General features: G+C 39.0%; 2 protein-coding genes across 6 annotated transcripts; one reads left to right on the top strand and one right to left on the bottom strand.

Moving 5' to 3' along the window:
* The first annotated feature begins 3,874 nt into the window (after positions 1-3,874).
* On the top strand, positions 3,875-27,013 carry CSTF2 (cleavage stimulation factor subunit 2). Of its 3 annotated transcripts, XM_045471556.1 has the most exons (16): positions 3,903-4,031; positions 4,882-4,960; positions 5,477-5,646; positions 6,376-6,512; positions 6,987-7,106; positions 7,216-7,353; positions 9,326-9,449; positions 13,567-13,629; positions 15,965-16,024; positions 16,205-16,291; positions 16,673-16,814; positions 17,843-18,018; positions 18,585-18,877; positions 22,275-22,385; positions 24,360-24,485; positions 26,803-27,013. In XM_045471556.1, exons 1-15 carry the CDS (start codon positions 3,974-3,976, stop codon positions 24,480-24,482), a joined length of 1,881 nt encoding a protein of 626 aa, XP_045327512.1. In that variant the 5' UTR covers positions 3,903-3,973; the 3' UTR covers positions 24,483-24,485; positions 26,803-27,013. The 3 variants fall into 3 exon arrangements, with proteins under 3 accessions (XP_045327514.1, XP_045327512.1, XP_045327513.1); XM_045471557.1 differs by lacking the exon at positions 16,205-16,291; XM_045471558.1 differs by lacking the exons at positions 15,965-16,024; positions 16,205-16,291 and having other exon boundaries at positions 3,875-4,031.
* A 2,924-nt stretch (positions 27,014-29,937) lies between these two features.
* Positions 29,938-55,257, bottom strand: NOX1 (NADPH oxidase 1). 3 transcript variants are annotated; one of them, XM_045471562.1, is made up of 13 exons: positions 55,189-55,257; positions 49,189-49,284; positions 44,523-44,633; positions 44,196-44,280; positions 43,704-43,855; positions 43,419-43,600; positions 43,198-43,330; positions 36,660-36,752; positions 34,697-34,932; positions 34,317-34,479; positions 33,749-33,895; positions 33,387-33,511; positions 29,938-30,064 (listed from the first exon to the last, which is right to left on the bottom strand). In XM_045471562.1, the coding sequence occupies exons 1-13, from the start codon at positions 55,231-55,233 to the stop codon at positions 29,938-29,940; spliced, it is 1,695 nt and encodes a 564-aa protein (XP_045327518.1). In that variant the 5' UTR covers positions 55,234-55,257. The 3 variants fall into 3 exon arrangements, with proteins under 3 accessions (XP_045327518.1, XP_045327516.1, XP_045327517.1); XM_045471560.1 differs by lacking the exon at positions 44,523-44,633 and having other exon boundaries at positions 55,189-55,233; XM_045471561.1 differs by lacking the exon at positions 33,749-33,895 and having other exon boundaries at positions 55,189-55,233.
* Between the last annotated feature and the right edge of the window lie 16,832 nt (positions 55,258-72,089).

Raw genomic sequence — 72,089 nt, forward strand, 5'->3', positions numbered from 1 at the left:
AAGAATTTAAAGCAGGAACTCAAACACAATACGTATTTGTACTCCCATGTTCATAGCAACATTATCCACAATAGCCAAAAGATGGAAGCGACCCAAGTGTCCATAAAAGGATGAATGGATAAACAAATTTTGGTATGTACAGACAACAGAATATTACTCAGTCTTAAAAGGGAAGGAAATTCTGGCACATGCTACAACACGGATGAACCTTGAAGACACTACGCTAAGTGAAATAAGCCCGTCACAAAAGGAAAAATAGTATTAAGATTCCACTTATATGAGGTACCTAAAGTAGTCAAATTTATAGACACAGAGAGTAGCATGATGGCTGCCAGGGGCTGATGGGGGGCAAGAATGGGGGATTAATGTTTAATGGTATGGAGTTTCTATTTGGGAAAATAAAGAGGTTCTAGAGATGAATAATTATGATGGTTGGACAATGTGAATATACTTAATGCCACTGAATTGTACACTTAAAAATGGTTAAAATGGTAAATTTTGTTACATATACTTTGCCACAACAACAAATATATAGAGCACACTTTTAAACAATCTCCCCGGTTTTGTGAGACTCAAGTACGATCTATGTAGAAAAGCTCTGTAACCTATACAGCCCTTCACAAATATTAGCTCTTTCTAATCACTATCACCCTGTTTCCCCCAACCTGATAGCATTATCTACATGTTTTATCTAGCCATGCTCACCCAGAAGCACACTGTTGGAGTTTAAGTGTGGTACACTGATATCCACCTTTGTTTTGCTAAACCCTGGGTTCCATGTGTCAATGCAACAGTCTCCCAGAATTCTGGTTCTGAAACAGAACAAGCCCACCAAAGACATAAGTTTTAGACAAGCCTGATTGGATTCTAGAGAAAAAATTCAAGAGACTTCCTCCTCTTACCCAGCTTTCCCCAATGCTTGGTTTGGAAGCAGTTCTCATTCAGCAGCAAGAGGTCACCATGCCATTGTCAACAACAAGGAAAATCTTACTCCAATTCAGTTGACCACCTAACTCCCTGGCCTGCTACCAAGCAATGTACCTCAGAAGGCAGCCCTTAAGCAGGTGAACAATCTTGTATCTTCTGGATTCTAGGAAACAAATAGAGGAAATGTAGTCATTAAGCATCAGTTGAGAAAAGTAATTAGATAATAAAAATGAAAATGCTAAAATCTAAAGACCACATGATCAGCTTTGATGGACTGCACAATTCTCTACATTGTAGCTTCAGAGATGAACCCTCAAATACTCATAGAAAGTAAAAATATTGCTGCAGAACCAGTGTGATAATGCAGTAGTGCAAAACTTAGAATGATGTTTCTGGAAAGCAAGCCAAATGGAACCTACAAACAAATACTGAGCAAGATCTGTGTCAGCATTTAGGTGCTCTCTGAGAGCCCCAAGTTTCCTTAACTATTACATGTGCTGCTTACTGAGAATTTCTCCTAACATAGGTAATGCTACAGTGCTATCTGAAATCTTTTTCATGCAATGATGTATACTCAGGAGTTCCTGCCTTTGCAGATAGTCCCTGGAGGACCAATGAGGGATTTTATTCCATGGCTCTTTGAGGAGCTTTAAATGCACATCAAACATGAAGTAGTACTTAGCCCAGCCTTGGAAATTTGACTTTCTACGGCCAAGTCTCTGTACCCTCACATTCTCTTTTTTTTAATATGAAATTTATTATCAAATTGGTTTCCATACAACACCCAGTGCTCCTCCCAACAGGTGCCCTCCTCAATGCCCATCACCCACTTTCCCCTCCCTCCCACCCCCCATCAACCCTCAGTTTTTAAGAGTCTCTTATGGTTTGCCTCCTTCCCTCTCTTTTTTTTCCTCCTTCTCCTCCCCCATGGTCTTAAGTTTCTCAGGATCCACAGAAGAGTGAAAACATATGGTATCTGTCTTTCTCTGTATGGCTTATTTCATTTAGCATCACACTCTCCAGTTCCATCTACGTTGCTACAAAAGACCATATTTCATTCTTTCTCATTGCCACATAGTATTCCATTGTGTATATAAACTACAGTTTCTTTATCCATTCATCAGTTGATGGACATTTAGGCTCTTTCCATAATTTGGCTATTGTTGAGAGTGCTGCTATAAACATTGGGGTACAAGTGCCCCTACACATCAGCACTCCTGTATCCCTTGGGTAAATTCCTAGCAGTGCTATTGCTGGGTCATAGGGTAGATCTATTTTTAATTTTTTGAGGAACCTCCACACTGTTTTCCAGAGTGGCTGTACCAGTTTGCATTCCCACCAACAGTGCAAGAGGGTTCCCGTTTCTCCACATCCTCTTCAGCATCTATAGTCTCCTGATTTGTTCATTTTGGCCACTCTGACTGGCGTGAGGTGATATCTGAGTGTGGTTTTGATTTGTATTTCCCTGATGAGGAGTGATGTCGAGCATCTTTTCATGTGTCTATTGTGTGCCCTCACAGTCTTGAATGTCATTGCTTGCTTCACTTATACTTATCCAAGATTCTTAGTATCATCCACAAGACTAAATAAGAACTCAAGATTTTTTGACAAAACTTTCTGCCAATGCCCACAAATCTTGGCTGTGGTTTCCCAAATTCTTTGATTCTCCACCATTAACCCTTTCTCTTGTGCGCAAAGCCCATAAATAATACTTATTCTATATATAGTCCCATTTGTGTACAAATGCATCTTTCCTAGTTTTCCCCCCTACCTCTTCATACTGCACCTATATTTTTGTGTTAACTCAGGTTCAGTCATAACAGCTATGACAGCATCAGACACTTTACCTTCTGTCTTCATTTTGCTATAACCTATTGGCTAAAGATGTATGTCGCTTTGGGAGTGTTGCAGTGATGGAAAAAGACTCAAAGGGACAACACTGAGGCAGGGGACACCAGCACACAGCCTATAAATAGAACCCAAATATACAAAAGCAAAAGCTTATGAAACATCCCTTGCACACACCTCTTTTATAACCAGTTGAGTAGGACTGGTTGATGAAGTGAAAGAACCAACAATCCCTTCTCCACAAATGATTGATGGCAGCACAACAAGCCCCTGGCTACAGGTGCCTCAACATATTCTTGGGTGGTTCATTGTTGTGAGTCATTGGCCCACCATCACCAGGTCAAATGCTCGAAGTTCCTTTCCAAAAATGGTAATAAATTTGCAGCCATTCATATTCCCTCAGTTATAATGGGAGGAAATAGCTACAGCAGTTAAGCATTCAGTCTCTGAGCCAAAGCGACCCGAGTTCAAATCATGCTTTAGCCGCTTGTTGAGTACCAAGTCAACGATCTTTTCTTATACCCCACTTGTCCAAGCCCTCGGCCACCTCGCTCCCTCACCACCACCAAGCACAGGGTGTCCGGGGACTACACAAGAGCAGACAGGAATCTGTTCTCCTTTTACCTGTCCATCTCCTCAGCTATGTTGCCGCCTTGAAGTTGAGCGCTCCTCATTCTCTCATTCCCTAGACTGCCGCGACTCTCCTCATATTCCACCAAACACTCCAGCTAAATTTACAAAATAACAGGCACGCTGCTGGAGTGGAACCAAGCACTTCCTTTCCCTAACAAGGCGGAACTAAAGTGAAAGTGCCAAGGTTGTTAGCAAATGACTGCCCTGTTACCATGGTAAAGCGGCTGTCGCCATCTTTATTGTGATCGATGATTCCTCGTGTCGGTGTAAGAATAAATGAATAATAAAGATTTCTACAAACTAAAAGCCTTCCTTCAAGTTAGTCTGGGCCGGCACAAACGTAGGTCGGAACGGAGTTATCCTCAGGAAGCAGCCCAGCCCGGAGTGGTTAATGCTTTCGTGGACTGATCGCTGCTGCTGACGGAATGACGCCAGGGGAGGGGCCATGCGTACGCCCAGGCCAGTTGCTTCCGGCTTACGCGCCTTACAGACGCGTGTTTAGCGCAGATCTCACGCGCCGTACGGAAGTGTGCTCTGGCGCACCGGAAGCGGCCGGAAGAGAGCGATGGCGGGTTTGACTGTGAGAGACCCTGCGGTGGATCGTTCTCTGCGTTCGGTGTTCGGTGAGAGGAATTCGTGGAGCCAAGTATCAGGGAGGCGCAGAAAGAGACAGGGGCTACGAGGAATTCCCCGTGCACCTCATGAATTGCCACAGGAGCTGGTTATGGGTTGGGCTTGCAGCTCTACCTGCCTATCCTGTGGGGCGGCCAACCTGGTGGACTCGCGGGCAAAGTGATGCCCCTTTCCCCTGAGGTCTCACAGCCTTTCTAAGATGTGGCTGAGAAAGTTAAACTAGCGTTCAGCTTCGATGCGTTTGTCCTTTCACGAGCTTCAATCATTGCCTGCAATTGAGGGCGCATGGCAACTGTCCCTACTACTTCTCACCCCCTTTCTCAGAATACAGATTATATGCTGAGTGTATAGATCCTTGTGTCCACTTGCCGCCCTCCATAAGGACTTTCCTCTGCTTTTTACTGTAACATTATCTAGTTAGATACCTGTAGCGGCCACCTGGCTTCTTAGGGTGAATTGTGAATGAATTTTTAAAATACCAAATACATTGGTATTTTTAGTTCTTATTGAGAAGATTCGCAGATTTTCAGGTAAATACCAATGCCAGAGTTTTTCACCAAAGTTAAGGAAAATCATAACACTTGTCAGATAAGTCTACGAACTGCTACTAAGGAGTGCCTATACCTTTTATATTTACTCTTAGTGGTTTATTTGTTTTGTAATTAAAGTCAGCAGACAAAATTGAAATCTTATCTGAAGTACCATGGAACTGGGGTTGTAGGAACACAATTTTGAGGTAGTTATATTTTCAATGATATAAGTAGATACTGGTTTACTTTCTCACCAGAGAAATGGGTTACAAACTCAAAAGTTTTCATATGTTGTCTATTTTCTTCGTAGTGGGGAACATTCCATATGAGGCTACTGAAGAGCAGTTAAAGGACATCTTTTCTGAGGTTGGACCCGTTGTTAGTTTCAGGTGAGATCCCCTTTGACTACTTGGGGTCTTCTTTAAAATCACAAATTTGGCCATTAGCAATAATGGCAAGGTTTTTACTGGTGACTTTTCACATTCTTCTGTTTTTTTGTAACAGTTTTATTCAGGTATGATTCATATACCATACAATCCACATTTATTTTTACTAAAAGATACTTTTTTTTCATTTAAAAAATATTTCAGTGAGGGGCATCTGGGTGGCTCAGTCAGTTAAGTGTGACTTCGGCTCAGGTAATGATTTCACGGTTTCAGTTCAAGCCCCACATCAGGCTGTCTGCTGTCAGCACAGAGTCAGCTTTGGATCCTCTGTCTCCCTCTCTCTCTGCCCCTGCCCCACACACTCTCTCAAAAATAAGCATTAAAAAAAATATTTCAGTGGGGCGGTCAGAGTGATAAAGTTACTTGTCTTACAGTGGACCAAATTAGAACATGGCAATGTTAGCAGGAAACCTATATGTGTGTAACATTTGTGTCTGATACTTGGTTCTGCTCTTCCAGGTTGGTATATGATAGGGAGACAGGAAAGCCAAAGGGTTATGGCTTCTGTGAATACCAAGACCAGGAGACGGCACTTAGTGCCATGCGAAACCTGAATGGGCGTGAATTCAGTGGAAGAGCACTTCGCGTGGACAATGCTGCCAGTGAAAAGAACAAAGAAGAGCTGAAGAGTGAGTATAAACCTTATTTGTATGCAACATGAGTTAGTAAAGACATATTGAAGATTTTCCATTTATGACATGTTTTAGCATCTAGTGAAACGGTTAGCCATGTAGCTTTTTTACTTGACCCACTTAAGGCGCCTGAGGCGCCTGTATTAAGTGAGTGTATTTCTTTGAGAAACAAAGTACAGTTGACTTTAGAACTCCCTCTAGTTGCCAAGGAGTTGATTTCTAGTTAAAGATGAATTCGGGCTCACTAAGCCATTAGTTGCACTAATAACTGGGTCATTAGTTTGCCACTGCTGTAACTGTTTGTCAGATCTGTAATTAGTGGGATTACTAAGGCATTCTCTCGGCTTTTTTCATGAAGTAACAGATGAGGAATTACATTTTGAAATTGGTATCTTTATTATTTTGCTTCTGAAAATTAGCATCTTTATCTATTGTTTTGCTTCTGAAATGAGTTGTCAAAAGAAATTGATATGCCCCATCCCTAATTTAGGTTAACATTGTCCACCTACGTGATCTTAGTCCCAGCTTTCCTCTGAGAGCAGAAAATACACTCTGTCACTTTCCTCTACAGAAATAAGAGACTTGCAAATCACTTATTTCTCAGTTCCAGAGAATTTACAGTTATCAACGGGTCCTGGAAGGGAAGTAGCCCTGGAAAGTAGATACTTGAAATGATTTAGCTCTTAATTTTGCCTCCTTAACTTTTTGTACTTTCTTCCTGATCAGGCCTTGGCACTGGTGCCCCTGTCATTGAGTCACCTTATGGAGAGACCATCAGTCCTGAGGATGCCCCTGAGTCCATTAGCAAAGCAGTTGCCAGTCTTCCACCAGAGCAGATGTTTGAGCTGATGAAACAAATGAAGGTGGGAGGAGGCATTAGGTTAAGAACAAATCAAATCACAGCAAATTTTCAAGGAGTTAATTGATAAGGTTAATGGAAATGACTCCCTGAGCTCAAATATAAGGTGTGCCTGTTAATCACCATTTCTTGCACCTTTGATATGCCATATGTCCATAGCATATTTTACATTTTGTGCAAGGAGCTTTCCATTTTTGTACACGAACACAACTATACAGTCTGGCTTTTTGTGGCCCATAGATATCAGATGCAGATATTCAAATGTGACTTTTTTCCTAAATGGTGGTATTATGGTATTTGAAATGCCTCTTTCTTCTCTTGCCTGTCATGACCAAAATTTTATGTGCTATGCAAAAACCAATGATAGCTTAAAAAGCTTCTTGAATATTACATTTCTCACATGAGAATGGCTCTAAATCACTATTAATTTCTAAGCAATAAGTATTGAACCTGATGATGAATCTGTTTATCTTCTCAGCTCTGTGTCCAGAATAGTCCTCAGGAAGCACGGAACATGTTGCTTCAGAACCCTCAACTGGCTTATGCTTTGCTACAAGCACAGGTAGTGATGAGAATTGTGGATCCAGAGATTGCCCTGGTGAGTGCTGCTTGTTTTTTATGGAAATGCCACAATAAACTTTGAGTGGGGTAGGAACTACTTGATTGCTTTGTTAAACAGCTCATAGATTTGTCTTTTTGTTTTTTAGAAAATTCTGCATCGTCAGACAAATATCCCAACACTGATTGCAGGCAACCCTCAGCCAGTCCACAGTGCCGGCCCTGGCTCAGGATCCTCTGTGTCAATGAGCCAGCAGAATCCTCAGGCCCCTCAGGCCCAGTCTTTGGTAGGGCTTTACCTCTTAATATTACTTTTACCTGTTTTAGAATGCCATTTTCATTTTAGGAAGATATATTGAAAGAAGAATAGTCAGGAGTCGAAGATGATAATTTCAATTTCCAGACATGATAGCAATTTTCAGTTTGCAAGGTATATGGCCTCTGAATGAATATAGATTCAGTGCCAAGTTTGTAAAACAAAAAGGTCCTTTCTGTGTGCCCTTTTATATAAGCTAATCTTTTGTTTACGTGCATGCATGGTACTGTGGTTGACGGTTTGTTATTCTACATAGGTCTCATTTAGTACTTCTAGCAATTGTATCAGGTTGGCACTCTTATTATCTCCTTACCAATGAAAGTGTAAAGCTTGCTTTCCAACCATGACACAAAACTTTGAAGCCATAAGAAATAAATACATTGGAAAGCTGAAAATTTTCTGTATAAAGAAAAAGAAATAGGGACGCCTGGGTGGCTCAGTAGACTAAGCATCTGAATTCTGCTCAAGTCATGATCTCATGGTTCGTGAATTTGAGCCCCGTGTCAGGCTCTGTGCTGACAGCTCAGAGCCTGGAGCCTGCTTCGAATTCTGGGTCTCCCTCTCTCTGCCCCTCCCCTGCTCACGCTCTCTCTCTCTCTCTCTCTCTCTCTCTCTCTCTCTCTCTCAAGAATAAATAAACATTAAAAAATTTTGAAAAGAAATAAACACCAAAGGCAAATGACAAATTGGGGAAAGTATTTGCCACACCCATGATGGACAATAGGCTGATTACTTAATCATGTTCAAGAATGTTTATTGTCACAATATAATAGTGAAAAGTTGAAACATCCTAAATGTACATCAGGGGGAGAATGGGAAAAATGTATATTTATCCACTGTGTCCCCATGAATGACTTTCAAAAACATAATTCCATATAAGCAGGTAAGATGAACTAGGATACAATGCTATCAACACAGATAACCCAAACATTCTAAAAGTGAAAATAAGTGGATGTAGAAGCCTTCTCAAAATATGGGATATATGTGTTTGCATATATCCCAAAAATATGCTGAAATGTGTTTAGTATGTATGTTTAGTTTGTAATGATTTATATATGATTTCAAAACATCTGTAAAAATTCTTAAATGGTTGTCTTAAGGGGATATAGGGAGGCACCTGGGTGGCTCAGTCAGTTAAGCCTCCGACTCTTGATTTTGGCTCAGGTAATGATCTCATATGAGGTCATGGGATTGAGTCCTGCAGTGGGCTCCCTGCTCAGTGTGGATTGGGATTATCTCTCTACATGCTCACTGTGCTTGAGATTCTCTCTTTCCCTCTCTCTCTCTCTCTCTCCCCCCCCTCCCCTGCTCACACTCTCTCAAGATAAATAAATAAGCTTAAAAAAAAAAAAGATACAATATGCAGTTGGGAAAGACCATACAGCAGATTTCAAACATATGTATTATTTATTTTCTAAACCGTACGTTTATTTTATTTTGTATATAATTTATATATCTGGACTTTTTCGTAACAAAAATGTTCAACCTCAAAATAAGACAAATGTGAACAGAAATTACAATAATCTATCATTTTTTACCTATCACATTGGGGGAGATAAACAACTTGAAGTCAACCATGGGTGCTACATGTGGCCTCACAACACATATCAGACTTGTCAGTCTCTACTTTTATTTTTTTAATAAAGTTTATTTATTTATTTGGAGAGAGAGTGTATGCATGTGAGTGGGGGAGGGGGAGAGAGAGAGACTACCCCAAGCAGGCTCTGCACTGTCAGTGTGGAGCCTGAGGTGGAGCTTGAGCTCACCCATCATGAGATCATGACCTAAGTTGAAATCAAGAGTCAGAAGTTTAACTGACTGAGCCACCCAGACACCCCGGTCTCTGCTTTTAGAATGTGGTCCATCTTAATTGTGTTCTATATAACCAGGCTCATCATGTGTGTGTCCAGAGGCATGTACATACTCTTTTTTCTTTTGATCAGGGTGGAATGCATGTCAACGGTGCACCTCCTCTGATGCAAGCTTCTATGCAGGCTGGAGTTCCAGCACCAGGGCAAATACCAGCAACTGTAACAGGACCTGGCCCTGGTTCCTTAGCTCCTGGAGGTATGTTTCATTTAGAGTCTTCACCATTTTGGTATTTTGCTAAAGTTTTGTTGTAGCAATTGGTATGTTGTAGCCACATTATTACGTGGTAAAGAGATCTTGATATAAAATTAATATGCAGCTAAGAAATATATCCTAGGTGGAGGAAATAGTTGATATCTTATATATAGGTCTTCTATGTCTGATTAAGAGAACAAGGAAAAGGACTACAAAATGGGAAAATCCAGTAAAACTTCCAAACTTCCAAATGGAATGAATGTGAACTAGACCAAGCCAACAAATAGAAGGTACAGGAAACAACATTGTAAAGTAAGTAATAATAAACATAGAGTAAGGAGGAAGGAATAAAATCTTGTATAGAGGTTAATTCTACTAAATGTGAAGGGACTCAATTTTCCCACTGAAAGCCAGAGATTTGGGTTAAATGGCATATAAAAAGACACAAAATAATTGTACTTGTTATTATTATATTTAACAAGTATAAAATTGCACTTTATTAAATGTAATTAGACAAAACTACAAAAAGAAAAAACATTTTGAAGCTGTATCTTTTCATTGAAAGTGTGTATATAGAAATTAAGAGTGTTGCTATTATGCTTGTAGTTTTTTCTCATTCAACACTCATAACTAAAAAAGTTATGAGTGAAATAGTGATTCCCTATATGAAACTCCTGTATGAACACATGACGTGTATCAATATTAAAGTTTTTTATGCAACGAAATTGCTTCTTGTTAATTTGTCTAATCTAGGTTAGATTGACTACAGCATTACTACTAGAGGATAATTGAATCTAAATTGTTCTGTATTGTAGAGAACCTGGTCTACAGAGCTAAGTTGACAGGGAATAGAGGAAAGGATTTTAAAAGAAATTTCAGCAAACTCATGATTTCCATTTATCTATGCAGTTAAAATATCTTTCAGTGAAAAAAATGAATTCTGTATTTTATACATTTTTGAGTTATGTGTACCTAACTTAAAAATATTACAAATTGTGATGTGGTCCTACTACACATGACAAGTATGCAACCCATGATATATGCAGCTCATAATGTAAGTTGAAAAACACCCAAAGTGGACTATACCCTGTTCAGGGAGACAAGTGCACTTAGATGTCACAACAGTGTCAATTTGCTGTAAAAGTTTCTGTGTCCTCCATTTCTGCATTTGACATTGTCATGAATTGTTAACATAGTGTGTGGATCAGTATTGTCTGTGGACCACACTTTGAGTACCTTTGTACTAATGGACCAAAAATAAGTGAAGACATTGAGGAATAAAGTAGCAGAACCAATAAGCACAATTTATTATTGAGATTTGACTAAAGAATATACTTTTCCCCCCAAATGACCATGGAACAGTTTAAAAAAAAAAAAAGTGACTATGTAGTTGGCCATAAAATTAAAAGTTTAAAAAGTAGAGATTTTACAGGCCACATTCTCTTATTATAAGCCAATAAAATTAGGGGCGCCTGGGTGGCTTAGTTGATTAAGTGTCCGACTTCAGCTCGGGTCATGATCTCACAGTTCACAAGTTCGGGCCCCACGTCGGGCTCAGTGCTGACAGCTCAGAGCCTGGAGCCTGCTTCAGATTCTGTGTCTCCCTCTCTCTCTCCTCCTTCCCCACTGGCACTCTGTCTCTTTCTCTTGCTCACTTGCTCAAAAATTAATAAACATTAATTTTTTTTTAAAAATAAGCCAATAAAATTAGAAATAATTAAAAGGTGACTGAAAAATAACCTTTACTTGGGAAATTAAGGAACATACATTAGGTATCCTTGAATTAAAGAGAACATAAAAAGGAAATTTATAAATTATCCAAAAGACAACAAAAATAGTGTACTTTATACAAAAAAGTGTGGGAAATAGTGAAGGCAGTACTTAAAATGAGTATCTTTAAATGCCTGTGTTATTAAAGAGTAAAAGAACTCTAAGTGCTGGTTTTAAAAAATTAGGAAAATAATATTTTCGATGGTATGTTTTGTGAGTTTGTAGCACTTATACTCCTGAAGTTTTTAAAACATCACTAGGACTTTTAAAATAACCTCTACAAAGCTCTTTGACAATTGGTGAGAAGAGGGAACAACCTAGTAGAAAAGTAGGCAAAGAAAATGAGTAGGCACTTCAAAGAAGAGCAAATCCAAATGGTAACAAAAACAAATCCATTTATAGTCATAGGATTGGAAATTAAATAACAAGATTTCAAAGATAGACGACACTGTTGGTGGGGAAAGTGGTATCATAAATTAATTGGTAGCAGAAATGTGAAGTTTTTCAGCCTTTTAAGAAACTAGTCTCACATTTAAAATTCATGTACACTTTGACCCACCAATTCCACTTCTGGGAACCTAGCCCATACAAATAAAAGTGTCATCATGTGATAGTGTATAATATGAGAAGTTATGCCCAGAAGTCCTTCTGCCACTGCTTTTCTTAGATCCTAAATCTTTGTATTGTTTTACTGAGTGGTCTGAATAAATCCTAGAATGTTGTGATTAGAAGAGACCTTTGAAATCATTTAGACCTGTTCTCAAACCTTAATGTACATTAGAATTACCTAATTAGCTTATTAAAACTCAGATGCTGCTTCCCACCCTGAGACTTTCTAATTCAGCAAGTCTGAGTTAGGGCCCTGGAATTTGCAGTTCTAATAATTCCTTGGTGATACTGACACTTCTGGTCTGGGGACCACATTCTGAGAACCACTGGTTTAGACCAGCTCATTCACTTTGCAGGTGAGGAGGCCTGGGCATATGCTAATTGTATTAAATCACTTGTTCAAAATCACAGTTACTTTGTTCCAGTAGAGATAGGGCTATCCCAGGTTCAGGTTCTTAATTAATGGCTCTTTGGTGCCTGGCATGTTAAATGGAGTAAGAGAATATTATGTATTTTTGATATTTTAGTTAAGTATTAATGAACTGCAAACAGTAAAGCTTGTCTTTTCTCCCTGCTCACAGAATATATTGTTGCTTTAAGGAAAAAAGAATTACTGCTATATGGAAAGGGCAAGATAAGGACTTGTGATGCATAATTATTCTTTGTGTAGCAATCCTCGTATCCCAACTGGTTAGGGTAGAACTAAGTGGTTCTCAATCCTGTTAGACCCTGTGGCCTCTTTTCATAACAGATACTTTGCAGTGACTTTTTACTATCCTGAAATGAAATGCACACTTATAACCTACTTAACATGATTTCCAAGAAAATAATGTCCTAACTACAATATAAAGGAGAAACAAAAAGAAATTAACCTATAATAAAAAATATTTTTAATACACAAGTGTTCAGGCATGACTACACAAGAAACCAAAAGGTAGCAGTCAGATGCTTGCACCTATACCATGAAGTAAAAGCTACAAATGTAGACAAATACAGGTATTATGTTTTGGCAACAAATACCAAAGAGACTATTGATGTTAGTGATGTGATTTTTCTCAAGTGGTGAAAACTCTAGGTAAAATTCTTAACAAAACAAAAAATGCAGTACCCATAATTAACTCAGTAATTGTGTTTCTGGAAAATTCAGTACATCTGTGTACATACATAAGTAGGGAAAAGAACTTTTTGTTTACAAATACAACAGACTTAGGTTCTAAATTCAGATGACCATAAGCAGGTTTTCATTTGTGTTAATGTTCACCAAGGCATTTGAGAGTTTTGCAAGACAAGATGATTCTGGATTCTGGAGGACTGTCTCAGACATTGCAGGGCATCTAGTATCCCTGTTGGCTTTTCATTAAATGCCAGCCATGCCCTCTAAATCTTTTCACAACTAAAACCCACACATTTACAAAATACCCTGGGAACAGTATTGCCTCCTATGAGAGGAGTTATGTGGATAAGTGCCGTTTTTCTCCTATGTAACAGAACTTCTGCCACGGTTTTGGTAACCGGTGAGATTAAGTATTGTCATTTAACTCGCTCTTCTGTCACTGAAGCCTAGAGTTTACTAACAAACTCTATCTTCTGTATACCTGCATTGTTTCAGGATAGTTATGATGTTCCTGAGTAGTTTTCTGCTTCTGAGGCCAAAAGAGAACATTTGTTAACTCAACCACTGTCCTAATTTTTTCTCCACTGTCATAATTTGTGTTTTTCTTTGCTTCCCTTTATCTTCTAGGAGGAATGCAAGCCCAGGTTGGAATGCCAGGAAGTGGACCAGTATCCATTGAGCGGGGACAAGGTAAATAAATATTAATATCTGATTAATGTGGATTGGACTTGGAAATATTCTACATCTGCACTATCTTACTATGGCAGCCACTAATGATATGTGGATATTTGAATGTTAAGTTGATTAAAATTGAATTGAAATTAGGTAAAACTTAAAATTCAGTTCCTCATTCACACTAGCCACATTCCAAGTACTCAATGGCCACATGTTGCTAGTGGATACTATACTGGATAGTGCAGATACAGAATATTTCCATCATTGCAGAATATACAGCACCAGTCTAGATTTTCCATCTAGTGACCCAGAGCCCAGCTGTATAAGAATTGATGATAAATCAAGTGGATCCTTTGTTTCTATTTAAGTTATATCACCTTTTCCTAATAGTCTAATGATTCTACTGACATATTCTCTGTCACTCTGTGGCTATCTGTTGACTGAGTAAGGAATTTTAATAATAAGCATGTAACACGTGACTGGGCATGAAAAAGCCTAAATTTAAACTGCAGAGAAAACTGGGAGGAGGTCAGAGGTCTAAAGCTTACTTGATAAGAACAGCATGTTGTACTGTGGCAGTAACACTAGACACCACAGCAGAGCCACTCCAAAATCTCCACGTTATTTCCCTCTGTTACTGGAGTTTGAAGAAAAAGAAAATATAGTAGTTTGGTTGAAAACATTAGGAGGAGACAGAAAACAGAAGGAATGAATAATAAAACTGAGTGCATACTGTGGGCAAGGCACCTTAATTTTCACAGACAACTGTGTGAGTTAGGTGGCAGCACCTCAGTTTTCAGGTAAAGAGGTGGAGGCTCAGAGTTTTAAAGTTACCTATTTAAGGGGCATGGTAGTAAGTAAGTAAATACTGCTGTCTGAGTAATGTGGACAGGACTCGGGCCACTCATCTCTTCCAGCCAGTAAGTGGCAGAGCAAGACTCTGAAGTCTCTGAAAAAAATCTATACTCTATCTGAAGAGTGCCTTCAGTGCTTTTTGTTCTTACTCATTTTGTCATTTGATGAGAAAGAACTGCTTTGGACGGCACAGAGAAGTTTAAGTTACTTCCTAGCATATGGCCTATAAGAGAAACTAATTTTTTAAAAGCAAAATATTAACATAGAGGCCTAAGTACTTTACTTCTTGTCTATAGTTTGTCCACTAGGGTTGGTTGTTGAAGTGACAGAACTAATAATCTTGTCAGATAATTGACAGTGGGACCAAGCTCTTGACCAAATGTCTCATCTAAAGCAGCCTGTGCTTTCGTGCTTTGTGCCCCTCCCTCTCGGCCACTATCAGCAGATCGTATGTGTATCCCAGAATATTTTTGCATTAGGGAGAAATTGGGGTTGCAGTCATATTCTTCTTCCCAAGCCATCAATCAATCAGTCACGCTTTAGGTGTTTAATGCATATTTCTACAAGACATCTTCTTTCCTACTATAATTGTCTTCACCTTTCTGGTCAAAAGTTAGCAAAGGGAAATGACTTGGATTTTGAAGGTAGATAGGTGTGTCTTCTTGAAGAGATAAAGTGAGATGAGTTTACTTTTATAGTTTGTCTTCAGTACTTAGCAGAGGAAGCAAGAATCTTTCCGTTTGTACCCAGTTTTTCTTTTCCTGGAATCCATGCTTCTTATACGCATTTGTAATGGTAAAAGGAGACAGTGACATGTTTAAAAAGATACTTCTTGCCTTCCGCCACCTTTGTGTAGTATTAGCACCCTTGTCATCTCATTAATCTTTGTTTGCTGTTGTCATGTTTCATTATTACTAGAGACTTGCAGTGGCAGAGTATTTCTTGAGGGGCGATATTATCTTTCTTTGTCTAAAGCTCACTCACTGCATTTCCCATGGAAATTTTTGTGCTTAAAAATATGGCAAAAATAGTACTGTCCAACTTGTGTTATGGGCCTCTTCAGAATAAATCTTGCCTTCTAGGTTCAGTATAGTCTCTTTCATGTTTTGCTTATGAACGTATGTTTATGTTCTTTGCCTAAGTAGGGGTTCAGAACCATCCTTTTTTTTATTTTGTTTCCTTTTTTTTGTAGTGATATAAGGAGATTTAGGTGGACTTGTAGTAGCAGAGGCGAAAATCGAAAGTGGCTGAGTAAAATCATTGGCTGACAGGTTTCAACTTAGGAGGTAATCTCATCACAGCGGAACAATTTCAGATCCCAAAGAAGCTAATATAGTTCAGGAACATTTTGTAGCCTGGGGCAGGCTCCTTGGCTTTGTAACTTACGTGTATAAATCTCCAGCGTCTGTATGTGTATGTTTTTCTGTGTGTGCGCACATGCGCAAGCTGTTTCAAGTGTCTGCTCTTTCTCCTTTTGAACTTACTGCTCACCTAGGAACCCTACAGCACTCGCCCGTGGGACCCGCCGGGCCTGCATCAATTGAGCGAGTTCAAGGTACCCATTGTATCTGCGGGTTTCCTTTTGTTTGTGGTGTTCAGGGTGGGACGTTGAGAGGACAAGGGCTGCTTGGTAGTCATCCTCACGTTCGGAACCCAAAAGGGTAGTGTTTTGGGTTTTTGTTTTTAAATTTTTTCCTGTTGGGGCCACAAGCCTAAGATTGACCTCTTCACACAGGGCAGAGAACATGGATGATATGGGCATCTGTCCGAGGCTGTACTCCCTCCCTACTGGTGTCAGGAGGCTTGGATGGAATAGCAGTCTGTAAGGAGACAGCAGGTTCTTGCAGAGCCATGGCAGTGTTCACATAATGCCAAGACCCTACCTCTCTTTTGTGACTCTGGTCCTTGAACTAAGATTGATTATAAGGAGAACCAGGAGCATAAATTTCTTCAGGTTGCAGTGCTAGTCCTTGGCAGGTTGCTCCCCACTTTGCTCTTTATATAATTCCATCCATACCTCTGACATGGCACAGATTCTGCCTACACCCTGCTTCTGTTCTTGAGCTGCAAGAGGAGTCTGCTGTGGTGAGGTTTCACCCACTCTCAGGTGTCTGAATTATGTTGTCAGTGGTTATATAGAGTCATTTCTTGTTTTCCTTATGTGTCCTTCACAACAGTAACTCCCTGTTTGTTTTCCTGTCAGTGCCAATGCAGGACCCCAGAGCAGCTATGCAGCGTGGTCCCTTGCCTGCCAACGTCCCAACTCCTCGAGGTCTATTAGGAGATGCTCCAAATGATCCACGTGGAGGCACTTTACTTTCTGTAACTGGAGAGGTAGAGCCTAGGTAAGCACTAACAGAAGGAAAAGATTGGATGGGGCATCTGGGTGGCTCAGTCGGTTAAGTGTCCGACTTCGGTTCAGGTAATGATTTCATGGCTCATAAGTTCGAGCCCCTCGTCTGGCTCTGTGCTGACAGCTCAGAGCCTGGAGCCTGCTTTGGATTCTGTGTCTCCCTCTCTCTAGGCCCCTCCCACACTTGAGCTCTCTCTCTCTCTCAAAAATAAATAAACATTAAAAAAATTTTAAAAAGAAGGAAAAGACTGGAGGAATCAGAATTTTCCCTTGGTTTGAGAACAGTCTTTCTGTACCAGTGGTACCTATTTGTCTACCTCAGAAGATAGATAAGTATTCATAGCCACTGTCCAAGACTAAGCACTTCTCCTTGGACAGAACCATATAGTTGAGTATGTCATTTTGAATGAACCATGGCTACTCCATCTTTACAAATGAGAAATTCTGGCATATGTACCTGAACAGGAAAAACTTCTTTTGCATAATGGTAGTAATGATATTAATAATAGCAGTAATGATAATAAGAACAATGATTGATGCTAATGGGGATTATGCCTCTGACTCTGCTGTGAGTACTTTACTTAGATCATCTCATTAAATCTACACAACCACCCTGTGAGATTGATACTAATATACCAGTCATATTTTACAGAGGAAGAAGCGAAGCTATAGAGAGGTTAAGTAAATGTGCCCAAGATCACACAACTAATGTGTGATAAAGCCTGGATTTGAACCCATACAGTAACCCATGTTTTTAAGCACTGTACTACATACTCATTCTGTACAGTGGATATCTTACCTCCTCAATTATGAGCACCCTGACCAAATGTGAAATTCTAGAATGCGTGGATTTACATCTCATTAGCACTTTTTTTGACCTGTTTGGTGTTAATTCTCTTAGAATTCGTAGACTGATGTTTGCATCTGTTCTTTGACTTTTTTACTTACTGATCTTCTGGTTAATAGTTTTGGTTGTTGTTTTGTTCTGTTTTAAAATATAACATTTTCCTCCATCTCTAGAGGTTATCTGGGACCACCTCATCAGGGTCCACCCATGCACCATGTCCCTGGTCATGACAGCCGTGGCCCACCCCCACATGAAATGAGGGGAGGGCCATTAGCTGAGCCCAGACCTCTAATGGCGGAGCCAAGAGGACCCATGCTAGATCAGAGGGGTCCACCGTTGGATGGCAGAGGTAAGGGGGAGACCACATCATAAGGCTGACTGGTAGTTGCGGGCTGATAATAAACCCAGCTATCTTAGGCCCTAAGCTGGTATAAAGAAGGTAGGGCAATGGGGTTGAAAAACATTTTTAAGGTTTATCTGCAAATCTGCGAAATTGGGAAGGAGAATGTAGTATCATGTGCACTTGAAAAACACATTTGAACTGCACAGGTCCGCTTATACGTGATTTTTTTTTTTTTTTTGGTAAATATAGTACAGTGCTAGTTTCCTTAAGATTTAATTAATAACATTTTCTTTTCTCTAGCTTACTTTATTGCAAGAATGCAGAACATAATACACATAATATACAAAATATGTGTCAATCAACAGTTTATGTTTTTGGTAAGGCTTCCAGTCAACAGTAGGCTATTAGTAGTTAAGTTTTAGGGGAGTGCTTCAGTCCTCACACTGTTCAAGGGTCAGCTATAGTTGTGGGGGAGATGTGACTAGAGGAATAGATTTCTTCTTTGATTGTTGGGTTTTTTTGCAGTAAGGATAAGTAGCTACACAGTGGTTTTCTTACAACTTTCTTTATAGGCGGAAGAGATCCCCGAGGCATAGATGCACGAGGAATGGAGGCACGAGCCATGGAGGCTAGAGGATTAGATGCCAGAGGATTGGAGGCCCGTGCTATGGAAGCCCGAGCGATGGAGGCCCGTGCGATGGAGGCCCGTGCGATGGAGGCCCGTGCAATGGAAGTCAGAGGGATAGAAGCCAGAAGTATGGATACAAGGGGCCCAGTCCCTGGTCCTAGAGGTCCTATACCTAGTGGAATCCAAGGTCCCAGTCCAATTAACATGGGGGCAGTTGGCCCCCAGGGATCCAGACAGGTATGTGCAACACTCACTTCTTACTTCTATGTGAAATCTTAATCTATTCAGGAATTGATAATTAAGCCTGTTACTGCTTTCTGATTTAGGCTATTTCTCAGTTTGTTAAAATGGGAAGATTAGAATCTCCCTTCTTTTAGTTTCTGTGTCCCTTAAGGTGGTTATTTGCTAGGCACCAGGATTGTGGCAACCTTGTCCCACAATTTAAGGAGCTCTTCCATTCAGACCAGAGTCCCTGCAAATTTAGGAGACAGAGTGTGTCTCACTAGAATCTAGGCATGGATAATTTGAAAAACCTCCTCCAAATGATTCTAATGTACAACCATAAGAACTGCATTAGAGCATATGAACAGCTATAGGTAATCAATTCAGGTAATCTTAGTTTTGCAGAAACCTATTTTAATTTACTTTCATCAAACAGCCTAAGTGAACAGTGGAGTATCAAAGGCAATTTACTAATGCTTACCTTAAAACCTGTGGAACTGAATTCTTATCTCTTCTTGTTTGGCTATTTCCAGCTCTGTGTATGTGGTGATCTATGATTGTCTATGTGTTGTCATCTCCTCCCTTTTCAACACAATTGGTTGTGGGGAGATGGTGATATACATGTGGCTTCCCTGAGTTTTTAGGTGCTAGCACCTTCATCTCCCTCTAGCCCCTCCGTCTTCCTTTCTCCATTTGTCTTCCTCCTTCCTCTATGTACTTCTGGCTCTCTTCCCTCTTCCATATGTTTATGTGTCTTGCTGTGTGTGTGTGTGTGTGTGTGTGTGTGAGAGAGAGAGAGAGAGAGAGAGAGAGAGAGAGAGAGAGAGAGAGAAAGAGGTAGGGGGAGAGAGTCAGATGGAATTGAACATGTCAGCCATCCATTTCTCTTGTTTTATAGATTTGGAAATTGAGATCCAAGAATTCAGGTTACTTGTCCAAATTCACACAACTAAAAAGTAACAGAGTAAGGAATAGAACCCACTATTTTTTTCCACTGTACCACTCTGTCCTGTTATCTGCATGTTATGTATGTGTGTAGACATACATGTATGTATGTCTGCCTCCCCCTCTTTAATAGGAAATACGAGTATGTCGTTTTCTGGTATGTGTGAAATAAAACCGTTCTCTATTTTTTTTCTTTCAAGTTATGCTTTTTAAAAAATGTGTGTGTGTGGGCCTTGTTGTTTATTCTGCCCTCTATGGTCAGTAGCCTCATAACAAAAATGGTTTTTATGCATTTATTCAGTCATTCAACAAATATTTATTGAGCACCTCCTGTGTAGCAGAGACAGCTTTAGGTACTGGGGATATAGCAGTGTGAACAAAACAAAGTTCCTGCCCCCCTGGAGCTTGCATCCTAGCTGGGAAAACTGACAACAAATAATTGCATGATGTGCTTGTATAATTCTGTCAATATTTTCATTGAAAATAATGGTTGGAAGACTGTTTCTGGAGAAAGTCTTGCTCTTTCATCTCTGCTAGCACTTGAACTCATTACTCTGTAGTGTTAGGTTTATATAATTTTAATTAGTAGATTGTATAAAGCCTATTAGATCTGAGGTGAAAATAAATTTTATCTTCAAACCTTTTTTTTAAATTGTTTAAAGTAGTATGTTCATTCATATATAAAAGATATACAGTGAGAACCTTGCTTTGTCCACTGTATCCATCTCCCTTGTGACCCCCATCTCCTACAGATAATTGCTTTTGTTCAACTTCTGTTATATCTTTCTAACAAAGAAGACTGTTAGAAAATATGCATTATTAAAAAAAATGTATATATTTTTCCTTTCTTTCACTGTCCTTGTGCCTAGGGCAAAAGCATAAACTAGGACTATCTTAGGCAAACCTGTTTGTGTAGTCACCTATATTGTGACTTGTCTGCCTCGAATAGGCACTCCTGGAAACTTGAAATGGCCATTATTGAATGGTTAGGTCATGTTATAATAGTTCAAATTAGTATCGACTAAAATGTAAAAAATGTTATCCTCACAGATATTTCAGATCTGTAGCACAACATTAAAGTTCGGACCGGTCTCTGGATTCAGTATTGATAACAGAAAGTGATAGGGGTGCTTGGGTGGCTCAGTTGGTTGAGCGTCTGACTTCGGCTCAGGTCATGATCTCACGGTTCGTGGGTTCGAGCCCCATGTCGGGCTCTGTGCTGATGGCTCAGAACCTCGAGCCTCAAGCCTGCTTCAGATTCTGTGCCTCTCTCTCTCTGCCCCTCCCCTGCTCACACTCTATCAATCTCTCTCGAAAAATAAATAAGCATTTGAAAAAATGTTTTTCAAGAAGAACAGAAAGTGATAATGAAGCGTATTATGCTTCCTTCCCTTAAACAAGATAGGAAAAACAATTTTCACCATTTTTTGATTACTCAAGGTCATCATTACATGTACCCATTACTGTATATGCTGTAACACAAAACACAGTTACCTCCTGTTTGGTTTCTGGTCTCCTCCACTGTCAGTTTGTCACCTGGCTCTTCACATTGCTGTCCTGGTATCTGCTCCTAACGGTTTATCACATTTCTTTTTGAGTTTTGATGCTTCTAATTTTCTGGGGAAGCAGGTAACAAGTTAACAATTTGTGTTTAATAAGAGTACCTCAGCTCTGGGTGAATGCCTGAGTGTGAACATAATAGCAGAGGGAACTTAAACAGTGATAATAGGTGCTCTGAGGCCTTTTCCTTGGGGTATGGTAGTCTTCCCAAAGATTGAAGTCACCGAAGACCTTAAATAAGTGATATAACTGCATTTTGTTCTTTTAACTTGGGTCAGTGATGTTTCTTGGTCTGTAATTTAGCAGAAAGTATCTGCTGCATATTCTCTCTAGAAAGTTATAAAAAGCAAATGTTGGGCTAATAACAGTCTTTTCCCCAGAGGCCTTCTCATCTCCTTTCTGCCTCTGCCATTATGATCGTCTCTGCCTTGCTTGTGGGATAGGGCCCTTTGGAACAAACTGCCTATGTCTGATTGAACTAGAGGTAGGCGGTATCCCTGTGAATGTAGCTTCCCCAGTGGACCAGCATACATTATTTCTAGAATCTGCTGGCTTTCATTTCTGTTTCCACTGAGCACTAGTTTCTAGGATGCTCTCAGTTTTCTCTGTGTTTATGCAGCTGGATTTTGCTTGATTTGATGGTATCTGATTGTTCAGTGTTATATTTGTTGATGATGCTGGAGCTATTGTAAGCAAATGTGTCTAAGTTGCTAGTCGATCTCTGGCTAAACTCTGCCTTCTGCCATTGCTAACAGTAGGAAATGATCTTCAGAATCATTAATTTGCTTTTTTTGTTTTTTTTACTCATATCCATAATCAGTTCATGTTTTTCACATTATTATTGGATCCTGAATACCTATATGAGAAGTTCTGAAACATCTCTCCTCATCTCTCTTTATGCATATAGGTCCCAGTTATGCAGGGAGCAGGCATGCAAGGAGCAAACATTCAGGGTGGAGGTCAGCCTGGGGGCTTTAGTCCTGGCCAGAACCAGGTCACCCCACAGGACCATGAGAAGGTAAGCAACACTGCCTCCAGTGGCACACTTCCCTTGGATTCTGCTTTTCTTTTTTCTTTTTTCTTTTTTAATTTTTATTTATTTTTGGGAGAGAGAGAGGGAGAGCAAGAGAGAACAAGCGGGGGAGGGACAGAGAGAGAGGGAGACACAGAATCCGAAGCAGGCTGCAGGCTCTGAGCTGTCAGCACAGAGACCAATGCAGGGCTTGAACTGAAGAACTGCGAGATCATGACCTGGGCCGAAGTTGGACACTTAACCAACTGAGCCACCCAGGCGCCCCTAAATTTTTTTTTTTTTTTAATGTACATCCAAGTTAGTTAGCATATAGTGCAACAATGGTTTCAGGAGTAGGTTCCTTAATCCTTGTTTATTCTCCATATTTAAGAGTCTCTTATGTTTTGTCCCCCTCCCTGTTTTTCATATTATTTTTGCTTCCCTTCCCTAATGTTCATCTATTTTGCATCTTAAAGTCATCAAATGAGTGAAGTCATATATTTGTCTTTCTCTAATTTCGCTTAGCATACTACCCTCTAGTTCCATCCACGTAGTTGCAAATGGCAAGATTTCATTCTTTTTGATTGCCAAGTAATACTCCATTGTGTATATATACCACATCTTCTTTATCCATTCATCCATCGATGGACATTTGGGCTTTTTCCATACTTTGGCTATTGTTGATAGTGCTGCTATAAACATAGGGGTGCATGTGGCCCTTTGAAACAGCATACCTGTATCCATCCCTTGGATATATACCTAGTAGTGCAATTGCTGGGTTGTAGGGCAGTTCTATTTTTAATTTTTTGAGGAACCTCCATACTATTTACCAGAGTGGCTGCACCAGTTTGCATTCCCATAATTTTTTTTAATGTTTATTTAGTTTTGAGAGCAAGCGAGCATGAATAGAGGAGGGGCAGAGAAAGAGGGAAACACAGAATCCAAAGCAGGCTCCAGGCTCTGAGCTATCAGCACAGAGCCTGACACAGGGCTCCAACCCACAAACTGTGAGATCATTACCTGAGCCGAAGTTGGACGCTCAACTGACTAAGCCACCCAGGCACCCCAGGATTCTGCTTTTCAATTACTATGTGAATGCCCTGGGTCTCTGGGGTTCCTTTGGAAGCAATGGTTTACTCCTATAACTTTTTTATGATCTTGCTATCTGAAAATGTATCAGCCTGGTCTTAAATATCTTTTCTTTTTTAATGTTTTGTTTTATTCCTGAGAGAGAGCATGAGCAGGGAGGGACAAAGAGAGCAGAAGACACAGAATCCGAAGCATGCTTCAGGCTGAGCTGTCAGCACAGAGCCCCACACAGGGCTCAAACCCACAAACTGCAGGATCATGACCTGAGCCAAAGTCAGATGCCCATCTGACTGAGCCACCCAGGTGCCCCATGGGCCTGGTCTTAAAATTCTTTAGTGGATGTATATAAATGGCGGCTTATCTTACATTTCAGACTCAAATGGCAGCTTATCTTACATATCAGACTCATCTGCCATAACTGTTTTTGGTTTTTTTTTTTTTTTGTAGGCCAGCTTGACCTGAAAATCCAAGTCTCTTTTTTCCCCACCTAAAAACAATAGCAAATCCCCCATGAGTATGTCTTTCTGTTTCTATATTTGACCATTGTGGGGAGCTCATGTCTGATGGAAAGACTAAAACTTGTAAAAAAGAGGGACTTTCAAAATGGGATCAAAAACTAAAGACTTCCCAAGGCTCACAGATAACGTGTTAGTCTGCAAGAACTTTGGGTTCATGCAGGTGTCTGATTCGAGTCTTCTAATCTTAGGTATTACTGTACTTGAGCTTTTCATTGTGCCCTTTCTCACCAGCTGGGTTTTTAACTTGGTTTGGGTGTTTTTTGTGTACAGTATTCTAGGCGTGAAATATCCTTCCTTTTTAGACAGAAGCTGGTGTTGTTTTTATGGCTGCCATCATGAAAACTCACTCCCTTTTTTTTTTTCCTCTTCACAGGCTGCTTTGATCATGCAGGTTCTTCAACTGACTGCAGACCAGATCGCCATGCTGCCTCCTGAGCAGAGGCAGAGTATCCTGATCTTAAAGGAACAAATACAGAAATCCACTGGAGCACCTTGAAAGGTGAGCCAACTTAACCTGCCTAAGTTGGACAAGCTCCTTGTGCATTTGGGGTATTAGATGCTTTCAACCTTAACCAACAACACTCTCCTGATCTCAAGACTGTCCGAGGCCTGCAGTCCTCTTGGCTACACTCTTCACCCTTCATTAGATTAGATCAGCTCCTATGAAGATAGCAGAAGGCAGCAGGGTATTTGTTCAGTTGTTGAGTTGGTTGTAAGCTTTTTTTTAACCTTTCTTTCCTAATGGCAGAAGTAACATGTGATCACTTTTACAAAGTTAATCAAACACAGAAATGTAGAAAGGTCAGGGTAGGAAGCTCTGCTTCCTCAATCTCATTCCCCGAACAACCTCTAAATATAGTTTGGTGGGTATCCTTCCAGAATCAGTTGTGTTATTTTATTCCACATATTCTCCATCAAAATGGAGAAAATGCAAAGCATTTCAATAAGATGTATAAATATTTTAGTTTCCAGTATTTATTTAATATTGACTGTGTTGAGGTTAAACTGATAGAGCACCATCACCATCGGTCCCTTTACATTTTAGAGGCTGCGGTACACCTCTGCCCTTTATTTTTCTTGCTTATCAGTCATATAAAAGGGATCATAATCACGTGACCTAACCTGATTCTATGTATTTGAGTTTCTTTTAAAAACCTTTTTCCCCAACACCTTGTATTTTGTAAGTAATTATTTTCTAAAAACAGTTTAAAATTCACATTGTCCCAATATTGGCTGGAATATCACATCGTGAATTTCTACTTTCTACCCCATCTGTGTTATAATTCCCATCCACATATTATAATATAATAGTGAGGGGCGCCTGGGTGGGTCAGTCGGTTGAGCATCTGACTTGGGCTCAGGTCATGATTCAGTTTGTGGGTTCAAGCCCCGCGTCAGGCTGTGTGCTGACAGCTTGCTCAGAGCCTACAGCCTGCTTCAGATTCTGTGTCTCCTTCTCTCTCTCTGCCCCTCCCCTGCTCATGCTCTGTCTCTGTCTCAAAAACAAATAAATGTTAAAAAAATTATAATAGCGAATTCATTTACACCATTTAGCAGTCTTTACTAAATATGTTGTGTTTTAATCCATATTTGTAATGTCATTAAAACATCCAAACCAGAAACATGCGTCATATCCGTATTTAGACTTTAAATTTTTTTTTAATATTTAGTTTTGAGAGATAGAGTGTGAGCAGGGGAAAGGCAGAGAGAGAGAGGGAGACACAGAATCTGAAGCAGTCTCCAGGCCCTGAGCTGTCAGCACAGAGCCCGACGTGGGGCTCGAACTCACAAACCATGAGATCATGACCTGAGCCGAAGTCGGACGCTTTAACCAACTGAGCCACCCAGGCACCCCTGTATTTAGACTTTAAATGACTAAAGTGTAATGAGAAGCTGTCCTAGATGGATGGCTAGCTAGACTTTAACTTTTTAGTCCAGATACCTGAGGCATTTTTTTAGTAAAAGAATAGGCTATTATATTTAGAGTAATAGATTAAAAACTATTCCTGTCTTTTACTTTTTCTAATTTATTTATGTCAGAGAAGGCATGCCCCACAACATGGAGAAATTACTCTTTTTGGATAATAGAGGTAGAAATATTTCTGAAAGTTCTTTCATTATGTATTCTTGCTCATAAGCTATTCCCAAGCCGTGCACACAAACCACAGGGCAAGGGTTTTTGTTTGTTTCTATTTTGAAATAATTAATATAAATTCACAGAAGGTTGGAAGAATAGTACAAAGAGCCTCGTGTACCCATCCTTAAACTTCCCCCAAGTATAACATCTTGAGAAGCTGTTGTGCAGTGCCTTTTTGGTTTGTAGTACAAAACCAAGAAATTGACATTGGTACATTTCTGTTGAGTACAGACCTTACTCAGTTTTCACTATCTTTTAGACATATTATTTGTGTGTGATCAGTGGTTCTCATCCAGAGGCAGTTTTGCTCCATATAGGAAATTTGGAAATGTCTGGAGACGTTCTTGGTTGTCAGAACTTTAGGGGATAGTGTACTACTGGCATTCAGTGGGTAGAGACCAGAGATGCTTCTGAACATCCTATAACCACAGGATCTCCCCCCACCCCATAACAAAGACTAACCTGTCTCCGAATGTCAATATTGCGAGGTTGAGAAACCCTGCTGTCAGGTGATTACTTTGGGGATCCTGGAGGTAGACACCTTAGGAATCTGTCCCTGGTGATTTGCCTTTTTGCATAGCCTCCCTCCCTTCCTTACTTTAAATTTTTTTTTCCTGATGTTTGGGGAAGAGAACTTTTTCTCCATTTCTAATGGCTTTCTCCCAACTTTTTCTTACAGGTTTTCAAAAATACCTGGCAACAAATCTGGAAATTAATTCCATAACTTTGTTGAAATGTTGCAAAAAGATGACTTCTGCATCCTAACCCTTGAATGACTCAAATTGGTGCCAGGTGGAGGATTCCCATCACCTTCTCTCAGAACAAAATCAGTTCATTCTGTTGTCTTAGTTTGTATATTTTCTGTGACTTGAAATAAACTTTGAACACAATTTTAGTATACTGCAGATTGATACACATGACCTTTTTGCTTTTAAAAAGGTGTACACCAAGGGTGAAACCTTAGATGTGTTTTCAACCCTTACCGCAGTATTGTACTTTAATGTTATATTGCCATAGCTCTGTTTTTCCTTTAAGTTAACCACTTATTCTTCTTGATGATATTTGAGAATTTTCAGAAGCAGTGTTTTCTAGAACTTAGTTTTTGCTTTGTTTGCTTCCAGCAGAAATAATGCAATTTGCCCTTTGAGAACTTGCTAGAACTTCTGAGTTTACTGGGAGAAAACAGCCCATGCTTAGAGCTGTAAAATGGCAAGAAGGACAACAAAGCAAAGAGCCTAGCAGAGCAGTGTATTTAGTGTAGAAAAATCCAATTATCAGAATGTACTTTTGTTTATCAGTAACAGGTTTATTCACATGCATAGTTCAGAATTAAGACAAAATGTTGTATTGGCACTGGTTCAAGTGTGTCAGCAACACAAGAGACTGTTGACATTTACCTGTCCTAAAACTCTTCAGTCTCAGTAGTCAACCTTGAAAGTTAAAAAAGCCACTAATTTTTCACATGTTTGAGATGAAATAAAAACTAAATAGAAATCAAATGAACAAAATACATTCATTCTACCTTCTAGATAATCACTAACCTACAGTCTTCCTCTATAACCAAATTTATTCTGGGAAATTAAAACATAGAAAACCCTGAAACTTTTACATTCTTCTCATTTATTTTAAGAGGACCAAATGTAGAGCATAAGTAGTCAGATTGCCCATTAGGCCTGCCCCTGCCTGCGTCCTTGCAGATAGACGTGACCATAAATAGTGCCACTAGTTCTAACCTATGGCTCTTCCAGCCTAGCATTCTCTCTCTCATAGTGGCATTAAGGAGGAACATAATTTCTCTCCATCAGGCCAACCTCAAGAGGTTAAGAGATGCCTTAATAATTAGTAAAGTTCCACTGGAACTACTCTTTGAGCCTATTTATATTCTCAGAATCCTACCCCCTGGGTTAGGATTATGGTTAAGTGAATTAAAAGCCTGCCATAGGCTTAGAGAATGTAATAGCATATTGCTTACACGTCAAGCAAAAGAATGCAATGATAATCAACTTTATGAGAGACACTGAAATTGAGGGATTTTCTACTCTGATGTGTAAACATTTACTACAACAAAAGTTTGCTGAATAAAATATTTCATATTACAACTTAGGAAGAAAAACTTGCTCAAAACAGCTAAAGAGATTTCTAGGTATCCTGCTCATCCCCAATTTGGGCTTGGATGTTGATTATACATAGGATTATTATCATTACCTTTTCTGCCTACTTCCATGAATATTCTAGGCCTTATTGTGTTGATTTTAGCAGCAATCATATCTTGAAGAGTCAATATATTTAGACATTGAAATCAAGAGTGAAGCCTTTCTCATTAGGGACTCATAAGTTTCAAGGAACACTAAGATTCCAAATCAAAGTCAATGAAGATCAAATTATCATATGGTCAGCAGTTGTCTAAGAGGAACCACATCACCAAGGTTCCATTGTGCATTTTCCTAAATCATTACTAAGTTTAATTTAGATAGCTGAAATCCAGGAAGTCAATAGTAGGGGTATCCCACTCAATTCCTATGGAAATACCCATTACTAGTTTTTCCTGATGTCCAATTAATAAATGAAACACAATTAGCTATCATGAGCCCATGATAGCCTTTATTTTGTTCAGACTACTGAAAATGGATCTTATCCTTTAAGTCATAAAATCTTCTGGGTACTTAGAAATGACCGTTTATTCATTTTTGGACACTTAATGGTAGAGAAATAGGTGCTATAATGCTGATTTAGTAGGAACATTCTTACAAATCTGAGTTGAATTGTCTTTTGGGGTAATGAAGTGTGGGCCTCTTTTAAGGGCCCCAGTCTTTGCTTCTAATTCACTGTGACTACTAACATCCCAGAGCTGGGTGGATGGCAGAAATAAAAAGCATTCTGATAGGAGAAAAGACATTTTGCTTATGTCATTAGGTGAATGATTCCTTAATAAATAGGGAAGAGCCAAAACATGGTATCAAACTTCTAAATTATCTTTTTTTTTTAAACTAAATGTTGCTAAACCACCCCCCGTCATAAAAATGGCAATAAAGAGCCCTGGTTAAGTCACCCTAAAATGGAGTTCAAGTTTTTGCAGTTATTTCCAACAGAATAATGCAAGCTAATGACAATATAGCTTTAAATTAAAATATAATTTCAATTACAATTAGCATAGTTACAAGATTTTCTTTCCCCAATGGAGAGCCTAAAGTAATGAGTCATTCATTAAGAGATAAAGTAATGAAAGATTCATTAAGAGGAAAATCATTTCACGACAAGCAAAAACAAAGCATAAATTGCTAGTCACACTGGATAAGACCGTGTTTAAAATAACAGTAAGAATGTACATAGTGTTATATAGGGATGGGGTTCTTGGTGATTTTATGTTCATTGCTTTATTATTTATGCTTATTATGTTTTGTCATTATTCAATAAATTTTTTATTTAAAAAATAACCCTACTTTAGAAATCTTCTTTGAAGGTGAGAGGGTGGGAAAAATAATACCAAAAGCCTGGGAGAGAATAACAGAGTAAACCATATCAACTGGGGTAAAGTTGTGTAACTGTTAACCACCTCTGCTATCAGGCCTTGTTGCAGTCATGGCATTCCAGAAGGATTCACAGTTATTTTCCCAAGGAAGGATGGGCTTTGCAATTATTGTGACTTCATGAAGATCAGTGACATCAAAGTTGAATCCAATAAAAAAAATGAATGCTGGGGAGAGTTTAACATGCATGTTACTGTCCTTACGTGGCTGCTCATACCTGACCAGACCAAGTTATTGAAGATTCAGAGGAGAGACTAAATGCAGATTACCATCCCCATTCCTATAATTCAGAAATCTTCTTTGTTGAAGTAGAATTGAACCTTCCTGGGATCTAGACTGGAGTACTGGTGACAGCATTTGCTCAGGCTCTTTGCCAAAGTCTGAGGACCACATAAAAAGACTCCCACAACGGACCTGCAGTAATAGAACAATAGGGCAAGAATACAGCAAAAGCTGCTATGTTCATGAGGATAGAGAAACTGCCTCCGCTAGGCCTCTACTGCTCCCAACAAACTTGCATAAAGATTCAGTTGACTCCCTCACATTCTTCATTGTAGTTTTCTCACGTTTTCTACTTGCAAGCCCCAAATGTGCTCCCAGCCTTCTGTTGCTCTCAGCATGCATGCATCCTTACCTATTCTATGGAGAACAGATAGAAGATCTGATGCAGGGTAGAGGTTCAGTGCTAGACCCCGGAGCCCAGCTCTCGGTTGACATAGCTCTGATGGGGGACCTGGGTGGCTCAGTTCAGCATCCGACTTTTGATTTTGGCTCAGGTCATGATCTTGTAGTTCGTGAGATCTAGCCCTATGTCAGGCTCCATTCTGACAGTGCAGAGCCCGCTTGAGATTCTCTCTCTCCCTCTCTCTACCCCTTCCCCACTTGTGCTCTCTCTCAAAATAAATAAACTTTAAAAAAATAAATAGAAATAACAGCTCTGGCACTTATCCCTGCTGTGTGAATTTAGGCAAGTTTCTTTAACCTCTGTTTCAGTCCCCCCCCCCCTGTAAAATGGGTATAAAAATAGTACCCATCTCACAGGGTTGTTTTGGGGTTTATTTAAATGAAAGACATTTGTAAAGCAATTATAAAAATGCGTGGCCCATAGCAAGTGCATATGTGTTAGCTGCTATTAGAGCCATCCATTGTGCACTTATCCCCACTTCAAAATTTCTCACACTGAAGAGGTGGTCAGCTTCTCACCAAGGATAATCTAATTATGCTCTGGGTCTCACCCTCTCCTTCCTTCTATCATCCCTTCCTCTCCCCTCCTTTTGACTTCATTGAGATATAATTCACATGTCATAACATTCACATTTTTAAAGTGTACAGTTAGTGCTTTTTAGTATAGCCACAAAGTTGTGCAACCATCACCACTATCTAATCCGAGAACATTTTCATCATCCCCACCAAAAAAAGCCCACACACATTAGCAGTCACTCCCCATTTCCTCCTGACCACCTCCTCCCAGCCCTCGACCATCAAATCTACTTTTTATCTCTAGATTTGTCTGTTCTGAACATTTCATATAAACAGAATCATACAATATGTAGCCTTTTGGGTCTGGTTCTTTGCACTTAACATGCTGTTTTCAAGTGTCATCCATGTCCTAGCATGTACCAGTACTTCACTTTTTTTTAAATAGCTGAATAATATTCCATTGTGTGGATATACCATATATTGTTTATCCATTCATCTGTCATTGGATACTTGGGTTATTTCCACTTTTTCACTATTCTATATATATTCATGTACAAGTTTTTGTGTGGATAGCAAATGCTATTTTCCATTCTCCTGGGTATATACTTAGGAGTGAAATTGCTGGGTCATTTGGTAACTCTAGGTTAAATATTTTGAGGAAATGCCAGAGTTTTCCCAAAGTGCTGCACCATTTCACATTCCCACAAACAATGTGAGAGGAACTCTCCTACAATTTTTCCACTTCCTCACCAACTCTTATTGCCCATGTTTTATTATGACCATCATAGGGGCACCTGGGTGGCTCAGTCAAGCATCCAAATTTGGCTCAGGTCATGATCTTGTGGTCTGTAGGTTCGATCCCCACGTCAGGCTCTGTACCAACAGCTCAGAGCCTGGAGCCTGTTTCAGATTCTGTCTCCCTCTCTTTCTCTCTCTCTCTCTCTCTGCCCCTCCCTTGTTTGCACTCTCTCTCTCTCTCTCTCTCTCTCTCTCTCTCTCTCTCAAAAATAAATAAACACTTAAAACAATTTTTTTAATTTGTTTTGAAAGAGAAAGAGAGCATGAGCAGGTGGGGCAGAGAGAGGGAGAGAGAGAATCCCAAGCAGGCTTCATGCTGTCAGCACAGAACCCAATGCGGGATTCGATCCCACAAACCATGAGATCATGACCTGAGCCAAAATCAAGAGTTGGACACTTAACCAACTGAGCCACCTACGCGTCCCATCCCCATTTTTGTATATTTATTTTATTCTATGTACTGGTTTCTGTTCTGTCTATAAACATGCTTAGATCATCTTTAAGTTAAATAAGCATTTCCTGGACCCTGCCACACCTCCAATTCTTTAATATTTCCTCCCTTGGTTTTTGTGACACCACTTCTCCACGTTCTCCTACTTCTTCTCGGCTTATCTTTCTCCATTCCCACACGATGTAAGCATTGCTTAATGCTATTGTCCTCCACCACTCTCTCCTGGCAATGTCATCCATTCTCACAACTTCAACTATGGTCAGCTCAACACAGTAATTAACATAATCTCTTTTGTTTAAATGCTGCTTTCCTGTTTACAGAGCATTTTTCATATAGGTATATGTTTAATGTTTATAATAATTCTGCAAGTGAGAAGAGAAGGCACTTACTCATATAACCCCCATTTTATAGATAAGAAGTCTGAAGGTTAGAGGATTTTCTAGCTCAAGGTCCCAGGAATGGAAAGTATCAGAACTAACATTAGGACCCAGGATCATCTGAATCGGAGTGACTAAGTATTCTCACCACTGCCTTCATGAAGCCTGCTGTGATCACCCTATGTTGGCATACACTTTCCTTCCCTCGATATCTATGTACCTGTTTCATGGAGTGCATCATTCTGCTTTGGGTTGATTGTATGCATCTCTTATTAAAATGTATGCTCCTTGAGGGCAAGAGCCATATCCTATTTCTCTTTCAACCTCCAAACCTTCTAGAATAATGAGTGCTGAACTTATAGAAGGTAACCAGTAATGTTTGTGAAATTGAATTGATCCTTAGTTGCCAACTTGTTCCAGGAATTTATCTAAATGATCAGCTTAATTTCTTTCCCATTAGAATGGCTGATTTCATGGCACCAGGTTTTCCTATATGCTCTAGCATGTCTCAAAAGTCTTCCAGAAAGACCGACAATGTCAGGTCATCAGTTAACTAGACAATACACTCTAAACTTTTCTTACTTGATGTAGGGATTATTAAGCCCAAAAATAATGCATTTGAATTTTTCCAGTTTTCCATTTTATTCCATAATACTAATCGGAACTGAGTCTCCTTGCCTTGTTTGAATGGGGACTTGCAGGGGAACCAAACTTCTTCTTATCAATTACAAGGTCACAACCCTTATTTGGCTAAAACCCCAGATGCAATTTTTTCAGTTTTAAGCAAGAATCTGAGAATGATTCAAATAGTTTCTTCCCCAGAGATCTTTTTCCCAAAAATGCTCAACATGCTGTAATATCTTTCCTAAACTCTAACTCTGTAAACTCAACTAGAGGAAAATGCACTTACTTGGGGTGGGCATTAGCTATTGTAGAAAACTCATTGTCCCACATGGGTCTCCCAAATGAGGTTTTCTGTTTCAGACCTGTCAGGATGTCAGTGGCCTTGTCAAAGTTTAATGCGGCATGACCAGCCTGGAACCAAAGAAATAAAAGTTAGAAAAAGCAGGCCCTGATAGCTGTTTCTTCCTTTAGCCACTTTTATTTTGTTTTGTTTTTGTTTTGTTTTGTTTTGGCCACTTCTAAACTCAGGGGTGAGGGTGAGGGCGGATAAGAAATCATAAGAAATCATTATTTCCAATCAGCATTCATGACCTTGTCTAACATTTATCTTGCATCTAACTTGGGAATTAGTGTATTGTTTGAACTCACGATGTTGGTGTCCCATCCAGTGAGAAAGAGACGGTAGTTTAGAAAATCCACTTTGCCTAATTCTTCCATCTCATGTTCCAGAGAAGCCAATAGGTCACTGAACCAGGCAAAGGCACCTGTCTCCCTGCAGATCCAGAAGAAATAGATCTGGAATTAGCAAGAGAGAACATAGCCTTACTAAGTGCCTTCATGATGTACATTGTGGTGACATGATTATGAGCATATACTCTGTATTTGTTGATCAAATCTAAGAGTGACCTGAAAAATCACTTCTTCAGAGCAGCAGACTTTAGAAAGCATGAATGTTCAGAGTTCTTACAACATCCCTTAAGGAAAAAGACTTCCAACATCATCTTTGGTTCAAGGTGATTTTAAATTCCAAATTGAAAATGAAGACTCTATTCTTGTGATGAATCTGTAAAAGTGGATGCCTTGGCAGACAGAAGTGATCACTCACTCTCATAGCTCCAGGGATGGTTACTCTCTTATCAATTGTAAAGAGTTTAACCCATGAAAGCAATGGACCTGTCCAGCCCAGTCCAGATGCAAAGTGGTATGAGGGAGTTACCGTTTGTGTTTTAAGGTTGTGATCTGCGTGCCGAAATTTGTACCAGATAGATTTTAAGATGGAAGCAAAGGGGGTGACCCCAATTCCTGCTCCGACCAACACAGCCACTTCATACTGGAAAACATCTTCACTGACAGTGCCAAAGGGACCATCCACCTCAATCCTGACAGAAGACAGAAGACAATGGGCAAGTGAAATCTCACTTCCACCCCCAACCTCAAACATCCTCCCAGAGACATAGCTGTTCCCATTGCTCATTTAGTGCCTATTTATTTTAATCATATTCTATCTTACCAGACTTAAGGTTCAACAAGGAATTGCTTTCTCTTTTCTGCCTGTCTGTGTCTTGCTCTGGGTTTCCGCTGCTCTTGGGGACCTACCTGGGAATTGGTGAATGTTGTTGCTCAAAAGCCCTTATGAGATTTTCTGTCCAGTCTCCCACTGCTCTGATATGAATGGAGAAGAAGTCTTCCTCTGGAGCAGAGGTCAGAGTAAAGGGATGCCATTCCAAGTAAGAGATTGAAGGACAATTAACAAAAATATACTGTCCCACTTCCATGATGAAGCCACGCTTGCTCATCTGCAATTCCAAAACTTTGGATGGGTGCATGACAACCTAAGAATAGAGCACAGAGGCCAGAGGAAGTAAATTCAAATGGTGACAGGGGCAGGCAGATAAAATAAATGAATAAAGCTGGAGGGCAGGTCTTAGTGGTGAACTGCTAGCGAAAGTCCTTTCTAAAGGTGGCAGCAGTGGGGGGCCTGGGTGGCTCAGTCGGTTGAGCGTCCAACTTCGGCTCAGTCATGATCTCATGGTTCAGGAGTTTGAGTTCCGAGTTGGGCTCTGTGCTTACATCTCAAAGCCTGGAGCCTGCTTCACATTCTGTGTCTCCTTCTCTCTCTGCCACTCCCCTGCTTGCATTCTGTCTCTCTCACTCTCAAAAATAAATAAACATTTAAAAAATTAAAGGTGGCAGCAGTTACTTTGTCCAGACAGTGGTTGCACTATGGAACTGCAACTCAGCACATTCAGGTTGCCTGATTCTTCACTACTAGCTGTTTATCCAAAGGATACAAAAATGCTGATTCGAAGGGGCACATGCACCCCAATGATTCTAGCAGCATTATCAACAATAGCCAAATTATGGAAAGAGCCCAAATTTATATTGACTGATGAATGGATAAAGAAGGTGTGGTGTGTGTGTGTGTATATACACAATGGTATATATATATATATATATATATATATATATATATATATATTATACACACACACACACACACACACACACACACACACACACACAATGGAATACTGCTCAGATATCAAAGAGAATGAAATTTTTTCATTTGCAACAATGTGAGTGGAACTAGAATGTATTATGCTAAGCAAAATAAGTCAGAGAAAGACAAAAATCAGATCATTTCACTCATGTGGAATTTAAGAAACACAACAGATGCACGTAGGGAAAGGGAAGGAAAAATAAGATAAAAGCAGAGAGGTGTGTGCCTGGGTGGCTCAGCCGGTTGAGCATCTGACTTCGGCTCAGGTCATGATCTCACAGTTGATGACTTCAACCTCTGCGTCAGGCTCTCTGCTGACAGCTCAGAGCCTGCAGCCTGCTTCAGATTCTATGTCTCCCTCTCTCTCTCTGCCCCTCCCCTGCTCATGCTTTGTCTCTCTTTGTCTCAAAAATGAATAGACATTAAAATTTGTTTTAAAAAGCAGAGAGGGAGGCAAACTATAAGAGACTCTTAAATACAGAGAACAAATGAGGGTTACTGGAGGGGTTGCAGGTGGAGGGGATGGGCTAAATGGGTGATGGGCATTAAGGAAGGCACTTGTGATGAGCACTGGGTATCATATGTAAGTGATGAATCACTGGGTTCTACTCCTAAAAACAATCCTACACTGTATGTTAACTAACATGAATTTAAATAAATTTTATAAACAAACAAACACACAAATAAATACCAGGTTGCCTGATTCTTTGGAAGAAGATAGAAATGCCATTTTTATTTTACTGTGAAAGCCTCTATCCAGATTTTTAAATGTTAGCAACCAATTCAACTTTCTAAACAATCAGTGTGTGGGCCAACCAAAATATGTCTGTGGGCTAGATCTGGCTCAGGCCACCTGTTTGCAGCCTCTGACATAGACCCATGCTGATGATTTCTGCCAAACCCTTTTTCCCATAGTTTTGTCCAACACTGGAGGAACTGAAATATATTACCCCCCAGTTCTTTTTTTATTCCCTTCAGGGTGACAACATGACAATCTATTCCTATAATCAGGAAGAATAAGACTCTTATCACAGCTAGGGGAAAGTGTATATTCATTACCTTGGTAATCACAACCTTCTGCTTTGAACGATAAAATCGGAGAATCCTTTCAAAGATATAAAGAATGCCTGGTGCAAGTATCCACTTCCAAGACTGCACAGAAAAAGAATAAAGTTGAGGTTACACATTAATCTCTTGTTTAGGATTTGTGTAGCAGTAATATTGAATATTACTTCATTCAGTAATATTTATTGAGTTTTCTGATGTGTATCATTATTAAGCCACTAATTTCACCAAAACTTGAGGATGGAAATGGAAAGGAATAAATTGCAATGGTTTCATTTGCTAATCTGTTACTCATAAAGCAGATCATTTCCTGAAGTTTTACAAGTCTCACTGGGAAGCATAGAAAAGCACAGAAATAAAATACATTATAATTATATGTATAATTATAATGTATACATATACCTATAATTATACATATACATATATATGTATATATATCTTAAATTATATATAAATTTTAATTTTAAGACTCCAAGACAGTATTCCAGGACAATTTGTCCAATCTGAAAAAAACAACAGAGAAAGTAGATGCAACATGGAAGCAGATTATTATAAACAAAACAACTAACAAAAAAAGGAAAGTGAGTGACTGACACTATTGGTAACAGTATATAAAACTTGGTATTTATCCATCACCTCTTTTTTCAGGTTTTCAAAACACCTAACATAGTAATATACTTTTTATCTTGTCTACGTTTTTTTAAAGTAGCCTTTCTATCCCTGAGATCCTCTCAAAGGTAGCAGGTTGCCCCCATATGTACATGAGCTGCTAAAAACATATTTCCTAGCAATGCTAAGTCATGTCCTTTCTTGCACAACTTCTTCAGCACGATACATCAGAACTATGTGGAATGAGGTTTCTTACGCTGTTTCAGGCAAACAACTTCCTTAGGTATTTCTAGGAAGGAAAGGGGCAGAGATGGGGCTGGTGAACTTGAAAGTGGGTATTATACAATTTGATATTATTCCTTATTTGGAAAAGATTCCCCATGTCTTCAAAGGAAACACAAAAAAATATATTTAAGAAATGGCTGATAACAATATGGAAAAAAATTGACCTCAGAAGTAATCAGAGAAATGAATATTAAACCAAAATAGCATTTTAGAGAGCCTGGGTGGCTCAGTCAATTGAGCCTTTGACTCTTGATGTCATCTCAGGTCATGATCCCAGGGTTGTGGTAATAAGCACTGAGTGTGCAGCCTGCTTAAGGTTCTCTCTCTCTCTCTCTCTCTCTCTCTCTCTCTCTCTCTCTCCCCCCTTTCCTGCTCACATGTGCTCTCTATATATAAAATTTTAAAAATAGTATTTTAGCCTCTAAGATTGGGAAAAACAACTTTAAACCATAATGCCTACCATTAACTGGGATGTAGGGAAATGGGCACATTCACATGTGCAGGTAGTGGAGGACAAATTAGTAGTATCTTCCCAGAAAGCAAAGTGGCACTACATCCCAACAGCCTTAAAAGCATTCCTTCTCTTTGACCCAGAAATTTCACTTCTGGGAAATGAAGCATAAAGATATAATTAAGGTGTATACTAAGTATATGAGCATAGCAATGGCCATATTATTTACTAAGAAAAAAATGACAAAAATGGTATATCACACAGATTTCTTTTGCCAATACCAAATTCACTTTTTTAAAGTTTTTATTTACTGTTTTGTATTGAGACATAATTGACATGTCATTATATAAGTTTCAATTGTACACCATAATGATTCAATATTTATATATACTGCAAAATTATGACAATAAGTCTAGTTAATATCCATCACCATACATCGCTGCAAAATAATTTTTTCTTGTGCTAGGAAGTTTTAACATCTACTCTCCTAACAACTTTCAAATATGCGATACAGTATTATTAACTATAGTCACCATGCTATACCTGACATACCCATGACTGGAAGTTTGTACCTTTTGACCACCTTCACCCATTTTGCCCACCACCCACCTCCTGCCTCTGGCACCCACCAATCTGTTCTCTGTATTTATGAGCTAGGTTTATTAAAGTACAATTCCACATATAAGTGAGATCATACAGTATTTGTCTTTTTCTGTCTGACTTATTTTACTTTGCATAATGCCCTCAAGATCATTAAAAATGATCATGTAAAAAATTTGACAAAAATGGTGCACCATACAGCTTTTTAAAAACAAATGTTTCAATGAAGCAGCAGAAAGAGAAATTAAAAAAGCAATACCATTTACTATTGCCCCCCCAAATAATAAAATACCTAGGAATAAAGTTAACCAAAGATGTGACAGATCTGTACTCTGAAAACAATAATGCATTGATTAAATAAATTGAAGATGACACAAAGAAATAGAAATTCCATGCCCATGGATTGGAAGACAAATACTGTCAAGATGTCCATACTACCCAAAGCAATCTACAGATTTAATGCAATCCTTACCAAAATACCAACAACATTTTGCACAGAACTAGAACAAACAATACTAAAATTTTTTTTGGATCCACAAAAGACCCTGAATAGCCAAAGCAGTCTTGAAAAAGAAAAACGAAACTGGAGGTATCACAATTCCAGACTTCAAGTTATATTACAAATCTGTAGTGATCAAAACAGTATGGCACTGGCACAAAAATAGACACATAGATGAATGGAAGAGAATAAAAAACCCAGAAATAAACCCACAACTGTATCATCAATTAATCTTCAACAAAGCAGGAAAGAAAATCTAATGGGAAAAAGACAGTCCCTTCAACAAATGGTGTTGGGAAAATTGGACAGCAACATGCAAAGAATGATACTGGACCACTTTCTCATACCATACACAAAAATAAACTCAAAATGGATTCAAGACCTAAATGTGAGACCTGAAACTATAAAAATCCTAGAAGAGAACACAAGGCAGTAATTTGTATGACATTGGCTGTAGCAATATTTCTCTGTCTTTTTTAAGTTTATTTATTTATTTTTGAGAGAGAAAGAGCATGAGTGAGGGAGGGGAAGAGAGAGAAGAAGGAGAAGCCCAGGCAGACTCCACACTGTCAGCACAGAGCCCGAAGCAAGGCTTGAACTCACAGTGAGATCATGACCTGAGCTGAAATCGAGAGTTGGATGCTTAACTGACAGTCACCCAGGCACCCCACAACATTCTCTAGATTTATCTTCTGAGGCAAGGGAAATAAAAGCAAAAATAAACTGCTGGGACCACATAAGAATAAAAAGCTTCTCAACACTGAAGTAAACAATCATCAAAATTAAAAGGCAACCGATAGAATGTGAGAAGATATTTGCAAATGACATATCCAATAAAGAGTTAGTATCCAAAATATATTAGGAACTTATAAAACTCAACATCCAAAAAACAATCCAGTTAAAAAAATGGGCAGAAGACATGAATAGACATTATTCCAACGAAGACACACAGATGGTCAACAGACACATAAAAAGATACTCAACATCACTTATCATCAGGGAAATGTAAATCAAAACTACAATGAGATGTCACCTTACACCAGTCAGAATGGCTAAAATTAACAACACAACAGGTGTTGGCAAGGAAGCAGAAAAAGGGGAAACCTCTTGCACTGTTGGTGGGAATGCAAATTGGTGCAGCCACTCTGGAAAACAGTGTGGAGGTGCCTCAAAAAGTGAAAAATAGAACTACGATCCAGCAATTGCACTACTAGGTATTTACCCAAAAGATACAAAAATACTGACTTGAAGGGATACATGCATCTGGATGTTTATAGCAGCATTATCTACAATAGCCAAATTATGGCAACAGCCCGAGTGTCTATCGACTGATAAATAGATAAAAAAGAAGTGGTATATATACAATAGAATATGACTCAGCCATAAAAAAAGAATTAAATCTTGCCATTTGCAACGACATGGATGGAGCTAGATAGACAGCATTATGCTAAGTGAAATAAGTCAGAGAAAGACAAATACTATTTGATCTCACTCATATGTGAAATTTAAGAAACAAAACAAAAGAGTATAGGGAAAAGGAGAGAGAGAGGCAAACCAAGAAAGAGACTCTTAACTATAAAGAGCAAACTGATGGTTACCAGAGGAGAGGTGGGTGGGGGCTGGGTTAAATAGGTGGTGGGGATTAAGGAGTGCACTTGTGATGAGCACCAGGTGCTGTATGGAAGTGTTGAATCATTATATTGAACACCTGAAAGTAATATTACACTGTATGTTAACTATAGAGGAATTTAAATAAAAACTGAAATATATATATGTATATATACAATAAATTTTAATATATATTTATTCAAATTTATTATATTTTCTTTTCTGGCTTCAAGGTCTTTTAAAATATTTAGGGAATATTTTTTCTAACTCTCCGGTATTAGATAAAAATTTCCCATGTGTTGGGGTGCCTGGGTGGCTCAGTCGGTTAGGCGTCCGACTTCAGCTCAGGTCACGATCTCGCGGTCCGTGAGTTTGAGCCCCGTGTCAGGCTCTGGGCTGATGGCTCAGAGCCTGGAGCCTGCTTCCGAGTCTGTGTCTCCCTCTCTCTCTGACCCTCCCCGTTCATGCTCTGTCTCTGTCTCAAAAATAAATAAACTTAAAAAAAATTTTTCCCATGTGGTATTAGGGTGCTTTTATGATTTCCTTCCTTTCTTTAACATTTAAATCCTTGATCCATGCATTCCTGATTCACATTTTAATGTACAGTGTGGAATAAAGATTCAGCTTTTTTCCTGGATGGATATCCTATTATCTCCAAAACATTACTGAATGATATATCTATTTTTCCTACTAATTTGAAATGCCAACTTTTGGAGATTTTTTAAAGATATTATTCCCATTTTAGATGAGGAATGAGCTATTGCTCTTCCTTAAATCTGCAACTGATTTAAAGATTTAAAGACTTTAATCACCTTCAGAGCACTTTGAGATACCACAAGTCAACCTCTCCCATTTATTCCTCCATCTAACATATTTTATGAGCAAGCAAAGATAAACCACGATATCCACAATAATTATCCTGAGGCACACCTTGAGTTCCCTGGAACCCAGTTTCTTGAATGCCCACTATTTAATAATAATTTCCAAACAGGTACTTATAACACCAAGGAAAGCTGACTTTAAGAATGCTGCTTGAGGCACCTGGGTGGCTCAGTTGGTTAAGCGTCCAACTTCAGCTCGGGTCATGATCTCACAGTTTGTGGGTTCTAGCCCTGCATCAGGCTTTGGGCTGACAGCTCAGAGCCTGGAGCTTGTTTCAGATTCTGTGTCTCCCTTCCTCTCTGCACCTCCCACGCTCACGCTGTGTCTCTCTCTGTCTCTCAAAGATAAACATTAAAAATTTTTTTTAAAAGAATGCTTTTTAAAAAAGTTAAACTCACAGAAACAGACACTAGGAAGGTGATTAACCAGGGCCTGGGGAAGGGGGTCGGGGAGTGTTAGAAAGATGTTGGTAAAAGGGTATGTGCCTTTAGTCATAATATGAATAAGCTCTGGGGATCCAATGTAAAGCATAGTGACTATAGTTGATAATAGTGGATAGCATACTTGAAATGTGCTAAAAGAGTAGATTTTAAGCATTATCACTACCAAAAAATTGGTAACTACGTGAAGTGATGGATGTGTTAATTAATTGCATTAGGGTGATCATTTCACAAAATATACATGTATCATTCATCACATTGTACACTTCAAATATATACAATTTTATCTGCCAATTGTACTTCAAAAATTCTGGGAAAAAAGAATGCTTGCCCCCACTCAAGAAAATTGACTTGATTTCACAGCTAATCTTTGGTACAGTACAGTGTTCGAGAGCACATTCTTTGGAATCTAAAAGGCTTGGGCTTGAATTCCAGTTCCACTAGTTACTTACTGTAGGAGCTTGGCAGTTTAATCTCTGAATCATAGTCCTATCATCTCACAATGGAGACAAAAAACGTACGTACCTCATAGATTATTGCTATGTATAAATGAGACAATCCATATTACACAGCAAACCTGTCATATGGCAAACGCTATTAATAATAGAGCTATCAGGGCATCTGGGTGGTTCAATTGGTTAAGGGTCTGACTTCGGCTCAGGTCATGATCTCGCAGTTCATGGGTTCGAGCTCTGCATCAGGCTCTGTGCTAACAGCTCAGAGCCTGGAGCCTGCTTGGGATTCTGTATCTCCCTCTCTCTATGCCCCTCCCCTGCTTGTGCTCTCTCTCTCTCTGCCCCTCCCCCACCTGTGCTCTCTAAATAAATAGATAAATAAACAAAAAAAATTTTAGTAATAGTAATAATAACAACAATAATAATAATGTGAGCTATCATTATTACCTTTGGAGAGGGTCTCACAACATGCAATAACCATTAGTTCTTTCTCTTCAGGATCCCCTGCTAATGATAACTCCCTAGCCTGTTGTCATTGATATTGGAGTTCCTTGGTGGTAGGAACCTTGAAAATATATCCTCCAGAAGATCCAGCACAGTGCTGAGCTAATAATGGTAACAATAATAAGAGTAATAATAACAACAATAACAATAATAATAACAGCTCCTGACAGGAGTCTGTCCCTGTCTGTGGGCTTCTTACCTCAGCAGGGAGCCCTTCAAATCGGGGATGCTTGCAGTGGGAGTCATGATCATCCCACTGCTCGAAAAATTCTGCACACCTGTGTGGATGACTCTCATTCAGGCTCTCTTCTGTTTGACCTCGGACAATTCCACTGAGACGGACAAAGAAGGACAGTTTGGGACAAAGAATTATGCAAGGCCAGGGGCTGGGGCATGAGAATGAGGGTTTGAAGTCCTTACCCAATGCCGTGAATCCCTAAACCAATGAAGTAGACGATAAAAATATGATGAGTATACCAGAAGACCTCAAAATAACTCCTCCGGATAAACTCCATAGCTGAAGTCACCATGAGAACCAGAGCTATTGTGATGATCACTCCAGTGACACCAGTGATGCTGGTAAATGTCACATACTCCACTGTCTATGAAAGAAGAAATTTCAACTTAACACAATGTATACCAAGCATACCATGCCCTTCCTGCTCATGACCAGATTCCAGATGCTTTGCCATTGAGTCAACTCACCATGTTTGGGGACTGGATAGGATTTATCCAAGAATCTTTATCTCTCTCTTGTTGAGATAGGGTGGAGAGAATGGAAGCAAGGGATCCATCTGTGGCCCATCGGCTTCTGCTGTAGTGTTCAAAGTTGAACAGGTGTGCAATGATATGAATAGCTAAATGGAAAGATGAAAGGGAATTGAAAAGTGTCTCAGAAATATTATGGCAGGCATGCCCTACTAGAAAAGGAGAATCCTATATATAGTGTCTAGCAGAATGCCGAGTCTACAGAAGGTGCCCAATAAATCTTGACTGCAAAGAGAACCAATATTTTTTTATACTCATTCTGTTACCAAAAGAATCGAATGTAAGTTCCATGAAAATAGGCCTACAATGGTGTGTGGCAAGTAGTGCCAGGTTTTTGATAAACACTTTTTGAATGTCTAAATGCATAGATAAATGAAACTACACTCTGAATGCCTGCGACCTTGCAGTTTTGTGGTTTGCCTCAGTTACCTGTGTGTAGGCAGATCATATATGCTACCAGTTTGTGGAAGGCGAGATTGTGATCCAGTTGCTTTCTCAGGGCATGCCTGCAAAACTACAAATGGGAAGTGATCAAGGTCTGATGTCTGCAGGCAGCTTTATAAAATTCAGTAACCCATAACCAAAATGTCTTAAACAAAGCATACCTATACCCACCCACCCTTACCTCCCTCCTTGGCTACCAAAGGAGACCCTTGGCTTCCATTTCTAGGGGGTTGATATTAGGTCATCCTACTGAGGAGTTCAGGATCTCTTGTCTTTAGTGTGAACATTGACCTACGAGTGCCTGGGACTCACTGAGCAGGTGCCCCTCAGGAAGGACAGCAGATTTCGACACACAGGAAGCAGGATCAGCGTGCTGTTAAAATTCAGGCAGCGAGCAGAGGCTCGGGCCCAGGCCAACGCCGACTGGAGCAGAGGAGAGAAGAAACCATCAGCTGCTTCCATCTCATCATCTAGCAGGTGACCACGCACCCAGTCCACTTGTCTGAGACATGGGAATGGACAGAGCTACATCTTCCTCACCTCCTATTCAGTAGTTAGCACAATCAGTGTAGACTCTTTGTTTGTAAATGACAGAAAATTTGCTGATCTTAATAGTGAATTGAGAAATTCTCATGACAGTGGTTTGGAAGTATTTGTACAATACAAAAGAGAACAGGATTTAGTAATTTCACATTAACAAATATAGTCTATCAAAAAAAAAAAAACAAATACACTCTACAAATGTAATACTCTGCAATGAGTATTTTTGCCTAATACACTCAATTATTACTTTATTGTTTGTTATTTGAAAACAATCTCAAAGAGTGTATATATTTTTTAATGTTTGTTTATTTAATTATTTATTTATTTATTTTTAAATGTATATTTATTTCTTTGCGGGGGGAGGGGCAGAGAGAGAGACGGGGAGAGAAAGAATCCCAAGCAGGCTCCACACTGTCAGCACAGAGCCGGTCGCAGGGCCCAATCTCACAAATCCGTGAGATCATGACCTGAGCTGAGATAAAGAGTCGGATGCTTAACCGACTAAGCCACCCAGGCACCCTGAAGATTGTATATATTTTTATTTGCACTTTAAATAAAGCTTATATATTTAGAGGTATAATTACAGATGGTGACTATTTTTTCTTTTCTGTATTTTCTAATGTAATTATAAGCATGTAATAATCATGTAAATAAACAATAAAAAATTTAACCATTTATATTTAAGATGTCTTTAATCATTGAATAAAGCTTAAGTAAAACTAGTGAACCCCTCAGAGCAAAAATTTTAAACTTAGGTAGAGATTTCAGCAGGGAGAAATTCTGAGAACAGAATTTCAAACTGACTTCCTTGGGTGGCCCGGAAGCATACATCAAATTCAATCTGAAACAGCAGTAGGAGCTGCCAGAAAAGGAGACAAGAAATCAGTGCTTCAAAGAAGTATTTATCCCCAAAGAGGCTTGGTTAGGTATAAGCTGGACCAAATATGCTGAACTCCATGGTAGTTAAGTCCAACTTCTCTTCTTAACTCTGTGCAACTCATCTCTGAGTCAGCTCCACATACTTGGGATTGCAGGCTATGGAGTGTGACAATCTCCTAATAGCAGCAGAGGTGGTAGCAGCAGCCAGGCAATTTTTGTTGCACTTTAGCCAGCCTTACATGTGTGCTATCAGCAACTGGCTGAAAGGCAGAATGTGGGTTACAATTAACAATTTCTTGGACTTTTTCTAATAATCTTTTTCAGCACAAAAACTATTTTTCCATACAACCTAAACCCAGGGAAACGTGACATCAAGCCAGATAAAGATCTGCCTAACGTCCACAATGGCTTACAATGTCAGGCAGTGCAGTGAACAGGGCTGCCCCACTGTTTTCTGTTTCTGGCTCTTCCATAGGACCTGTGTTTTCTCCCTCTGCTGAGTCACACTCCGAGTATTTTTGAGAGAGACATCCTGCTCCATTTCTGAGTAAATTTTCTCTGCTCATCTCAAAGATCTTGCATTTCCACATTGGTTCACACAGCTTGCTTATTTGAGTCACAGAGGTTTCTTAAAGTTAAAATTGGCAAGTAAATGGAAAATATAGGACTACAATTTCACAGTTCCATATTTTGTAGGGGCTATCTGTATGGGATAAATTATTTTTAGAGGAAATCTTTTTTTACCATTACAGCACATTGAAATATCCCAATTTATGTTCAGTTTTCAGTATCAGCACTACCTGATGTTCTAATTCAACTGTCGCTGTCCTTAATGTCTTATTGACTATAAATTTTCTTTAATGTTTATTTTTGAGAGAGAGAGAGAGCGAGGGAGGTAAGAGAGAGAAGGAGACACCAAATCCGAAGCAGGCTCCAGGCTCCCAGCTGTCAGCCCAGAGCCTGACACGGGGCTCAAACTCTCGAACGGTGAGGTCATGACCTGAGCTGAAGTCAGACGCTTAACCGATTGAGCCACCTAGGCTCCCCCTTATTGACTATAAATTTAAACTGCTTCTTATGTTACTTATTTGTTCTGCTTCATAGTGAATCAAATAACTGTATTTTCCTAGAGGAAGCATGAATTTAAGAAATGCAGTACAGAATGATTAAATAAATTACAGCACATCAATGCCATGAACTGCTATGTTCTTAAAAGGATGACAGCTATAGGCACTGGAGTAGCAATGGTATATGTTTAACTTTCAGGTGAAGTGTGGGGGGGTCTTGATTTCCAGCATTTGCCAATTGACATGATGTGAATACTCCTGCCATGGCAGATTTCATGATACCAACTTGATGTCACTGAACACCATTAAATACAGGGTTGAGAAGAGATCCACATAACTGGCTGTTGTAAGCTGGTATGAGCTAGTTCCAGCACACCACTAGTTGCATACTCACATGGAAAGATATCTGAGATACACTACGTGTAAGAAGCTATTTCCACCCAATATCTACAATGTAATCCCTGCTCTGGTTAAAACAAAAACCTCTTTGCTACTGTGTGTTTATCAAAACTCATAGAATGGTGAACCAAAAAAGAGAAAATTTTACTGGATACAGGGAATTAAGAAATGTATAAGAATAATACCTATCGGGGTGCCTGGGTGGCTCAGTCGGTTGAGCGTCTGACTTCGGCTCAGGTCATGATCTCGCGGTTTGTGAGTTCGGGCCCTGTGTCAGGCTCTGTGCTGACAGCTCGGAGCTTGCAGCCTGCTTTGAATTTTGTGTCTCCCTCTCTCTCTGCCCCTCCCCTGCTCATACTCTGCCTCTCTCCGTCTCTCAAAAAGATATAAATGTTAAAAAAAAATTTTTTTAAAGAATAGTACCTACCACAAAAACAAAATGTATGTCTGATGTATGTGTGAGCATATGTCAATGTGTCTACACACACATGCACAACAGCACTATTAACAGTGGTTGTCTCTGGGGAATGGGATGGGAGGGCAATTTTCACATTTTACTTTATACACTTCAGTATCATTTGATCTCACTGAAAGTAGTATTGTTTATAATTAATTTTTTTTAATAGAGAGGATTTTTTAAAATGAAGTGAACGAAATGTCCACAGGATATCAATATGATTCATTTTTCTGTGGCTGACTTCTTGGTCATAAAGCAATTAAGCTCTTAATAACTAGTCACATTTATTGCATCATTCTCTTAACAAAAAGCTGTTTTTAAAATAAATTAACACTTGCTTTGGAGTTATAATTTCCAAAGAGGGATCAAGGATCAACATTTAAAATGGAAAACAGCAGGATGAAATACGTCACAAACAAAACATTCAAATTAGTTGTGATCTCAACATGGATCCTTTGGTTAGAAAGAGAAAAGAAGGATTGAAAAAAAAATGACAATCTGTCTTTAAGCATGTACATTGGAAGGGTCTTTGTGGAAAGCTAATGATCTAATCAAGATGAAAGTGATTTAACCAAATCCCTTACCTACTGAAAAACTGACTAGTGTTAGCAGTCAAATTTGCTTTTCTAATCAGATAATGGCCAGGTTGATGAGCCTGTGAGAGAATAATTCTCACCTCCCTGCTTCTTCCTGGTCACCACCACACCAATGTGCCCTACTTCTTCTATTCTTGACCTGTGACTTCCAAGCCTTCTCCATCCCGTTATTCTCACCTGCCCCCTGCCTTTCTTCAGGCCTTGAGTTCTGCAGCACCACCCACCCCAGAGACTCCCTAAGCATCCCTCTTGTTTGTTAGGTATTTTTCTCTGAGATCAGTCCACAGCGGTAGCTTTCAAGTTGTTTGTTTACTTGTCTTATTTTATTATGTTTTAAATGTTTGTTTATTTTTGAGAGGCCAAAAGTGGGGGAGGAGTAGAGCATGGGACAGAGGATCAGAAGTGGGCTCTGAGCTGACAGCAGGGAGCCCCATGTGTGGCTAGAGTTCAGGAACTGCGAGATCATTACCTGAATTAAAGTCAGATGCTTAACCGACTGAGCCACCCAGGCGCTCCTGTTTACTGTTTTAAACCAAACTATTTCTTAAAACCATAAACAGGAATCCATAAAACAGATAAAGGTTGCTTTGGTTGAAGTAGAGGCAGGGGCAGGAGCACTACTTGATTAGCTTTCCCTTCACACCTATAAGAGCACTTGAGTTTCTATAGAAACCAGTTTGAAAATGATTGCTTAATAGTTTTGTTTACTGTGTGTTTTTATTATTGGATCAGGGGAGTGTGCCCTAAATAGGGCTCTGAGATTTTAGTGAACAAAAATACAGGATGCCCAGCTAAATTTGAATGTCAGATTTTTAAAAACGAATGATTTTTTAGTATGCATATGTCCTGTGCAATATTTGGTATATACTTGTACCAAAAAATGATTTTTCTTGAATTCAAATTTAACTGGGCATCCTGTATTTTTCTGGTTACCCTAGCCCTACAAGAAATCAGGGCATTGGGTCTCAAAGAGCTGAGGCCACAAATAACAACAAAAAACCCACAGAGATTCCCCATATCACAACTATGATACTCACCCCCAGGATTTCTCTTGTATAGAAGTACTTATCGGCTTTTTCATATGACAGGAAGGCATGCACGAACAGGAAAACATTCAGCCCCAACCAAGTAGCCTAGAGGGAAAAAAAAAACAAACAAGCAAAGAATAAAGTAAAATTTGGGTATGGGAAGGAATAGGTAAGTCGTAGGAAATAATGTCACCATTTTGGCTATTTTGTGTTTGTTTTCATTTTAAATGAGTACAAGCCCTCTAGTATCTAGCTGCCTTTCAGGGAGAGTTAGTACTTCAAGACATGCATTAGACGCTAATGACCATGGTCAGCAAATCAAGGCCATGAGCCAAATGTAGCTCACCATTTGCTTTGTACAGATTACAAATTAAGAATGGCTTTTACTTTTTTATTTGTTTTCACACATTTAAATGGTTGGGAAAATGAAAAGAAAAAGAATATTTCATGATGTGAAAATCACATGAAATTCTAATTTCAGTGTCTGTAAATAAAGTGGAATTGGAACTTAGCCATGCCTACTTATTTTTATATTGTTTATGGCTGCTTTCATGATTCAATGGGAGCATTCAGTAGCTGTGACAGAGACCATATGGCTTGCAAATCCTAAAATATATACAACCTAGCCCTTTACAGGAAACATTTGCCAACTTCTGGACTGGAGCAAACTATTGCAACTAAAAGATGCAATAAGTGAATAAATGGATTTCTAAGGAAACAAAGAATAAATTTAACATCTATAATAATACCCATCTGAAAGAGATTAAACCATTCCAGATGGGTCTGGGCCTGCCTCTTTAATTATACCCTGACACACATTTTCCTGTTTTTAGATTGTGAGTCTCTTTTCAAATTAACCTACCATTGCTTTGGACTCATCTGAGCTCTTAAGACTGCTTTTGTCTATCTCAAGCTCTGTCTCTGCACTGGGAAAAGGGTCAATTTGGACCCCACTGCCCCATTCATTGCCTTGGAAATCAACCATTGTGGCCCTATCCCAAGCTTGGAGGTGCTAGTTTGTAACCAAGCAGGACTCTAGGGCATTAGGATGCCCCTAAAATATATTGTTGACCTCAGGATGGCTCAGAACCATCTCAGTCCCATGAGTAGAGGGCCGTTAGCCTAGGACATGGCCCATTCAGAGTCCCTAGATCTGGACTGTTCACACACCTTTAGCAGCATAGCATAGTGATTTAAAGTGATATCAGAGACAAATTCCTTGGGCTCAAATTCTAGTTCCACCACTTTCTTGTTCTGTAATCTTAGACAGACATGTGATTTAACTTCTTTGAACCCCAGTTTCTTCTCCTATAAAGTGAGGGTAGTAACAATATCTACCTCGCAGCAATGCTGTGAGGCTTATGTGAAATCAAGCATGTGAAGTGATTAATACAATGGTTGGTGCATAGTAGGAGCTCAACAAATGCTAACTACAGACTTGTGTCATTACCAGGCTGGCTTCGCCAATCCGCTTCTACCTGCATCCTTTGCTTAGACACCCTTTCCAGAACTGAGGATCTTTCAGAAATTCATTGACCCTAATAGAAAAAGAGAGGTGAAAGACACAGATACCTCAATAGTTCAAAAGACAGAAAAGAGAAGTTTATTTAGAGAGAGCAGAAATATTTCAGGATCCAAGAGAAACACAAAGAACTCTGTGTCAGACTATCACCAACTGTAGACAAGGAGAATACAGTGACATTTGGAGTAAGGAATTCCATTTCCCACCCTCACTATCATTTCTTCCATTATGAATGGATAATGAAGTCGAAGACCTGGCAAAAGGAGGAGTAAGAATGTTTTCTGAGTAATTTAATTTTTATGTTAAAAAACAGTTCATAGGAAGGTAGCCTCAGTGGCTCAGTCGGTTGAGCATCCAACTTAGGCTCATGTCATGATTTCACAGTTCGTGAGTTCAAGCCCCGCATCAGGCTCTGTGCTGACAGCTAGGAGCCTGGAGTCTGCTTCAGATTTTGTGTCTCCCTCGCTCTCTTCCCCTCCCCTGCTCACACATTCTCTCTCTCTCTCTCTCAAAAATAAATAAACATTTAAAAAAAATTTAAAAAATAGTGCATAGGAGTATATGTCAGAGATAGCAAGAAGTCTGAGCCTACCAGCAAGATTGGTAGGGGGTGGAAATTCAAAGCTATATAGTTAAATGTGAGTCACCACAATGGGTGTTGAACTCTCTAAGCAAAAACTAAGGGAGGGATACAAAATGCAGGGGATTTTAGAACTAGAAACAGACTTATATTTGTATCTAGTTATTTCATTTATCTCCCCCCACACACAGATGACCTAAAGTCTAGAGAGGATAAATAATTTGATCAAGATTACTCAATTAATAGCAGAACTGAAACTAATTCCTGGGTTCCCTGTCTCCTAAACTAGTGCAAAAGGAATTACATACACTGCATTGAGCATTGAAAATATAAAGCATAGGGTAACTGGCCCAGTTAGGCACTTGGCCTTTTATTAAATGCAAAACAAAGAATCTGATTGCTCTTTACACCTTTTTTCCTTGAGCACCTGGGCAGTCCTTGGGGACCCAAAGAGGAGAAAAGAGATAACCCCAGAAGGATGGATAACATGAAGATCTAGGAAACTGAGAAAGAACAGGGAGTTCCAAGCTCAGGGGTGGCTCAGAAAAGGAAAAATGAGGGTGGGGATAGGTGTGTGTGTGTGTGTGTGTGTGTGTGTGTGTGTGTGTGTGTGTAAGGAAAAGGGGATTGTGCATATGTGGTGTGGTCAAGAACATCTGGCCTAAACACTGGGAAGCTGAGTTTGAATGATGGCTCTGCAATCAATTCACTGTGTGATATATGGAGTTGGTTTATATCTGCACTATGCAATGCCGTAGACACTACCCATATGTGATCATTTGAAATGTGGCTAGTCCTAACTTAGATAAGCTATAAGTATAAAACACATATCGTGTTTCAAAAACTTAGTGAAAACAAATGACATTACATGCTCTCATTACTATTTTCTTTTTTTTTTAATATTTTTGAGTGGAAAGTTTATTGGAACATCTTTGTCAAGCATAATTTAAAATTATTTAAAATAGAGGCACCTGGGGTTCCCAATCAGTTAAGCCTCTGATTCTTGATTTGGGCTTAAGTCATGATCTCACGGTTTGTGAGATCCAGCCCCACATCAGGCTCTGTGCTGACAGCATAGAGTCTGCTTGGGATTCTCACTCTTCCTCTCTTTCTCTGCCCCTCCCCAACTCATGTGCATGCACTCTCTCAGAATAAATAAACATTTAAAAATAAAATTATTTAAAACAAATTAAAAACATCTACAAAAGGTCAGAACTTTCAGTATTTTAAGATGAAGCTATGGCACAAAAACAGACACATAGACCAATGGAATAGAATAGAAACCCCAGAACTAGACCCACATACATATGACCAACTCATCTTTGACAAAGCAGGAAAGAACATCCAATGGAAAAAAGACAGTCTCTTTAACAAATGGTGCTGGGAGAACTGGACAGCAACATGCAGAAGGTTGAAACTAGACCACTTTCTCACACCATTCACAAAAATAAACTCAAAATGGATAAAGGACCTGCATGTGAGACAGGAAACCATCAAAACCTTAGAGGAGAAAGCAGGAAAAGACCTCTCTGACCTCAGGCGTAGCAATCTCTTACTCGACACATCCCCAAAGGCAAGGGAATTAAAAGCAAAAGTGAATTACTGGGACCTTATGAAGATAAAAAGCTTCTGCACAGCAAAGGAAACAACCAACAAAACTAAAAGGCAACCAACGGAATGAGAAAAGATATTTGCAAATGACATATCGGACAAAGGGCTAGTATCCAAAATCTATAAAGAGCTCACCAAACTCCACACCCGAAAAACAAATAACCCAGTGAAGAAATGGGCAGAAAACATGAATAGACACTTCTCTAAAGAAGACATCTGGATGGCCAACAGGCACATGAAAAGATGTTCAGCGTCGCTCCTTATCAGGGAAATACAAATCAAAACCACACTCAGGTATCACCTCACGCCAGTCAGAGTGGCCAAAATGAACAAGTCAGGAGACTATAGATGCTGGCGAGGATGTGGAGAAATGGGAACCCTCTTGCACTGTTGGTGGGAATGCAAATTGGTGCAGCCGCTCTGGAAAGGAGTGTGGAGGTTCCTCAGAAAATTAAAAATAGACCTACCCTATGACCCAGCAATAGCACTGCTAGGAATTTATCCAAGGGATACAGGAGTACTGATGCATAGGGGCACTTGTACCCCAATGTTCATAGCAGCACTCTCAACAATAGCCAAATTATGGAAAGAGCCTAAATGTCCATCAACTGATGAATGGATAAAGAAATTGTGGTTTATATACACAATGGAATACTACGTGGCAATGAGAAAAAATGAAATATGGCCTTTTGTAGCAATGTGGATGGAACTGGAGAGTGTGATGCTAAGTGAAATAAGCCATACAGAGAAAGACAGATACCATATGGTTTCACTCTTATGTGGATCCTGAGAAACTTAACAGGAACCCATGGGGGAGGGGGAGGAAAAAAGAAAAAAAAAAAAAAAGAAAAAAAATAAGAGGTTAGAGTGGGAGAGAGCCAAAGCATAAGAGACTCTTAAAAACTGAGAACAAACTGAGGGTTGATGGGGGGTGGGAGGGAGGAGAGGGTGGGTGATGGGTATTGAGGCGGCACCTTTTGGGATGAGCACTGGGTGTTGTATGGAAACCAATTTGACAATAAATTTCATATAATAAAAAAAAATAAGATGAAGCTAATTTAGTTGTAGTATCATGGTTAAGAAAATAACAAGTATGGCAAGCTATACATTTTTAAATTATAAAAAAACATTAAAAATTAAATATCTGGGGCATGTGGTGGCCCAGTCGGTTAAGCATCCAACTCTTGATCTTGGCTCAGGTCATGATCTCGCAGTTCATGGGATTGAGCCCTGCATTGGGGCTCTGCACTGACAGCGTGGAGCCTATTTGGGATTCTCTCTCCCTCTCTCTCTGCCCTTCCCCCACCTGTGCACTCACGAGTGTGCTCTCTCTCTCTCAAAAATAAATAAACTTAAAAAAATTAAATATCTAACAAAATACGTCTTGCTGTTGCTTTGGGGGAAAAGGTGGAGACAAATATGTTTTATTTTAATTATATATATTTATTAAAAGATTTTCCATATGACATTATAAATAGTCCCATTTCTTTTGTATTTTTCTATAATACATGAATTCACACAAAGGAGATGGAATACATAAAAATAGAAATATGGTAGGAAAGTAAACCACATCACACCCAAATACACAGTTAATTATTACAGAAAGCATAATCTGAACATAGAAGGCATATTAGTTTTAGAAAAAGAGCACTACCCACCCACATCTTATTAGTATTTTCAATATTGATTACATGTTGAAAGGATAATATTTTTGATACATTGGGTTAAACTAAATATATTACTACACATTAATTTCACCTATTTCTTCTTACCTCTTTCAGTGTAGGTACTAGAAATTTTTTACATTAGATATATGGCTCCCATTACATTTCTATAATCAACAGCACTGGGCCATGATCTTGAAGAATATTTCTATATCAAACATTCAGTGATTTTATGAAATCTTGATGTTAGTTAGCAGTATAGAAAGGATGAAGAGAAATGAATGCTGCATGGCAATAGTTAGAAGTGAGATGGAAGAGAAAAAGAGAAGATGGAAAATGAAAACAAATTGAAATTTCAAATACTTGTGATCTATATCATTTGTCTCTTTACCAATCAATTTCTGGAGTTGAATTTTTCCCTTTTCTAAAATGGTGAAATATATCATACACAGAAGATTTTACAAAACATATATTTGTTCTCTTAGAGTTGAGTTTTTTAATAGATAACTGGCCTTAGTGGGCCTAATATTGACATGGAATATTTCCATTTCAAATAAGTTTACAAATGTTAACAAATATAATGTCTCCTTCCTCTGTTAAAAGTAATTAATAGATAGTGAAATGTCACTTACCAGAAACAAAACTGAGAACCAGTGGTTAACCACCCAGTTGCCCATTGTCAAGAGGTGGTTTGGAGTCTCTCTAGGCAGCAGGGATGATTCAACAACTTGGATTCTGGAGACGTTCTTCAGGATTAGGTCTTCTGTCTAGCTCAGGGTATGTGAGTCTTTAAGATATGAAAGATGCACAATTACCCAAAAAGATTCAAGGAATGAATAAATGCATTCTGCCTTCCTCCTTCTACGGAACTATGTTATCAGCTTCAGTAGACCAGCCCTACCTATGAGAACCACAGGGGTTTTCCCTGGTGGGGTTTTATCCCTTCAGGAAATAGCAATCTTCTGGAGTGAGAATATTCTCTCTCATCATCTTATCAACATGACCTAATGTGAGGCATTGCTTTCCTTGATAAGACAATTTGCTAAGTTTCTCACTAAAGGCTAGGGCTATAAACAGATGACCTCAGGAGAAGCAGGGCAGGAAGCAAGTATGTGAAGCTTTAAGGTGGGCAATCAGAAGAGCTGCTACATCTGCCACTGCGATTTGGACCTCAGCCTGGCTAGCTCAGAAACGTCACTATATATGTTCTCTGGGAGGATGAATCTGGCTCTAGGGACAGCTTGACTGGCTAGGACAAGTGACAAAATGGCTAAATGAATAAAAGAAAATTTAGGAGATATAAAGGTACACCTTGGTTCAGATAAAAAAAAACAGAGTACTCACAACGAGAGAGGTGATGATCTTCTAGTATGATGGATTAACTAGAGTTGTGTGTTCAGTTCTGTACACTGATTTTTTTCCTTTTCTAAAGTGGTAAAATATATCATACACAAAAGCAGGCATAAAACACATATATGTACTTTAAAGAATAATTTTAAGGAATGAATATTTATTCATTTATTAACTACCCAGGTTAAAATAATAGAATATTTATTTCCATAATCTTAAAACCATCTGAGTATCCTTCCCTGATTACAATTCCCTTATTCCTCTCTCTCTCCCAACAGATATAACTACTACTTTGAAATTTGGGGTAATTATTGCCTCGTTTCTCTTTATAGGTATACTAACTGAATGCATCCCTAAACAACATACTGTATTGTTTAACGTTTCCTGGTTTTGAACTCTTCAATAAACGGAACCTAGTTGTTTTTATGTATGTATGTTCCTGTGATTTGCTTCTTTTACTCAATATTGTGTTGCATGATGATAGAAAAATGTTAATGAAATGATACATATATGGTACAGTTACTCTAGAGTATATATCCTGGAGTGGAATTCCTGGGTCCTGGGATTTTCACATGTAGAATTTTACTACATAATGCCAAACCTTTTTCCAAAGTGCTCACATTAATGTATAATCCAACGAGGCACGGGTGAACATTCCACTTCCTTTGCATGCTCTCCAACACTTGGTATTTTTTATTAGACTTTTACTATCAGACTTTTTTATTTTTATGATTCCAGTGAGCATAAAACATTACTTTGTTGCGATTTTAATTTTCATTTCCCCAATTACTAATGAGGTTGAGTATCTTTTATTTCAACTGTTGACGCTTTGGATTTTCTTTTTGAGAAGCGCCTATTCTAGTTTTTGGCCTGTATTTCTATTGTTTTTTTGTTCTATAGTTTATAGATTTTAGAGTTCTGTTTATAATATGATATTAGTCTTTGGTTACATTTATGGCTTATCTTATTCTTTCCAGAGTGTTTTCTGATAAATAGAAGTTCTTAACTTTAATGTACTCTGATTTATCAGTTTTTTCTTTTGTAATTTATACATTTTGGTCTTCTTTTAGAAATTCTTTAATACCCAAAGATCATTGAGATATTCTTTTACATTTTCCTCTACAAGTTTTATGTTTTTGCCTCTCACATTGTTTTGACTTCATCTGCAGTTGATGTTTTTATGTATAGTGTGAGCTTCCATATGGAAAACTAATTGTGCCAGCACCATTTTTGAAAAGTACACTTTCTTCACTGATCGAAAATATCAGTTCTATATACAGGTGGGTTTATTCTTAAACTCTATTCAGTTCACCCCATGCCACAGCCTTAATTCCTATGGTTTTATAATAAGTCTTGACATTTGATACGGCAAGTTTCCCCACCTTGTTCTTGAAGAATGTTTCAAGGTATTCTTGACCTTGTGTACTTGTATGTAAATTTTGGATTCAACTTCCTTTTGCACGTCTTTTGTTACATCTGTTGTTCAGTACTTTATATTTTTTATAAGATTGTAGATTATACCGTTTTATTTTAATTTTTAATTGTGGCTATTGCATAAAAGGGCAACTTATTTTTACATATTGATTTTTATATCCAGCAATACAAAGCTTATTAATTTTATATCCAGCAATACCAAGCAGATTAACTCTAATATTTTAGTATTAAGTCTTTGGATTTTTATAAACTAAGTCATACTTCTGTTATAATGGCAATTTTATTTCTACCTTCCTGATTCTTATATCTTTTATTTCTTTTTTTTTTTTTTTTTTTTTTTTTTTTTGGCTTGCTGCACTCACTAGAACTTCCAATACAATATTGAGCAAAGCTAGTAATAGCGATCTCCTTATCTAATTCCCAGTCTCAAAGGGGACTTTTTCTTTTTTTTATTTATTTTTTAATTTACATCCAAGTTAATTAGCACAGAGTGAAATAATGATTTCAGGAGTAGATTCCAGTGACTCATCCCTTATGTATAACACCCAGTGCTCATCCCAAAAAGTGTCTTCCTTAATGCCCCTTACCCATTTAGCCCATCCCCCACCCACAACCCCTCCAGCAACTCTCAGTATGTTCTCTGTATTTGAGTCTCTTATGGGGGCGCCTGGGTGGCTCAGTCGGTTAAGCCTCTGACTTCGGCTCAGGTCACGATCTCACGGTTCATGAGCTCGAGCCCCGCGATGGGCTCTGTGCTGACAGCTCAGAGCCTGGAGCCTGTTTCGGATTCTGTGTCTTCCTCTCTCTCTCTCTCTCTCTCTCTCTCTGACCCTCCCCCGTTCATGCTCTGTCTCTCTCTGTCTCAAAAATAAATAAACGTTAAGAAAATATGTATTTAAAAAAAAGAGTCTCTTATGTTTTGTCCCCCCTCCTTGTTTTATTTTTTTTTATTTTATTTAAAAAAAATTTTTAATGTTTATTTACTTTTGAAGGAGAGGGAGACAGAGCACAAGCAGGGAAGGGGCAGAGAGAGACAGAGACACAGAATCCAAAGCAGGCTCCAGGCTCTAAGCTGTCAGCACAGAGCCAGATGCAGAGCTGGAACTCATGAACAATGAGATCATGACCGAAGCGGACGTCGGACGCTCAACCAACAAAGCCACCCAGGCGCCCCACCACCTCCTTGCTTTTATATTATTTTTGCTTCCCTTCCCTTATATTCATCCGTTTTGTATCTTAAATTCCACATAGTAAAGTCATATGATATTTGTCTTTGACTAATTTCGCTTAGCATAATACCCTCTAGTTCCATCCATGTAGTTGCAAATGGAAAGATTTCATTCTTTTTAATTGCCAAATAATACTCCATTGTGTATGTGTGTGTGTGTGTGTCTGTCGATGGACATTTGGGCTCTTTCTGTACTTTGGCTAGTGTCAATAGCACTGCTATAAACATATAAACATTGGGGTGCATGTGCCTCAAAGGGTTTTTTTTTCAACATTTCACCCTTAAATATGATATTTGGTGTAACTTTTTATAGGTACCTGGCTATATGTTCCTATTTTACTTTAGGCACAAAAGTAAATATGTAAAATAATAAAAGAAATGATAGCACATTTTTAACAGCTTTATTGAGGTATAATGTACATACCCTAAAATTTCCTTGTCATAAGGGTACAACTCAATGCAAAGCACATTTTACATTTTAAAAAGCTGAATATCTCTTCAATATCACAAAACTCATAAAAATAACACTTTCAGGGGCGCCTGGGTGGCTCAGTCGGTTAAGTGTCCAACTTCAGCTAATGATCTCACAGCTTGTGAGTTCAAGTCCCGCGTCGGGCTCTGTGCTGACAGCTCAGAGCCTGGAGCTTCAGATTCTGTGTCTTTCTCTCTCTCTCTCTGCCCCTCTCCTGCTCACATTCTGTCTCTGTCTCTCAAAAATAAATAAAAACATTAAGAAATTTTAAAAAAATAACACTTTCATTAGCTGTCTAACACACCTGGAACTTAGCATCACAATGCTAAGTGAAATTAGCACAGTGGGTGGTAAGCATATTCTTAGAAGCCATTCCTACACTAAGACAGCTAGCAATCAGTTAACTATACATGGAAGTGTCAGTGAACCACATAATATATATTCTCCTAAACCCAAACTAAATATACCACCAACACAAGTTCCCCTTAGCTCTACCAGAACTGCTCATCGCCACCCCAGTGTGCCTTGACTTGAGGGGAAATATGACAGGGGAAGGAGGAGCTGAAAGAGACCATTATCTTAACCATGTGTGATAAAAATATCTTACTTTTGCAAATTTTATGAAAGCACTTGACCATGCCCAAGACCACACCTTAAAATAGAAACTGAAGCCCATCCACGGGAGGTTAACCAGGATGAGGTAATGATTTGAAACCATTTTATATTAGGAGGTGTTAATGGATTTAGGGGATTTGTCCTGGAAAAGAGGTTTGTCAGGAACATGAGCTTATTGGTTGCTTGGGTTTTGTTTTTTGTCTTTTTGGAGAAGGTTTAGTTTGTTTTGTATGGGATCCCAAGAGGTCTACCTAAGAATGAAGGCATTAAAGTAGTAACACATTTTTAAGCGGCCCTCTTGGTGCAGTGGGCAGAGCGTCAGTCTCATAAAGTAGTAACATATTTTTGTTCAATATAAAGCAGAATTTTCTAACACAGGTGTTTAGAGAAGTGATGAAGTAATGAGTTTCCTGTTATTTGAGATGCTTAAGGAAAAATGAATGACTCCTTGCCAGCTATTTTATATGGGGAATTTCAGCACCAGATGGATGGCTAATTAAATGTCTTTGAAGTACCCTCCAATGCTGAGATCCTGTGATTCATAAGAGAATGACTTATAATCTAGATGACAATTTATGCATTGTCTAAACGATTATACATGCCACACTGAATGGAGCCTTGTGTCTGTTGGGAGGGGCACCGATTCCCAATATTAGAGTACTAGGAAGTCAGTTGATAAATTGGTGAGCATAGAATCTAGGCAAAGATGGTCAGATGATCTTAATGGAATATTATTATTAAACTGCAGCAGCAGGATCGGTTGGGCCCTTTCAAAATAAGATTATATTAATCCAAATAAAATATTCATGCCCCAAATCTGAGGCTCCTCTTTCTTGGACAATGTGGGACACACTAAAAAATCCTTACTGTCAACCTCCCTTTTTTGTAACTTCTCCAAGAATTGCTTTCCTTCTTTTGGCTGTAGACATTATAATACTTTCCTCCCTTTTGTTTTACCAGACTGTCTTAATGTTTGCATTTCCCAGGTTTATAGATTGACAAGTTTGAGGTTGGCTGCTTCCTGGAGACCTCTAGGGAGTACTTAAATGTCATCAATAACCTATCCACAGTTATACTGTAGGCTTTTGTAAATATTTCCTGTAGACGGTTGATCCCACCCATTGTGGGTAGATTTTTGTAAACTGCAAACACATAGCCCCTCCCTGACTTGCTTGCTCTGTCTTCTTCCTGATCACTTGCCTCTGTCATTTACCCAAACTTACTTTTACAATTATAACTTTTGTACACCTTTTCCAGGAATTAATATATAACAGTAACAGTAAGTACTGAATTACCTAACAGTTGAAACATGTGCTTAAGACACCCAGAAAAATGCTTTTAAGAATTCTTTTAACAATATGATCCTTGGTTTTCAAAAAGATAAATGTAAGAAGCCATGATGGAAAAAACTGGTATTTGTATTTACTTTACTGTTTTTAATTTGAATCCATAGTGGATAGTTTGGGGAAGACAGCCTTTTCTTTTTAAGAATTTAGAGCCCCTGGGGCGCCTGGGTGGCTCAGTCGGTTGGGCTGCCCACTTCAGCTCAGGTCATGATCTCACGGTCAGTGAGTTCTAGCCCCGTGTCGGGCTCTGTGCTGACAGCTCAGAGCATGGAGCCTGCTTCAGATTCTGTGTCTCCCTCTCTCTGACCCTCCCCTGTTCATGCTCTGTCTCTCCCTGTCTCAAAAATAAATAAACGTTAAAAAAAAATAAAAAAAAAAATTTAGAGCCCCTAAAGGTGTTAATCTGGCTTTGATCACAATGTCTAAAATAAAGTGTCTCATAATGATAAAGGGATTAATGCATGTGGTATTGTTTGAAATAAATTCTTTTCAGAATGTTGGATCAGAACCAGACCACACAAAGTGGCCTCGATTAAAAAAAAAAAAAAAAAAAGACAACATGGTGTGATGAAGCTGGATTTAACTCCTAGCTCCTCACTTACTACCAGTGTTGCCTTGGAAAAGCCTAAATTTTCTAGGCCTCAGTTTCTTCATCTGTAACTCAGTGTGCTGGTTTCTCATGGCAAAAATGTCCAAGTAGTAGTCTATATTAATTGGCAGATGAGGTGGTGTAAGGGAAGAGGCAGTGATCCAGCATAGAAACACAGGTTTCAGAAGCAGTCTACCTGGGTTTTAAGTCTGCCTCATTTTACTTCTCCCTGTAATGGGTTGTTGTAAGAATTAAATGAGTTAAAATATGTAAAGCAATTATATCAATGCACTCCATAGTTGCTTGCTGAAATGATGATGATGATCCCTAAGAAAATATAAGCAGAGAGCCTGAACCCAATGGTACTTTTTTATACCATTAAGAAAGAAAGCAGAAGGATATAAAATCAATGCACAGAAATCGGTTGCATTCCTATACACAAACAATGAAGCGAGAGAAAGAGAAATCAAGGAATTGATCCCATTTACAGTTGCACAAAAAAACCATAAAATACCTAGGAATAAACCTAACCAAAGAGGTGAAAAATCCATACGCTGAAAACTATAGAAAGCTTATGAAAGAAATTAAAGAAGACACAAAAAAATGGAAAAAGATTCCATGCTCCTAGACAGGAAGAACAAATATTGTTAAAATGTTGATACTACCCAAAGCAATCTACATATTCAGTGCAATCCTTATCAAAGTAACACCAGCATTCTTCACAGAGCTAGAACAAATAATCCTAAAATTTGTATGGAACCAGAAAAGACCCCGAATAGCCAAAACAATCTTGAAACAGAAAACCAAAGCAGGAAGCATCACAATCCCAGACTTCAAGCTATACTACAAAGCTGTAATCATCAAGACAGTATCGTACTGGCACAAGAACAGACACTCAGATCAATGGAACAGAATAGAGAACCCAGAAATGGACCCACAAACATATGGCCAACTAATCTTTGACAAAGCAGGAAAGAATATCCAATGGAATAAAAAGACAGTCTCTTCAGCAAGTGGTGCTGGGAAAACTGGACAGCGACATGCAGAAGAATGAACCTGGGCCACTTTCTTACACCATACACAAAAATAAACTCAACATGGATGAAAGACCTCAATGTTAAGATAGGAAGCCATCAAAATCCTCAAGGAGAAAGCAGGCAAAGACCTCTTTGATCTTGGCCGCAGCAACTTCTTACTCAACACGTCTCCAGAGGCAAGGGAAACAAAAGCAAAAATGAACTACTGGGACCTCATCAAAATAAAAAAAACTTCTGCACAGCAAAGGAAACAATCAGCAAAACTAAAAGGCAACTGACAGAATGGGAGAAGATATTTACAAATGACATATCAGATAAAGGGTTAGTATCCAAAATCTATAAAGAACATATCAAACTCAACACCCAAAAAACAAATAATCCAGTGAAGAAATGGGCAAAAGGCATGAATAGACATTTCTCCAAAGAAGACATCCAGATGGCCAACCGACACATGAAAAAATGCTCAACATCACTGATCAGGGAAATACAAATCAAAACCACAATGAGATACCACCTTACACCTGTCAGAATGGCTAACATTAACAACTCAGGCAACAACAGATGTTGGCGAGGATGTGGAGAAAGAGGATCTCTTTGCATTGTTGGTAGGAATGCAAGCTGGTGCAGCCACTCTGGAAAACAGTATGGAGGTTCCTAAAAAAGCTAAAAATAGAACTACCCTATGACCCAGCAATTGCACTACTAGGCATTTATCCACGGGATATAGGTGTGCTGTTTCGAAGGGAAACATGCACTCCCATGTTTATAGCAGCACTATCAACAATAACCAAAGTATGGAAAGAGCCCAAACATCCATCGATGGATGAATGGATAAAGAAGATGTGGCATATATATATACAATGGAGTATTACTCGGCAATCAGAAAGAATGAAATCTTGCCATTTGCAACTATGTGGATGGAACTGGAGGGTATTATGCTAAGTGAAATTAGTCAGAGAAAGACAAAAATCATATGACTTCACTCATATGAGGACTTTAAGAGACAAAACAGATGAACATAAGGGAAGGGAAACAAAACTAAAATAAAAACAGGGAGGGGGACAAAACAGAAGAGACTCATAAATAGGGAGAACAAACTGAGGGTTATGGGAGGGGTTATGGGAGGGGGGATGGGCTAAATGGGTAAGGGGCATTAAGGAATCTACTCCTGACATCATTGTTGCACTATATGCTAACTAATTTGGATGTAAATTTTAAAAAATAAAAAATAAGATTAAAAAAAAAAGAAAGCAGAAATGATTAGAGGCCAATATTATATAAACTTTGTAAGATTATGGAACATTTGTCACTTCCTTATATGTATTAGCTTTATCTGCTGTTTCTCCAGAGTAGTTAGCAGATAAGCCTTAAATTACATGAGCCTGTATGCTTGGCTTCAATGGCAGCAAGGAAGTGGGGGAGGTAGAGAGACTGTGTCTCATTCTGCATTTAGGCTTAAAAGGACAACTACCAAAAGGAGAGAAAACAGGGATGTCCCTGTGGCTGCAAGGAAGAAGGAACATGGGAAGCAGACCTAAACCTGGGGAGGGGCCTGGGGACCTAATGATGGCAAAGTTCATGTGGTTCCCTGCCCTCCCTATGTCCCTCATGGGGCTATGGTGAGCATAAAATGAACTTATGACAGTGCTTTTCAAGCTGATAAGTGTTACAGAGACATCACTTTAAATAGCAGTGAGTAATTTCATTTTACAACTGTTACATTGGAAAGCTGCACTCAAAACTGTATATTATTAAAACATAAACTGAGGCATATTAAAAAATATTGACAGTTTGAGCAAAGATCAGTTCTAATCAGGCAGCACCAAAATGAAGTGGTTAGCTCCCTGGCAGGAGTTAGGGGAATAATTTACATAGGGAAGGTACAGAAGCAAAGGAAGGAAATTATTTGATTGACTATAGCTTCAAGCCTAGTTGGCTGCTTGTGATTGGTTGTCCTTTGGTTTCTATTTCTTAACCTTCAGGCATTTACAAGCATAGGTTTTAGTTTGTTTACATAGGCCACAAAGCACTAGAGCCACCTCAATCTAATGGTGTCCTTGTTTTTAATTAAAACAGTATGTAAGACTTATTGAACTCAGTTCAATGTTTCAGTATTGTCTGAACAATATTCAAATTTTCTTTAAAACTGATTGAGCAAGTTCTGCCTCTTACAGGAAGCCTTCTCTGAACATATCAACAATCTCACCACACCCTCTTCTAATTTTCATAGGAGTTCCTCTTATCTTCTTACCACTCCCACAGCCTGTGAAACGCTCTATTGTTATTTACCCTTCTCTGAATAAATCCTGTCTCACCCAGATGGCTCCCTCAGGTAGAGCACAAAGCTCTCTATTCTTAGTAGGTGCTCAAAAAATACTTATCAAGTGATAGCTAGGTATGTGGTATAATGACCCCCCAAAGGTGTCCACATCCTAATCCCTGGAACCTTTGAATATGTCACCTTATATATCAAAGTAAAATTAAGGTTGCAGATGGAGTTAAGGGTGTTAATCAGCTGACCTCAAAACAGAGAAGTTATTCTGGATTAGGCAGATGAGCCTGATGTAATCACAAGGACCCTTAAAACTGGAAGGAGGCAGAAGAATAGGTCAGAGTGACATAATGTGAGAACTGATCCTCTGTTGCTGCCTTTAAAGATGGAGGAAAGGGACCAAGGGCCAAGGAATGTAAGCAGCTCTAGAAGCTCTAGAAGCTGGAAAAAGCAAGGAAATGGGTTCTTTCCTAGAACTTACAGAAAGGAGTGCAGTCCTGACAAGACCTTGATTTTAGCTTAGTGAGACCCACTGCAGATTGCTAACATCCAAACCTGTAAACTGCCAGGTATGTAGTAATTTGTTACAGCAGCAATAGGAAACTAAAACAGATGGCAAAAACTGACTTTTCTATGACTGTATTCACTGGCTCTGAACTTCCAACTCAGCCTGAGAAAAAGACAAAGCTTGTTTTCAGAGCTAAGGGTTGAAAGTCTATAATCCCTATCATTAACATAACACGCACTCTGGGGTAAATGAGTTAGAACTATTTTGGTTGCAAACAAAGCAGGATATAAATGATTGGTCTTTTCAATAAGGAAAGGTACTGCTTTTTAAAAAACTTTTTCCTTCAGGGTGCTGTGTGGCTCAGTTGGTTAAGCATTGGACTTCGGCTCAGCTTATGATCCCACAGTTTGTGAGTTCAAGCCTGGTATCGGGCTCTGTGCTAACAGCTTAGAGCCTGAAGCCTGCTTTGGGTTCTGTGTCTCCTCCTCTCTGTCCCTCCCATGTTCATGCTCTGTCTCTGTGTCTCAGTAATAAATAAACGTTCAGAAAAAATTTTTAACTTTTTCCTTTGTTGTATTAGAAACATTTGGCTCATTCTAGGGGTAAGGGAACTCTCCCAAAACAGGATGCAAAATATTTGCCCTTCCTTTCAGAGAGCATGAGATGAGATTATCTAAATTTTGAAAACTGAGCTTTTCTTGCAGTTCGGAAAAAGGTTTTTGATTGTTACAAGTTTGGACTAGGGTTTCAGGCTCTTTACCATGGGTTAGCAAAGTCTCTTGGTAAAGAAAATAGAATTGGGCAATGGATAGAAAGGAGGCATCTTGAAACCCAAGAATTTGAAGTGGGGGAGACAAGGAAGAGAATTGGTTGAATGTGTTCGGGAAAGTGGCCTCGGTGCTCTGGGGTTCAATCCTAGAATGACTATAGCTACTCAAGTACACTAAGAGAATAGCCACACCAAAAGGCAAAACCTGCACCCAGAACCTGTGCCCATTGGTATTCCAGTATGCACATGGGCAGAAACATGATTCCATTCTGCCCAGTACTTTACCAGCCGAACATCCTATAGGAGGGAGCTATGTCTGGACTTCAGTAAGATTTTTTTCTAATTGTGGTAAAATACACATAATATAAAATTCACCATTTTAATCACTTAAAAATGTACAACTTAGTGGCATTTAGTACATTCAAAACACTATATACAACTATTGCCAGTATCTATCATCATTTCACAATGTATACAAGTATCAAATTATTATGTGAAACTAATGAAACTAACATGAAACTAATATGTTATATGGAAATTATGCCTCAATTAAAAAATTTTTTTTCTGTCACCAACCACCTATCCCATGTAGATATCTCTCCACAATACTTATAAACACCATTTGTTAGGAGAGCTACTCCTCCAAGAGTCTCTTATGCTCCTACAAATCTTGCTGGATACACCAAGGATGCAAGGTCCTGACCTGCTTTTTACCCAAGCCATTTCTCAGAGTTATATTTACATCAAGCAGCCTTGAAAGATGAGTTAATCTCTCCCTACAAACAAAAGGTGGGCTTTCTTCTGCTTGCTATAAATGAGTGAATTCCCAAGCTGAGTGTTCCTTGCCTGAAAAGCAAACCCATTCCATGCATAGTATCTGCCTGGCCCTACCATAACCTCTTTATACCTCCCCCGTGGAACTTGAGAGGCATGGGGAACCCACAGAAACCAAAAGGAAGCTCATGCTACTTGCTGTGCTGTGGATAATAAAATCCTATGTCTCTGACCCAGGAGTGTCATGTCTTTGCCAGCATCCATGACACATTCAGTCTCATTAGCCTATAAGTAAGGTAAAATCTCGGACATTTCAGTTCTTGACACCTATAAGCCTTAGATGTCTATTAGGGTAGTGCAGATGAGCTTACACATCTGTTCTGGGAGGGAATGTGAATTGAGCAAATTTAAAACCTAGGGCTGGGACACAGCATTTTGGTATTTTAAAATGTCTCTCCATGAAGTATTATTATTTAACCATAGAAGTCTTGTATATTTTTCTGTATATTTATACCTAATAATTTATATTTATTATTGCCTGACAATATGAATGATATTTTAGATTTCATTTTTCTCTGTCATCTATATAGGATTCAATTAATATATTTATTTTACACCCAAGAACCTAGGTCAATTGTTTTTAATTCTAATAACTAATTTGGACATTTTTTGGATGTTATGATTTGAAAGTTAATGAAGTTTGTGGCCACTTTATAAAAATATTAATGCAGGTTAGACAATATTTTTCAAACCATAAAGTCTACAGAGAGAAATACAAGGAAAGAAGTTCTAAGTGATGAAAACATTGAAATCAAACTATGCTATCCAATCTTGGTGACTTCCATTCATCATAGAAAATTGAATTTTATATTTGATACTTACTGAATACTTGTTCTATACAAGGTGTGAGAAAGTCAGAGATGAATCAGACATAGTCCTTTCCTTCAAGGAGGTCACAGTGTAGCAGGAGGGATGGAAGGAGTATCTTCAATGTCCTACTTATGTGGAAGCCACTGACTTCATAATCTACCATTCATTTATCCCTCTAGGCTCCAGTGTTTTTTCCTTAATTATTGCTTATTTTCTTACCCTTGTGATTCAAGATCATGACCTGAGCAGAAGTCAGATGCTTAACAAACTGAGCCACCCAGGCACCCCTATTACCCTTGTGAATCAAAGAACAAAGCCAACTCAATGTAACTTCAAGAATAAAGAGGGCCTATTTTCAGGTATATTTTTTCTCTTATTTTTGTGGATTACTTTCTCTCTCATCTCTATACCTTCTCTGTTCTTTCACCAATACCCCTGAGAATAGAATTTAATTGGCTTAAGGTGTGCTTGGGTGGCTCAGTCTGGTAAGCATCCAACTTCGGCTCAGGTCATTATCTCATGGTTTGTGAGTTCAAGCCCCATGTCAGGCTCTGTGCTGATGGCTCAGAGCCTGGAGCCTGCTTTGGATTCTGTGTCTCCATCTCTGCACCTCCCTTGTTCATGCTTTTCTCTCTCTCAAAAATAAATAAGCATTTAAAAAAATTAAAAAAGAATTTGATTAGCTTACTCTTTCTTATGCTATGAGCCAGATGTGGTCTCTGACCATTCTATTGGGTGGGGTTGCCTAACCTTGGGCTATGTTATCATCCAATCTGTTAATGTCATTATTAGTGCAGGACATGGCCACTGAGGCAGGAGGAGGATATGAAAAGGTATGGCATAGGTAGAGCAGACAATCATGTACATCTCTAGTATGCAAATTTATCTCTTGCGGAGCCCATTTTTGTTCCTATAAATGGTCATGAGAATAAGCCATATAAAATACTTTGTGCTGTGAGTTGAAGGTCTAAATAAATAGTTTTAAATAAGTAGTTTCAATTCTACCAAGGTGAAGAAATTAAAGAAAAATTATTGGGTGAAGTATTGGTCAAACAATATCAGGATTCTTTTTTTTTTCCTCACTGTTGACCAAAACACAAAACACTTTCTTTAATTTACAACTTTCATGTACAATATGAAGTCTGTAATTGCTTGAAATTCCCACCTGGCTCTAGTAAAGATTTCAGTCGGCACTTTCAGTCTCCATCATCAGAAAGGATACCTAGTTCTTCATCTGTCCACTGGGAAGGATCTGGATATGGAAAGTGACTCCAGCACACCATCCAAGTCATGCCCAAAGCGCCAGAGAATCCAGAGTCACATAGTTGCACTGAAGAACTCAGCCTGGTCACCTGGACCTGGTCAGTGGGGGAAACTGTCTATACCAGGGCTCAATGGACTCCACTGCCTCCAGTCGCCTCTGAAGAAGTGGCCTCCAATGTGAATGAAAAGCTCCAACCACGTCAGAGTCAGCATGTCAGCATGTGTTCTCACTGCAGTCCCCACACCAATATCAGGATTCTTTAAGTTTCAGTAAATACAAAGCAATGTACTATCATCTGTAGGGAAACCTTTACTTAGATCTCTGTTGCTTCTCTTGCTTTGAAATTGAAACTCCATTGTACATAAACATGAAATAGCTGGTCATTTGAAAGTTTAATGGTTCCACTTCTAAAATAAGACAATGTTGTTCTTAATGAGACCAGAGCAGATGAGAGGTAGAGCAGAAAGTACAAGTAGGTCAGGTAAGCAGTCTCCTATTGTGTATAATTTTTTGAGAAATTCAAATATTCCTCCTCCCTAACCCACCAAAAAAAATAGCATTTTAATTAGTCTGTTATAGGGCAGGACATTCTTACCATTGGTTAGACTCCATTGTTACCTTGTAATGGTAGAGGAGTGGGTAGGGTTGGTCTTAAGGGAAAGAGAAAAAAGTGATCAATCCACTATCACCTGCTACTCATTATATTTTCACAGAGGGCAGTGTCCAGAGAGAAACAGACCTAAGACACGTACATTTGAAGACAAGGTAAAAACAGAAAGATCTGTAATCTGGGCATCTGGCAAGAAGGGGTAGTTAAAATGGGGTACTGTAGCAGAGGGCTTTAGAAAACAGGTGCCTTGGGTGTTTGGAGGGGGCTAAGGCACAAGTAAGTGCCTAACAGGGGAAGCTTTAAGACCCACTTGATCTACCTTATAATTCCCTCTCCAGATCTACTGAGTCAGAATTTTCATTTTAACAGCATCACCAGGTGATTCATGTGCACATTAAATTTGAGAAGTATTGCTCTAAGGTGTCTGCAATCCACAAGGGCCCAAAAAACTACTGGCTTAAGCAGATTTAAGGAAAGGTTAAATGGAAAAAATCTGGGAATTGATGTTGCAAAATGGTTTAATTAAATTCCTTCTCCCTTTATTTAACGAAATTTGTCTTTGAAGAAATAGTTTTGAAACTAAACATCCTTCCCCTCTTGTTTGAATCTTCCCAGATCACAAACCACAAACAACCCCTTTTTTATTACAGGAAAAGTATAAACATCAAAGATTCCGGTTAGAGTCCTCTTTTGACCGTTGAGGAAATATGAAAGCAAGCAATAGTCAAAACCCCCTCCAGAGACTTTGTTTGAATATCACTTTATCATAGCACCTGTCACAGGTCATACAGCCCAGAGCTGGGAGGCAGGTAGGAGGTCTTTAGTTTCACCCTTCTCAGGTCAGAACTCAAAATGTACAATTTTTTAAAACTTTGAGGAACAAAATATAGCCATTGCTCTGACTTAAGACTCTTAAATTTGGGTATCTCAATTAGAAGTCAGCTTAGTTCCTTGGCCTTTTCTGAGCAAGTTGATCCAATGAAAAGGATCCACTTTTTCTCCTAAGTAGTCCAGCCAGGCCCATAAATGTGTGCCTACTGGACCTGAAAAGAACTAGCCAGGCTGGAGAGAGAGCAGGTGGTGGATAATCTTTGAGGAAAGATTGAAAATATGCCTCTGCCTTGGAACTGACCTCTCTTCAGTCTGATTTTTTGCTGCCCTCAGCTGGTTTCCTGGTAGTACAAGCAGAGGGAAAACAGGTACTAGGTCTGGGAGAGAGTAATATTATTTTATTGTTTTATAATTGGTCTCTTAGGATTAATTCATTTAAAAGTGGGGGGGGGTGTAGTATGTGAATATCTTGAGGATTATCTTGGGATAAGTTCCATTTTCTCAGGGGAAATTTAATTCTATTGGACTTAATCAGAGAACCTCAAAGTGAGCATTTGCTTATTCAATGCTCATTCAAAAAACATTTATTAAATATTTTCTAACAGAGGGGCGCCTGGGTGGCTCAGTCGGTTAAGGGTCCGACTTCGGCTCAGGTCACGATCTCGCGGTCCGTGAGTTCGAGCCCCGTGTCGGGCTCTGGGCTGATGGCTCAGAGCCTGGAGCCTGCTTCCGATTCTGTGTCTCCCTCTCTCTCTGCCCCTCCCCCATTCATGCTCTGTCTCTCTCTGTTTCAAAAATAAATAAACGTTAAAAAAATTAAAAAAAAAATATTTTCTAACAGATATTGTGTTCGGTATTGATGATACAGCAGAAAATGAGATGAACAAACTCCTTGTCCTCATGGAACTTATATTCTGGTGGGAAGGACAGATAAAAACAAAAATAAATCTATTTCAGGTGGTGATGGGTGCTATGACAAAAATTGAAATAGGTAAGGGAATAGAGAATTATGTGTGTGTGTGTGTGGTGGAGGGGCTATTTTAGATAGAATGATCAGGGAAGGCCTCTTTGAGGTGATGAGATATGAGATGACACTTGCATGCTGAGAAGGGAACAGTCATGCTTCTTTGGGGTTCTAGACAGAATGACTAGTATGTATAAAGCACCCGAGGTGGAAGTCAGCTTGGTATGATAGATGTTATGAGTTGAATTTTGTCTCAAAAATTCAGATGTCAAAGGCATAACTCCCAGTACCCCCAGAATGTGACCTTATCTAATGTAGTTAAGAGGAGGTCATCCTGGACTAGATTGGGCTTTTAATCCAGTATGACTGGTCTCCTTATAAAAAAGGGGAAATTTGAACACAGACAACCACTCATGGAGAACACCATGTGAAGATGAAAGCAGAGGTCAGGGCAATGTTTCTATAAGCCAAAGAATACCCAAGATTATCCCCAAAGAATCAGAAGCTAGGGAACAGGCATGGGACAGATTATTTTCCACAGATCTCAGAAGGAACAAACCTTGCCAACATCTTGATCCCAGACTTGTAGACTATAGAAGT

Source organism: Leopardus geoffroyi, chromosome X, assembly GCF_018350155.1.
Source record: "Leopardus geoffroyi isolate Oge1 chromosome X, O.geoffroyi_Oge1_pat1.0, whole genome shotgun sequence".
Taxonomy (NCBI): domain Eukaryota; kingdom Metazoa; phylum Chordata; class Mammalia; order Carnivora; family Felidae; genus Leopardus; species Leopardus geoffroyi.

Excerpts from the sequence above, each read along its gene's own strand:
- CSTF2 (XM_045471556.1), top strand. The coding sequence starts at position 3,974 with ATGGCGGGTTTGACTGTGAGAGACCCTGCGGTGGATCGTTCTCTGCGT. Across the intron at positions 7,107-7,215 it reads TGGATCCAGAGATTGCCCTG|AAAATTCTGCATCGTCAGAC; the intron begins GTGAGTGCTGCT and ends TTTGTTTTTTAG. Across the intron at positions 16,025-16,204 it reads ATCAATTGAGCGAGTTCAAG|GGCAGAGAACATGGATGATA; the intron begins GTACCCATTGTA and ends CTCTTCACACAG.
- NOX1 (XM_045471562.1), bottom strand. The coding sequence starts at position 55,233 with ATGGGCAACTGGGTGGTTAACCACTGGTTCTCAGTTTTGTTTCTG. Across the intron at positions 36,753-43,197 it reads TTGAAGGGCTCCCTGCTGAG|TCTTGGAAGTGGATACTTGC; the intron begins GTAAGAAGCCCA and ends TTTTCTGTGCAG. Across the intron at positions 30,065-33,386 it reads ATAGCTAATGCCCACCCCAA|GTCCGTTGTGGGAGTCTTTT; the intron begins GTAAGTGCATTT and ends CTATTACTGCAG.